This window comes from Ictalurus furcatus, chromosome 10, assembly GCF_023375685.1.
Source record: "Ictalurus furcatus strain D&B chromosome 10, Billie_1.0, whole genome shotgun sequence".
NCBI classification, from domain to species: Eukaryota; Metazoa; Chordata; class Actinopteri; order Siluriformes; family Ictaluridae; genus Ictalurus; species Ictalurus furcatus.
In genome coordinates this window covers 1,141,447-1,213,535 of record NC_071264.1, presented here as the reverse complement: position 1 = coordinate 1,213,535, position 72,089 = coordinate 1,141,447, and the positions used below count along the sequence as shown (strand labels likewise).

General features: G+C 41.1%; 1 protein-coding gene across 1 annotated transcript; it reads left to right on the top strand.

Annotated features, from left to right (window-relative positions):
* The first annotated feature begins 18,577 nt into the window (after positions 1-18,577).
* Positions 18,578-32,210, top strand: LOC128613842 (C-type mannose receptor 2-like). Its single transcript, XM_053634969.1, has 6 exons — positions 18,578-19,303; positions 19,709-19,772; positions 30,875-31,246; positions 31,422-31,754; positions 31,880-31,968; positions 32,106-32,210. Exons 2-6 carry the CDS (start codon positions 19,736-19,738, stop codon positions 32,208-32,210), a joined length of 936 nt encoding a protein of 311 aa, XP_053490944.1. The 5' UTR covers positions 18,578-19,303; positions 19,709-19,735.
* Positions 32,211-72,089: the final 39,879 nt, after the last annotated feature.

Sequence of the window (72,089 nt, the reverse complement as noted above, 5' to 3'; positions counted from 1 at the left end):
TGTGCGCCCAGATCTGGTCATGCTGGCGAGAGGTCCAGAGAAGATGCAGGGAGGCTGACACAGGAAGCAATGGGGAGATTGATGTAGAGACTTTCTTAGGTATGGCTAAAACTATACTGTTGATTAAAATGTACTGCAATAACATCACTGTTGTCATTTCAAAAGTTCACAAATATGTGGTGGCTTCCTGCTAGCCGTGCTAGCCTCGCTGGTTGGTAACTGTAATGTGATAGGAGAGATCTACCTATTGGTTGGGATTTGGCAAATGACCATATTGGAATAAAAAAAAATCAAGAAAGAAGCAAATAAACAAAGAAACAAGTAACATTTTTTTCATTAGTCAGGTTTCAACTTTGAGACCACGCTTTGAGACCATGTGAGTGGTGACTAAATTCTCAGCCATTATGAACAATTCATTTCATTTGTTCCTGTGGCTATTAGATTATTAATTATGGAGTCTGTTTAGCTATCCAGCCCTCACCTTATATACAGAAATCACAGCATGCTACCTTTGGTAGAAACCCAACAATGAAGCGTGTTGTTGATAGCATCATGTACAGAGTGGCCTTGGCCTTGTCCTTTTGTTTTTTCTCTGACTAATGTCCTATTTACCCAGTCACTGACTTCTGATTGACAGCTCCCTGTGCAGAAGTACTGTTTTGTGTTGTTCTCTTTTTTTTTTCTTTTCTTTTTTTTTTTTTTAAATAATAGATTTAATGATGTTCCATTTGGGAACTTTGGGATAGTTTTTATAATGAAACCCTGAATTTTCTTTCCTTTTGATGGGAAGTAGCACCTCAGGATACCTATGCAATTGGAGTTTTAGTGCACAGTGTCTGGTTACACTGGCTACAGAATTAGAATTATTTACTGCTGTGTAAATGTCCACAGGCATACCGGAGGAGTTCCATATTAGCCTAACACATTCTCAGTTTGAGCAGCTGCCTGCGAAGTATTTTTAGCACTATACTGGAGTTACAGTATAGATACTGTATAATCAGGATGGAAAGGTGTATATGACAGATCTACAGCTTTTTAAAATATAATATGTCTCATCTATGTTCTACAGATAAGTTCAGGGCGACTGGGTAAGCAGTGCATAGAGACCTTGCTTAGGCTGTGTCCTTCTGTCCAGCTTTACTGGAGGACCATGAAGCAGGCATTTATCTCCTGTGATAAGGAATGCACAGGAAAGATTTCTCTTCAGGATTTCAGAAAAGTAGTTAATACTGCCCTACCTTTAACTCATAGAGTCCTTATTATCATCCAACATTACCCTGTACAGTATATGATACTGTATATTATGTAATATAAGTGATAGTGCTTTTTTTTCTTACAAAGTGCCTTGCTCTTTGTAATGCCACCATGGAAATGGTAGCAAATGCATTTTATTATATTTTTTTTATTTTGAAGGCATGAGCAAAAGACTGGCTAGTACATTAGAAATGCAAAGAGAAGTGATGTATGGATATTTGAGTAGCTTATAATACAACATGCATTTATCTTACCTTAATCCTTCTTAATAAACTGCACTACTTTACATGTTTGTCATCTCAACAGGTTTTGAGGCAGTACAACGTCAATCTCTCAGAGGAATACATCTTTCATCTTACATCTTTCTTTGATAAGAACATCTCAGGATGTATTTCATACAATGAGTTTCTGAGCATTTTACAAAAATAAATGCAGAGCCATCTTGTATTGTATTGTAATAGTACAACATAGTGTGCAGGGGTGGACAAATCAATAGACAAGAACATGTTTTTATTGTTTTATTTGTAGTTGTGAACAATAGGCTCAGTAGGCTAACAGTCACTGTATTTTTTTCTTCTCTAGTGTAACAACCAGAGAAAGAAAGAAAAAAAAAACCCTGCTTCCTATTGGCTTTTACAAAACAAGCATTTACTTTTTTACTGTAGTATGTGTAACTTGTTCTGATCCCACCGCCTGCTGCACTACTCACAGCCGGTTTTACTATTCATATTATTTGACATGTGACCTTTTGACACATAATCTTTTCAGAATCAGGAACAAACAGGCATATGGAAACACTGACGAATCCAAGAGAAAATAAAGTGCAGCGCACAGTGATCATGTAACTCCAAGCACAGCACACAGTCACCTTAATACTATTGTGGCATCGATGAGCAAGAGGCTTGATCAGGAAGCATTGTTAAAACAATGCACTGGCTTATAGAACAAATGCAGGCTTGGTAATTACAAATCCCATTACACGTCGTAAAATTGCTAGACATAACAAAAACTAGATAAAGTTCCAGTATAAAACATATATAATAAACAAACAGCACAGTACTATGTTAACAAGTAAGACTTAATGTAACAGAGCGACATTAACATTAAACTGCTAACATTAGAGATGCCCCAGAGAATGCACATTAAGACTTGCTAATGGCAGTGAGGTTACAATATCTTATATGTACAATACAATATATACAATATCTCTTATGTGTGATAATATCAGCTGTGCTACCTCAGACATTTCTTTAGAAAAGGATAATGACTGTTGCAAAGATATATGCTACACAGGAGTATACTTTATATACGTGTTTGTGTCTGTATTAAAGCACATAACTAGGTAATTAGTAAGTCAGCATGTGCTATTGCATTATTTTAGCCTAGTCAGTAATGGGAAATGAACACATGTTACTGGGCAAGCATATTGAAGCTTTCACTTAGCCAGTAGGCTATATAATTTGTCCACACTTGGTGTGTTCTATTAGTTTATTTATTTATTTATTATTAATACAAAACAATTACTGTGCAGTTATCCTATTACTCTTCCTCATTTAAAACTTTTGGTCTAAACATCTATACATTTCTGTTATTTCCCACTTGTGAATTTCATAATTTCTGAAGCTCAGGTAACTTTCAGGGTTGTTTAGGTGGCATTACTGTTCATTTAATAAAATATAACAAAACAGTCTGTGTTAGTAGTGCTTGTAGTTACAGTGAACCCTGTCTGAGGTACAGCTTGGCTCAGGCTGAATGAGGAATTATACAGGCCGGGTCACAGAGTTCAGTAGTGATTATTCTATAAAACAGGTGAAAGTAATAATGGACTCTTATCATTTACACTAGTAAGTATGTAAGGATCACATACCAACATGTAGCAATACCACATACCAATAACATAAAGAAGAAGAAAGAAGCAAACTTACTTAGATGATTTAATAGTACATTGGTTCAAAGTCAACAGTCATGCTGAGCCTCTGTTGCATAAGTGTTATTGTAGATAATGTGAATAGCAATGAACTTCCTCCTCATTCAAAGCTACATGCTGAGAAAAAAATGAATGAGAAACATGCTCACCTCAAATTATGAGTGGAATATTTTTTTTGCTGGTTGTGGATTTTGGGGAATTTATTATTTTGGAGTGTACAGTTCTCTATTGGAACGGGCTCACCACCTAACTAAAAACACCAGTAAAATTTGTGGTGCTTCATCGGGAGCACTGATAGCAGCTATGATAGCATGTCAAATGTCACCAGGTAAGTGATAACATCAAAAAAATAAAAATAAATAAATAATAATAAAAAATTTGTAAAAAAAATTATATATATATATATATATATATATATATATATATATATATATATATATATATATATATATAGATAGATAGATAGATAGATAGATAGATAGATAGATAGATATAGTGGCATGCAAAAGTTTGGGCACCCCTGGTCAAAATTTCTGTAACTGTGAATAGCTAAGCAAGTAAAAAATGTTTTTAAAAAAAATCAGATTTCCAAACAGCATAAAGTTAAAACAACACATTTCTTTAATATTTTAAACAAGATTTATTTTTTATTTCCTAATTTTACCATTTCAAAATAACAAATAAAAGAAAAGGACCCGAAACAAAAGTTTGGGTCTACTAAGAGTCTACTAAGTCAGTACTTAGTAACACCCCCTTTGGCAAGTATCACAGCTTGTAAATGCTTTTTGTAGCCAGCTAAGAGTCTTTTGATTCTTGTTTGGGGGATATTAATCCATTCTGCCTTGCAAAATGCTTCTAGTTCTGTGAGATTCTTGGGCTGTCTTGCATGCACTGCTCTTTTGGGTTCTATCCACAGATAGATGATCTTCAGTGGCATTGACATGTTGCTCTATTTTCACTTTGTTTAATGGTTTCCTACCCATAATGCTGTTAGACTACCTGCTGATACTGGTGCAAGTAGAAATTAGCTCTTGATTTATCTCTACTGAAAGAGAGCAATGCAGCAGTGCTTTAGTCCTTTCGAATTTCCAGCTGTCTCACCTTGTCATCTTTGCACGTTGCTCAAACATCAGGTTCCAATAAAACCACCATCAGCACCATCATGCTTATTATCTCATAGATGGCTAACTAGCTGTGTAGAGTCTCTGCTGTAACTCATGTTTGAGATCGTTGAGATAATTTTCAAGGTAATATGGTTGCAAATGTATTTGCTGCCACTTGAAACTAAAAATTGCTAAATTCTCTGTTCATAAAATACATATCTTGCATAGATCTACATTACAGGATGTGACACTATACAGAAAGTCCCAAAAGTCTCCATACATAAACACTTTTTTAGCAAAATGTCTTCCAAAATTTTTCATACTTCGCTTAGGCTATATTATATATATTTTTTCAGATAGCCTTTAAGAAGGACATATTAAAATCATTTCCATGGCTGGATCAGGAAGCTGTAGCAAGGTTGCGATGGACTTTAACAGGAAACATGGTGAGCACATCACACACACCACACTGTCGCCAAACTTATTAACAAATTCAAAAAGACTGGAATTGTTTCAGACCAACCGAGAGGTGGATGTCCACGAACATTCACTGATGAAGGCACAACCGACGTGTTGCTGGTGTACATCGTCCCCCCCATATGTACGGAGACTTTTGGGATACACTGTAGGAGTAGAACAGTGCAAAGATGTTTTTCTTAATGCAGCTATGAAAAACGTCTGGGTTACATATGGAACCCTGTTCCCTGAGAAGGGAACGAGACGTTGCATTTAGCATAACACTATGGGAGCGCCTTTGCGCGCGACCGGCATCTGAAGCTTGTGTAAAATCATGCCTATTTATAGGCCCGCCATGATCAGGTGACATGGCAATTAAGCGTGTTGCATGATAGCCTTCGAGGAGGTGACCCCCCTAGTGGAATGAGCCCTTATGCCCAGAGGCGTAGCGAGACCGCATGCCTCATAAGTGATAGAGATTGCTTCCACTATCCAATTAGAGATGCGCTGCTTTGACCTCTACTGTCGCCACCAAAGCAGACCAGCAGCTGCTCCAACTTATACCACTGGCCGGAGCGGTGGACGTAAGTACAGAGAGCCCTTACTGGACACAGCAGGTGCATTTTCTCGTGTTCTGGTGTGAGGAACAGAGGAGGGCAGAAAGCCTGCAACACCACAGGCTGGGCAGCAGACATAGGAGCCTGGGGTGGAATGAATATCCAGGCTGTAATAACGAATGACTGTGTGTGGCGTAGACCACCCTGCAGCCGCACACACATCCTGCAAGGATACCCCTTTGGACAAAGCCTTCGAGGAGGCGACCGCCCTAGTGGAATGAGCTCTTATGCCCAGAGGCGTGGCGAGACCGTGTGTCGTAAGCCCTAGAGATTGCTTCCACTATCCAAGTAGAGATGCGCTGCTTTGACACAGCATCACTTTTCCTGTCGCTGCCAAAGCAGACCAGTAGCTGCTCTGACTTACGCCACTGGCCGGAGAGGTGGACGTAAGTACAGAGAGCCCTTACTGGACACAGTAGGTGCATCCTTTCTTGTTCCGGTGTGAGGAACAGAGGAGGGCAGAAAGTCTGCAACACCACAGGGTGGGCAGCCGATGTAGGCGCTTTAGGAATATAATCCGGCCTAGGATACAGGAAGGCCTTGGCTAATCCAGGGGTAAAGTCAAGGCAGGAAGGTGCAACAGAGAGAGCTTGTAGATCTCCTACTTGCTTGGGAGACGTCAAGGCCAGCAGAAGAGCTACCTTTAGAGTCAGAAGCTTCTCAGAGGCTGAGTCTAAGGGCTCAAATGGGGCACCTGACAGACCTTCCAAAACCACAGAAAGGTCCCAGGAAGGTATGCATGACCTGCAGATGGGCCTCAGCCACCTGACACCATGCAGAAACCTCGAAGTTAGAGGATGTCGCCCCACAGAGGCTCCATCAACAGGGGCGTGGCTGGCCGAATTGGCGGCCATGTATGCCCCGATTGTAGAAGGAGCCCACCCTGCTGAGAAATATCCTTGTAAGAACTCCAGGACTGTAGCTATTGTGCAGTTCACTGGGTCTAGCTGACATTCCTCGCACAACAAGACAAAAAGCCACCACTTGAGCGTATACAATTTCCTCATGGATGGTGCTCTATGGTTCAACATGGTCTCTACAACCTCAGTTCTGATTCCAGAATCTATGAGCTGGTGCCCCTCAGGGGCATGACCCACAGTTTCCATAGTTCTGGCCGAGGGTGATAAATCAGCCCTCTGGCTTGAGACAGTAGATCCACTTTAAGGGCTCAAATGGGGCACCTGACTAACCTTCCAGGACTACAGAAAGGTCCCAGGAAAGTATGCGTGACCTGCAGATGGGCCTCAGCCACCTGACACCATGCATAAACCTCGAGGTTAGAGGATGTTGCCCCACAGAGGCTCCATCAACATGGGTGTTGTTGGCCAAAATGGTGGCCATGTAAACCCTGATTGCAGAAGGAGCGGACCCCACTGAGAAACGTCCTTGTAAGAACTCCAGGACTGTAGCTGTTGCACAGTTCACTGGGTCTACATTGGATCCCTGCGGGTGGGAATCTCCCAAGGAGTGCCATCTAGCAGGGATATTATCTCTGAGAACCATATTTGAGCTGGCCAATAAGGTGCGAACTACAGCGGGCAGTGAGTTGTCTCCTCAGAGGCGAACACATGCAGTCCCGCTTGGCCAAACCTCCGCCATATGGACTCCACCACTTTTGGATGGAGCCACCAATTCCTGGGCCTCAGCCCCTGCCTCAACAGGATGTCTGTCCCCACATTCCATTTGCCCAGAAAGTACATTGCAGTCACTGCCAAAACTTTCCCTCTGACCAGAGAAGAATTAGTTGAGCCTGCCTGAACATAATCCTCCCTGGTGGTCAATATATGAGACCACTCCTATGTTGTCTGTAAACATATGGTGACCTCTAAATTGACATTGGCTGCTGCTGCCATAAGCTCCAATAGTCTCCCATAGAGACTGGAGGGGATGCAAAGATCCAGCTTTATCTTGCTCAAGGTTGATAGGATTGACCCTACACATGTTGGGGATAGAAACACCCTCATCGTAGTAGAATGCTTATAACCCCTAGAAAAGTTGTCCACTGCACTGAAGAAAGCATATTTTTCTGAGGTTCAACTGAGCCCCAAGCTCTTCATGTGAGCGAGAACAACATCTCGATGTTGAACCACCAGTTCCCTGGATCATGCTAGAATTAACCAGTCATCCAGGTAGTTTAGTACACGGATACTCTAGAGTCACAATGGAGCCAGAATGGCATCCATGCAGTTTGTGAAGGTGCGAGGGGATAAAGCTAGCCCAAAGGGAAGAACCTGATCTTGGCTGTGGAAATATGCACCTTTTAGATCTATCATCACAGACCAGTCCTCAAACTGAATCTGTGGAATGATAAGTTTGGGCGTCAGCATCTTGAACCTGTATGTCCAAAGAGTACAGTTGAGATGACGCAGATCTATAATTGGCCGCATACTTCTCAATTTTTTGTGGACCAGGAAATAACAGCTGTAAAAACCTCCCTCCCTCAAGGAACGGGGTACATGTTCTATGGCCCCTTTGTCCAAGAGGGATCTTACTTCCTGCGCTAACATCGGGCTCTGGTCTGTGCTGACAACTGTCGTGAGCACACCTCTGAACTGGGGGGTCGAGCTCTAAACTGGACCCGGTAACCCTTCTCTATGGTAGACAGAACCCATGGAGACACATTTGGCAGTTTCCACGCTGCAAGATGGTCTTTTAGTGATGTTAACTATTCCACATTCTATTGGAGGGAAAGCATCAGATTTTCATTGCCTTGTGACAGCTCGCTGACCAGAGAACACTGAAAATTTGGGACAGCCTTGGCTAGCTGTGGCCCTACAGTGGCACTGGGGGCTAACTGCCCTAACAACCTCATGTCCCCTGACATGTCCCTCCATGACCCCTCAGGACCGCATTTCTTTGTATGCTTGGCCTTTATGACCATTCTCAGATCAGGCCTAGTAGCAGGCCGCTACTGTGGCTGCCCGGTTCCCCTGGCTGTCTGTGGGGGTTGGCTGGCTGCCATACTCGCTTTCTGTGTCTCCCTCGCACTAGCGCTGGCCCGGGCTCCAATCATGGATGCCTGGGTGAACTCGACACAACAGGGAAGGAACTGGCTGAATGCCTCCATATGTCGAGCTCACTCAGCAGGTCTGCTTGGTAGGCCTGCAAGACTGTCATTGTCTGCAGTGACCCACAAGCAAGACTACTACTGCATAGGCCTTGCCCACCAATGCCACGGTGGCCTTACACGGTGGCTTGGATGGCAAAGCCGGCCCCCCTAAATTACCTGCCATCGATGGCGTGAGGTAGCTTGCAAGCACCTCCTCCACCTTCAGCATAGCTAAATAGCCATGCCGTTCATTCCCCACAACGGCTGAATAATCCAACATTATAACATAGTGTTATGCTAAACGCAATGTGGAGTTCCCTTTGAAAGAGAACTCAAAAGCTTCGCAATTTAGCATTGTCTATGCCTTTAGATGAGACTGACCAAATATGATGACGATCTGATGAAATCTCTAGGAGGAGTTCGTTAGAGTATGGGCCCTGGAAATGGCAAAAAACTGAGCAAAAAAGGAAAATCAAAATGGCTGACGTCCTGTTGAGTTTAGGAAAGGATATGTAGGTGAAACATCTCTGCAAGGTGCACATCTCTGAAATTTTGTAGGTGGTGCTATCAAGCCATTTTGCCACAGTCAATTCTAGAACCCCATCAGATGTAAATTTTCACCGATTTTAATGTGTCTGCAAAGTTTTGTGAGTTTTCGGGTATGTTTAGGCAATCTAAAATGCAATTCGTTATGGAAAATAATAATAATAATAATAATAAACGGAGCACATCCAATACGGCTTTGCACCAGCGGTGCTCAAGGACAGAAAAATGTTGTGAGTGCAGTAGGCTAGTCAAGATGTTAGAAATTATATTCAAATACACATTATCCAGGTTCTTGACATAGTGGACATAGCTTCAAAACATGAAACTGTAAAATCATTTAATAACTTTTTTTATTTACACCTTCACAACCAAATTACAGATATTACAATAGACATTTACTACTCTACAATTTTCTTTCAGTCTAAAGGTCTTTTTTGTGTAACACCCTCAATTTAATTTAAATAAAATCTAAAACTTCCCACCAGAGATTACTAGTGCTACAGTGCCTATAAAAAGTGTACACACCCCTGCTTATCTCTGTAAAAAATTAAATTATGATAAATTACGTCAGATCTTTTTCCACCTTTAATGTGATATATTAACCAAGTGAAAAACAAACAGAAATGGGGAGAAAGAAGAAAAAACCCTTCCAATAACATGGTTAAACAAGTGTTTAACTAATTTACTAATTAACTAATACTTTGTTGAAGCATGTTTTGCTTGTAATAAAGCACTCAGTCTTTTTGGGTAAGGGTCTGCTAACTTCTCCAGGTCTAAACAAAGTGTGAGGAGATCTCCTGTGCACAGCCCTCTTCAAGTCATTTCACAGGGATTTGATAGGGTTTAGATCTGGGCTCGGACTGGACTACTCCAAAATGTTGCTCTTCTTCATTTGAAGCCATTCCTTTGTTGACTTGGATTTGTGCTTTGGGTCATTATCGTGCTGGAAGGTGAACTTTTTTATCTACATCTTCAGCTGTCTGTCACGATTCCCCCTTTTAAGCAGCGTGCTCTAAGCGCGAATGCGCGAGCACCTGCTTTTCCGTTGTTGACCGTAATGACATCTGGACACGTGTGTTTTGTTTATGTTTCTGTCATGTCTCCTCCCTGTTCTGTCATTGGCTGGGATTTCACGTGGGTCTGTATTGCTCTCAGCTGCTAGCAGTTTAGACGCTGATTATGTCCGCATATATACCGCGCACCTCCCAGCACACGGCGTGGAAGATTAATACTTTAGAGTTAGTTTAGTTCGTAGCGTATTCATAGTCACGGAACCCCGTTTCCGGTCTTTGGCACAGAAAAGGGAGACCCTCATGCCAAATATAGTCTACGCAGGGGGTTTGGAGGGAAAGGAGGGAAAAGAGGAAGAGGGAAAGGGAGGGGGGAAAGATTAGTATAAGAAAGTATAAAGCATTAGTATACTTTAGTATAAGAAAGGTTCTGAAAGGGTATTTTCAGGTGATGGGATTGCTTTTGTTAAATAAGAGTAATCTGGGTTTTTTTTTCTTTCGTGGAAAAGGCTTTGTTTCATTTCCTGCAGATTTTCATAGGTATTGAAATGTTCGAAGTTATTGGTTAGTTAGCGGTTACCAAGGCTTGTAGTTATATGGCATGGTATGGAGGGGGTACTTTTGTTTGTTTGGTTTTTTTCACCCCCCTTTTGGGGAACTGTACAGACATTAGCACACAAGGACTATGGACATATATATGAGGAAGCACAATGTCATATAGAAATGTGAAGGTGAAATTGTGAATGGGTTTTGTAATAAAAAAAAAAAATTAAAAAAAAAATCAGTGTCACGGTCTAGAGTTAGAGTTAGAGTGCGCTGGATTATCCGCTTCCAGTCCCTCGTCATAGTTCGTTTCTTGTTTTGTTTATCGACCTAGATTCCTGCCTTGCCCCGTGTATGCCTGTTTGCCAATCGCCTGACCTCTTGCATGTTTGTGGATTACATTTTGGATCACGTTTTGGATTTGTCTGCCTGTCTCTCTTTCTAATAAACAACTGTTCATCCTGCACTTGCATCCGTCCTATCTCTGCACCGTCGCGATACGTGACACTGTCTAACAGACACCTACAGGTTTTGGGCAAGAACAGATTGGTTTTTGGAGCTATACATGATTCCCTCTATCGTAACTCTTTTAAAAAATGTTTACTTCCATTTAGCCACCCTACCCCATAGCCTAGACATGTGAAGAACATGTGAGATTGTTGTCCTTTGCAGGGAGTTACCAGGACTTGCCAGAAATTCCTGCAGCTCCTGTAATGTTGCCACAGATCTCTTTCTAGCCTCCTTGATAAGGATTCTTCTTGTCCTTTTGTCAATTTTTGAGGGACATCCTGTTGTTGGTAATGTCACTGTGATGCTCCATTTTCTCCATTTGTTGTTGATGGCCTTCGCAGGGTTCCATATTACATCTAATGTTTTGAAAATTATTTACCCTAAACTGTCTCTATATTTGTTTTCACTTGAATTTTGTTGGTTGCTATATAGCATTTAAGGTGGAAAAATATTGAACATGATTTATGTTGATTTCATTTTTAATACCTCAATAACCTTTAATTTTAATAATGGTGCATACACTTTTTATAGCCACTCTATCCTCCTTGTTACTTATTAGAAATAGTAAGAGATTAAATATTAATATACCTGTAATCACTATAGACAGTCATTAAAAAATGAGCAGGAACCTAATGAAAATCACTTCAGCATAAAGACTTCACGATTACACTTATTTCCTGCTCTAATCTCCTTCTTTCTCCTTGTGAAAAGCTACTCCATTTGGATGCTTTCTCCATTCCACTGTGATGTTCTCTGTCATCCCATGATCCTTCAGTTTTTGCCTGATCTGAAGAACTGAATAAGACTTTTAGTAATAAATGATTCAGGATAGAGACACTAATCCATGTGAAACTTTTTGTCTGGTGGCAGTAATTAAGAGAGGAATGGACAATATAAGTGGGGTTTGTGGAGGATAAGACCTACCTGCTCTAAGATGGCTGCCTGTGATATCAGATTATTAACATCTATTAACATTATTAAGAGCCTGTTAACATCCTGATTGGAATGGATCTTCAGTCTGATGATTTGTTTTTTTTTATTATTTCTGCATGTAGAAATGCAAAACATACAAACACAGTCAGGAACACACAAGTAAAATTGTTTTTATTTTACTAATATTTTAAAAGGCATTATTTTTTTTTCTAATTTTAAAACTGAATACTTGACTCACCTGAGTAACAGAAGAAAAGCATTACATCTGAGCACTGTGCATCAGTGGACTGACTGTTATTTAAATAACCACAATTTTCATTCCCCAGGGCATTATCAGGTTTTCCTGACATCCAACTGCTGGTAGAGAGGTTGGTTTTATCTACCCACTTCCAGGCGTCTGTGAACAGGCCAGTCCAAGTATTTCCAGGGACCAGTCCCTGTATAGCTAGGTGTTCTGTTGTGTTTCTCACTGGTCAGGTCTGTATAATGCTGTCTACAATAACTCTGAGCTTCAAGAAAGGTGATTGTACTAGAGATATAAATGTAACTCCCAGTGCCAGTTTGTCTGTCTGTGAAAATTAAGAAAAAAAACAAACATATTTAACACGAAGGTTAATTATAAGTTAAATGTGTCTCCTGGTAGAGAAAGGTAGATATTGCCAAGGCTAAGAACATAAGTACACCATATACAACATCAAAACCACCATGTGAAACAAATGTTGTTCCTCACCATCAAAGCAGAGAAGGGGAAACGTCTGTGTACATGGGGTGTCAAACCAAGCCAACGAAGATGTTACAACACACTCTTCATGCCCGTCCCTGTTGTTAGGCTCTCCTGGATTCCATTTTGTCATACTTCCTAATGGCTCATTTCCATAGGACTAGCGCCAGCTGTTGACGTCATTGTACAGTCCAATCCAAGTGCTGGAACTGAACTGTTGCATTTGTGCTTCTTTCTGAAGATGTTCCATGTCGTCATTGCTTTTAATGATCGCCAGGTCAGTGTATGTAGCCCGACAGTAAGCCTGAGCATCACTCCATGTTTTCCCCTGATTTATCAGATAGTACTTATGAGAGACAGAGAGGACGATGGGGATGACTCCTGTGGAAGAAAGTTTTATTGGATTTATCCAGTGTTAGGACTGTGACATAAATTTACATTTTCCCCATGATCTTTTTAGCATACAGTATATTTATATTTGGGTGCAAAACATTTGGCTGATTTATTTTAAAAGCTATTATTTTGGTTGAGATGAAAGCTTTGCACTGAGCATTATAAATGAAATTATTTTTTTAAACACCCACTTTAATTACTATTTTAACCATATTAATTATTAGAAGATTTCAAAAATCAAGCCTGCAGCCATGTAGTTTCTATAAACAAATCTTGGGCTGTATTCAGATTTGACGTATTGAGGACATAACACTGAAATTGAACACCTCAGCATGCAGACCTCAAATTTAACTGGTGTTTTTGTAACTGCGGACCCTGTTACAGTCCGGCCCTGGATTTTTTGGATAAATAAATATTATTGTTGATCAGCCATTTAATATGATTGTTTTCTATACATATGTCTCACATGTACAGTATATATCCTAATGAAATGACTTACAATAAAAAAGTCAAATTTCCATGCAAAATGTAAGTTAGAATAGAGCACAGTCACAAAGAGAAGAAGAGTCTAAACTAGTTTCCTCCAATTCCCCCAAAACAAGGTAATTATTCTGTATTTTCTGTAGGCATTTTGAAATTGATAAATTAAAAATAAACATTCCTCTTTCATTCAAATATATCATGTGTTCTGTGCTATACCTAATTTAGCAGACCTCACTATGTATTACTTCTACTCAGAAAACAATGAAATTGTCTTTACTTAAAGTAATTAATTTTTTTTAAATACTTAAAATGACTTAAAGTCCTCATGTTACTGGAAATCTAAGTACAGTTTCAAATCACACACATTAACTGCACATTTTGAAACAAACTTAAGTATGTTTAATATATTTTATTGGCCAAAGAAAGTTAATATCATATGGTACACACATGACAATATCCTAGGTCTTGTGCCAGAATCCGAAAACTGTGACCTCAAGATATATGATGGTGTCACGTCAGGAATTTGAGGTGAATGCAATTGCAGAAGTGAAACGTTTAATAAAGTAACAAACAAATCACAACACAAGACTTACACGGGTCAAAGACGAGCATAACGTGACACATGGGGACAGAACTAACAACACAAGACAACCCGTGTAGAGCAGAATCTGACTGTATATACACATCAGTGCTAATGAGCTAAAGGTGAAACAGGTGAATTGAGACATGTGACATGGTGCAGTGGCTAATGGGAAACGTAGTTTCTAGTCCTTCTCCAATATCACATGACAGATAGGTACTGACTTGTTTTGGGCTAGGTTAAATTCAAGTGAAACATTGCCATTATTGACAATATCAGTATTATGAATAATATCTCATTATTTATATATGCCACAGCAATGTCTTTTGTGAATTCAGCATTTTCATAATTGTTATTACTGGTCATAGTATTTATTACTGGTTTAGGAATTTTAACATTTTCGATGTTCATGAATTTTATTTTGAATCTCTTTCTTACAGACCTGATTTCATGTCCACGGATTATTTAGTGCCCACTCACGTAATGTGTAATCGTAGAGCATTGTTGATGATCTTTATTCATGTTATGAGCCATTGTTCTGTGATTGCTTGACAATGTTTGATTTCACTCTGGATTTGCCCTTGGTTCTTGTTTATTGGATGTTCTGTGTGACCCGTGAATGGTTTTGGCTTTTGACGCTAGATTTTGAACTGTTGTGTTTGTTAATAAATCTTCTGAGTGTAGATCCTCACACATCTTCCAGTCTTGTACATTACAGTTTGTAGTAATGATTTTGTCTTTACCATTTATAAGTGTCATTGTTACTGCAATGACATTTTAATCATAATTATTACTTTTACGTAAGTTTTGTGCTTGATTAACTGTAAAAGCACAGTGTAAAATCTAGGTGCTGGATCGAGTATTATTTTCTGTGCTTCTGAATAATTAGTGTTGAAATCATATTAAATTAAACCAAATTTGCAGTAATTAATGTGACATTTAGAACTAGGATTATACTGTACATGCACCAATCAACTGGCAAAATACCAAGCTCCTGTTAGTTTTTATTCAAATGTTTATCACCTTCTCCATTATATCACTGTATAATGTTGTCTTTTACACCGGAATAACGCTTTGGTCAGATGCAAAGGTGGGAAGGATAAATCTGGAGGATCTTCACAGTAAATGAATTTTACTTGCAGAAGTTCTTCAGATTGAGAATACGGCTGTTTTGGCTAGTCATGCAACTTCTCCCTTCCTGTCTAACTAAATGTGAGAAAGCCTACCCAATATACAACAAGTTTTTAGGTAATTTATGCAATAATATGTACAGAGAGTCTTAGCACATTGTATGATAAAAAGGAATTTACATGAAAACGTGTACCACTTGTCTATCTCCTTACACACATTGTACCCACTTATCTTATAGCATGACATATAAGGTCAGAACACCCTCAGAATACACTCACAAATCATAAGACTCATCATAAACAGAATAAAACAGATTTTAAGCATAAGAGAAAGTAAAGGAAAATCAAATAATTCCACAACACTGTAAATATTCTTCAGCCTGCATTTTAAATGGGTTTAAGGGGGACCGTTTGTGTTTAAAAGACCACCGCTTGTGGTCTACATGCTATTGAAAACCCCATCTCAGATTACTCCTGAGAGTTGTGAACTACATGCAGAGGATTTCAGCAATGTGAACTACAGCTCATCTGTACATCACAAATGTTTTTAACAAAGCACAGTAAATTACTTTTTCCTCATTTGGAAAAATTACTATCAGGTTCAAATCTATCTGGATTGGTTTCCATAGTGAAGAAGCTGCACACTAGCTGAAGATCACTACGTGCAATCCCCAGAGAAAGAGAACACTACCAGCCCAAACACCACTTTATATTCCAGTGTTCATTGTGCAGGAGTATGATTATGGGGCTGTTTTAATGGTTTAATCCTCTATGTTTCATGAAGGGAAATGGTAATGGTATAGAATACAACATTAGAGAACTGACGACCAAAGAAACACCAGTTTGAAGAAATCACTTCCGTGTTTCAGCATGACGATTCATCCATACACAAACAGAGATCCATAAAGAATTCAGTCATTGAGTTTGGGGTAAAAAAAACTTGTTTGGCCTACACAGAGCCCTGGCCTCAGGCTTCGTCAAAATCTTTGGAACAAATTGGAATGTGAGCCAGATCCGATCACTCAGTAACAGCAGCTTACTGCACATTCTTGGGCTTTTTAAATGTGCCATGGTGTATGAGTACCATCCTGCACATTCTGTCAAAACTGAATAATATAAAGTTAAACAGTGCTAAGTGTGTTGAAAGGTTGTTCAGTGTGAGCATATAGTAAATAGGAATCCTGGACTACGCACAAAACTGTCTTTAAAATTTGGATTCTATTGTTACATGTTTTTAATGATCTGGCACAATAATGCTAGATTTTCAACACGTCTTTAAAATACTATAGAGAAAATTAAATAATAATAAAAAAAAATCTCTGGGGAAATGTCCTATGTGGGAAAGACATTATTGAACTATTTATTCTAGTTTAAACAATAGCCTATGGAAATTTAAATAGAAATCAGGGTTGGCCACTCAGAACAAAAACTCAAATATAAAATGGGTATATAAGTATATAAATGATTATTTAAATAAAGATGAAACACGATTACCGAGAACTCAAAACCAAACCTCTCCCATTCAACCATAACGCGAAAGGGAAGAGGAGGAGCCAAAATAGGAAATTACACAAACCAATGACATCATGACAAATAAAAGGGAAAGCACTCACACAAATAGACAGTTAATATCAGGTATATATCCTTTTTGTGTAATTCTACGCATTAAATTTATGGAATGTTTTCCATACCCTTTACGCCAGGTCCTGATTCATTAGTTAAAACTTCTCACATTTATTTTGGTAACAAGAGAGGTCACACACACACACTCATATTTTGCACATCACATGTTCTGATTCAGTGCCGAGGCTGACTAACAGTTAACTGTTAGAACTGCCTCAAAATTGACAATATTCCTATCTAATCCACTCAGATAAATGAACTTATACTACTTTAACTCTACTAATGCAAAGGCAACAGACCTGTAGGGTGCCTTAAGAGGGCATTTGTCTCAGCTTTACTTCAGTGACAGAAAAAGCAGTCGATCACTGAAATGCAAATAAGTGTCAACTCCTTCCTTGGAAGAACATGCTAGCCCAATGAGCCGTACGCTGATGCGTTTTGTTTAAATGCTTTGCATGGATGCTTCACTGAAGTGCACCATATCTCACTGAAAATATGTCACAATGTACAGTGTGCATGTACGAAAATAACCACAAGATAAACTTTGTATTTAAAGAGATATTACTCTGATATTTTAGATTTTGCTGCATTAAATGTAATGATTTGATCAGGGGGTGTTAAATACTGACTATTTATTTAGCTGTAATTATTTGACAGGCCAATAAAATATCTTAATAATTTTATAGATATTTTTGTAAATATATATATATATATATATATATATATATATATATATATATATATATATATATATATATATATATTTATATGTTATTTTGTTAATAGAAAAAAGATTAGTATTTAATTAATTATTATTTATTAATCATAATTAGGAAATTATTCTTAATAAGGTAACATCTTATATTTCATAATCACCATTTTGTTTTAAAGTTTTTTTTATTTTTGTATTATTTTTTTAAAGCTCTTATGTATGTCTTGTGCTCCATATTATAGTGTACAGTGGTACATGTTAGATGATAATTACAGTTCCCTCTGAAAGTTTTGGAACAGAAGGGCTAATTCTATTGTTTTTGCTGCACATTGAAGACATTTGGGTTTGAGATAAAAAGATCAATACAAGACAACAGATCATCATTTGAGCTTTAATTTCCTTGGATCAGCTTTTGATCCTTTTGGTAGCAGACCACCCAATTTTTAGGTGAGCAAAAGTATAGGAACAGATCAGTCTTGCAGTAAATTAAAGTAAATAACACTTAATATTCAGTTGCATTTCCTTTACTCGCAGTAACGTCATTAATCCTGTGACTCACTGACACCAAACTGCTGGTTTCTTCTTCTGTGAAGCTTCTTTCAGTAGTTGTTTGTTTCAGGGGGTTTCTCCCTTCAGTCTCCTCTTCAGGAGGTGAAATGTTGATCAGTTGGGTTAAGGTCTGGTGAGTGATTGTCCAGTCTAAAACCTTCCACTTTTCCTCCTGATGAAGTCCTGTGTTGAGGTTGAAGTGTGTTTTGGATTGTTGTCTTGCTGCATGATGATGTTCTTCCTGATTCATTTGGATGCATTTCTCTGTAAATTGGCAACAAAATGCTGACAAAATGTAAAATTTTTATAGAATTGAATACATCCTGGACATCAGTAGTTCATTGGCATAAGCCATTTCCTCCACCTTTTTCTGACACACCTCATGTGTGTGAAAATTTCCACCTCATAATTCCATTACTGTTTGGTCAGTGGGCTAAATACATTTGTAGAAGATACTCATTACCTCCTGGCATTTCTTTTGATAGGTTGCTTAGCCATAGGTATAGCATTTTAAAAGTGTGAGCTATATCTAGGTTAAGCATATCTTGAAGTAGGTTTAATTGAGTGACTTCTGTCCTTGTTTTTTTTATTATTATTTTTTTTTATTTGATTTGATTTGTTATTTCATTAAAAAAAAATTAGAACTCTTTTGATATATGCCCAAGTTTGTTTTTTTTAATGGTAAATGCGTAGGCTAATGTTGATGGCAGTGCTCCCCAATACTCCCACATACAATGTGTTCTGGGATTCTGAAATAATTAATCATATGACTGAAGACGAGTTTGGCTGTTTGAAAGGCAGCTGTTTGTCCCTTTCTGTCCCATTTGTTGCAAGCAATGTCTCAGATTTTTTTTAATTTCTAACATATATTCAAGCATAAATAAATTTAGAACCCCTGCATAAAATAATAAAGATCCAGTAAAAAAATGTCCCATATGGAGAAAAAAACAACAACAAAAAATTGACAGCACTGGAGAGTGACATGAAGAAAAGAGGAAAACAATCTTTCCAATCCCAAAACACCAGTTTCTGTCACATGGGTAAGGAAGACAACTGTTTTGCATGTGACTTTTCTTAAAAGGCAGATAAACTTGTGAGAGATTGTCAGAGAGAAGAGGTTCAGAGAATAAACTGACATGCTTCATCATCTCATTCACATTACAAGTGAGTTTCAACAATGGAAACTTGTTGTTTTAGCTTTTTCCTATTATTTAGTCCATTGTTAATTTTTTATCACTGTCATTTATCTTTAAACTCATTTAAACCATATTTGCTAATAAAGATAATTATTTGGTTTGAAGGAAAAAATGTTTTAAACTAGTTAAGTATTTTGTATTTACACAGTATATACAGTAGTAATAAATACTCTATGTTCTGTGGAAACTGTATTTTCTCTGTTTTAATTGACTTGTTTGCAGAATAATGTGGTAGTGAATGCTGAGTTTCCTTTGTAAAATGATCTTATATAGTGTATATAGTATATGCATTTACACATCTTACTTCTATTGGAATCTCACTATTTGAAGTAGTGAGATTTCTCATTTTCTCATAAAATTTATTACCTTTCAGATTTTGAATTCAACAGTAACCTCGGTGATGAAGACATGTTTGTTTCTACTCTTGTTTTACACAGGTAAGAGGAAATGCGTGTGTTTGTGTGTGTGAGAGAGAGAGAGCATTAGGGGTTAGAAGTTAGTGTGAAAGAGAAAGAGAGAGCGAGAGAGAGAGAGAGAATGTGCAGGATGGTACTCATACACCATGGCACATTTAAAAAGCCCAAGAATGTGCAGTAAGCTGCTGTTACTGAGTGATCGGATCTGGCTCACATTCCAATTTGTTCCAAAGATTTTGACAAAGCCTGAGGTCAGGACTCTGTGTAGGCCAAACAAGTTATTTTACACCAAACTCAATGACTGATTTCTTTATGGATCTGTTTGTGTACAGATGAATCATCATGCTGAAACAGGGAAGTGATTTCTTCAAATTGGTGTTTCTGTGGTCGTCAGTTCTGGATTGGGTTCCATAGTGAAGAAGCTGCACATAGTGATCTTCAGCTTGTGTGCAGCTTCTTCACTATGGAACCCAATCCAGATAGTTTTTAACTTGATAGTAATTTTTCCAAATGAGGAAAAAGTAATTTACTGTGCTTTGTTAAAAACATTTGTGATGTACAAATGAGCTGTAGTTCACATTGCTGAAATCCTCTGCATGTAGTTCACAACTCTCAGGAGAAATCTGAGATGGGCTTTTCAATAGCATGTAGACCAAAAGCCTTTTAAACACAAGCGGTACCCCTTACACCCATTTAAAATCAGGGTTAGAAAACACAGGCTGAAGAATATTTACAGTATTGTGTAATTATTTGATTGTTCTTTACTTTTTCTTATGCTTCAAATCTGTTTTATTCTGTTTATGATGAGTTATGATTTGTGAGTGTATTCTGAGGGTGTTCTGACTTTATATGTCATGCTATAAGATAAGTGGATACAATGTATGTAAGGAGATAGACAAGTGGTGTTACAAAACAGGACTCAGGACAGGACAGGAAGTAAGCATAGGAGTGACATCTTTATTTAGACTTAGGCAGAGGACATGAAACTGAAACACTTAACCCAGGCATGAAACATTCCTCTAATTATGGCAGGAAACACTCCTAACTATGGCATGAACACATCATTTAACTAGAACAAGAACTTCAACTTAGGTATGACTACTCTAACAAAAGACAAACACTCTTAACTGTGACATGGTGTGAACACTCCTAACTAAGACATGGAAAAAAACTCAACTAGGCATAGCATAAACACTCTTAACTATGGCATGGCAAACTAAGGAACAGGAAAACAGACAGAGCATGGCAAAATCACATCTTGGCACCATTATTCTTTCTGTCTTCTTCTCTGTTGGTCCTTTCTCATTTTATTTTAATGCCGCGCAATGTGCGCAGCAACTCGAGGGGTTTAAATAACCAGTCTCTTAATTGCTGACAGCTGGAAACACTTGAAACAGTTTTAGCAACCATGCGCACTTCAAGCACATGCGCGCCCTTAAGCCGCTCGTGCACGTTGTCGCCACAGCGTCATCTGCCGGCGAGATCGTGACAGAACCCCCCTCCAAAGGCGCTCCTCCCGGCGTGCCAAAAACCCCCTTCCAACGGGGGTCTTGGCCCCTGTGTAATCGGTCTCTTGGTGCATCGGAAAACAGGGTGGCCTCCGCCAGGCAGCAGACAGGTAGAGCACCACCCCCAGTGGGACTGAAGCTCAGGGCACCTTCTCAGCGGGACCGGAACACTGGGCGACGTCCTCGGCGGGACCGGAACACTGGGCGACGTCCTCGGCGGGACCGGAACACTGGGCGACGTCCTCGGCGGGACCGGAACACTGGGCGACGTCCTCGGCGGGGATGGAGCTCGGAGGGATGTCCTCGGCGGGACCGGACGGCGGGACAGCCTCCTCGGCGGGACCGGACGGCGGGACAGCCTCCTCGGCGGGACCGGACGGCGGGACCGCCTCCTCGGCGGGACAGCCTCCTCGGCGGGACAGCCTCCTCGGCGGCAGAGACCCCGCCACGGGTCTCTGGCTGGAGCTCTGAGGTCACCAAGTTGACATCGGGCTGGGGCTCCGGAGCTGAGACCTCCCCGCAGGTCTCTAGCCGGAGATCTGAGGCTGCCAAGTTGACCTCCGACGGGGGGCCCAGAGTTCACCAGGTTAACCTCGGGCTGGAGCTCCAGAACTGAGACCTCCCCGTAGATCTCGGGCAGGAGCTCTGAGGCCGCCAAGTTGACCTCAGACAGGGCCCAGAGGTCGCCAGGTTAACCTCAGCCGGGAGCGCTGAAGCGGAGACCTCCCCGCAGGTCTCAAGCTGGGGCTCTGAGGTCACCTGGTCGACCTCCGACGGGAGCTCCGAGGTCACCCTGTGACCTTGGGCTGGATCTCCGCACGGGCTCTCCGGTGTAGTTGTTTATGCTCCAACCAACTGCTCTTGAAGCATTCCTTTGAGCAGTAGAATGCTTCCTGGAGACCCAGTTATTTGCAGGTAGGGCATTGTAGCAGAGTCTTCCTCCTGCAGCCCTGAAACACACATCTAGATGTCCTCTCCACCATGTCGACCAGAACCTGACATGAAGCTGTGGATTTGGCCAGGTTCACCCACTTGGGAGCTGCGGAGTCTAGCATGTCCACCCACTTGTAGAAAAGGTGGAAAGGCGGGTCAAGCTGGGGCTTTCCATTGACCCGCCACCCCAGCAGACCCAGACCCCGAAGATGTCCTGGCCGGTAGAACTCCTCGATGAACAGTTCCACGAACTGGGTGACATCCTGGAGAGCGGGGGACCCAGCACTCACCAGTTCCTCCGCCCAGTCCCTGGCCGGGCTGCAACCGGGGATACCAAGAACCCAATCCACTGGCTCTTGGTAGGCTTGGGATATGCCAGGCTGCAGATATAAACCGGGCAACTGCAGAGGAATTCCAGCGGGTAGCTCCCCAATCCCACTGTCACCAGGGGGAGCTCAGCAGCAAACCTCTGTGGGAACTGCATGGACTGGAAACACGGCCAGTAGTCCGAGCGCCTCCCAATAAGGTGTCCTCCTGCTACTTCCATGGTTGGACGCGGCACTCTGTTATGAAACAGGACAGGAAGTAAGCGCAGGAGTGACTTCTTTATTTAGACTTAGGCAGAGGACATGAAAATGAAACATTCCTCTAATTATGGTAGGAAACACTCCTAACTATGGCAGGAAACACTAACTATGGCAGGAAACACTCCTCTAACTATGGCATGAACACCTCATTTAACTAGAGCATGAACACTCCTTTAACTTAGGTATGACTACTCATTAAACAAAGACAAACAATCTTAACTATGACAAGGCATAAACACTCTTAACAAGGCATAGCATAAACACTTAACTATGGCTTTTTCATAACCACTCTTAACTATGACATGGCGTGAACACTCCTAATTAAGGCATGGCATAAACACTTAACTATGGCATGGCATAAACTAAGGAACAGGAAAACAGAGAGCATGGCAACATCACAACCTGGCACCATTATTCATTCTGTCTTCTGTTAGTTCAATTCCAATTCAATTAAATTTTATTTGTATAGCGCTTTTTACAATAGACATTGGCTCAAAGCAGCTTTACAGAAATATCAACACGTTGATCACTGAGCAAGCCACTGAGTGGCAACTGTAGCAAGGAAAAACTCCCTCAGATGTTTTAAGAGGAAGAAACCTTGAGAGGAACCAGACTCAGAAGGGAACCATCCTCATCTGGGTAACAACAGATATTGTGAAAAAGTTAAATGTTGACTTATATGAAGTCTGTATGGCCTTAAAAGCAGCCGTAGTCCCAGCAGTCTGGAATTAGAGAAGATTTGAGCTCCATCCAGAGGCAGGACATCCGAAACGGATCAGGCAGGTCCGGAGATCAGAAAGGATCAGGATCTCTAGTATCTCCATAAAATCATGTGTGGCGCGGCAGAAGGAGAGAGGGAGAGAAAAGATTATTAGGACTGGGAATTAGCATAATAGAAAGTCTAGTCAGGGTAGGCTTGAGTAAACAAATATGTTTTAAGCCTAGACTTAAACACTGAGTCTGAGTCCCGAACACTAATTGGAAGACTGTTCCATAACAGTGGGGCTCTACAAGTGAAAGCTCTTCCCCCTGCTGTAGCCTTCACTATTCGAGGTACCGTCAAATAGCCTGTATCTTTTGATCTAAGTAGGTGTGGCAGATCATAGAAAACCAAAAGGTCGCTTAGATACTGTGGTGCGAGACCATTTAGTGCTTTATAGGTTAATAAAAGTATTTTATAGTCAATGCGAGATTTCACTGGGAGCAAATGCAGTGTTGATAAGATTGGGGCGATATGGTCGTATCTTCTGGTTCTAGTTAGGACTCTAGCAGCTGCATTCTAGACTAACTGGAGTTTGTTTATGTTCCTACTGGAACATCCAGACAGTAAGGCATTACAGTAATCTAATCTAGAGGTGACGAATGCATGAACTAATATTTCTGCATCATGTAGTGACAATATGTTTCTTATCTTAGAAATATTTCTGAGATGAAAGAAGGCTATCCTAGTAATATTATCTACATGAGCATCAAATGATAGGCTGGAGTCAATAATCACTCCAAGATCTTTTACTGCTGTACATGATGAAACAGAAAGTCCATCCAGAGTAATCATGTGATCAGAAACCTTATTTCTAGCTACATGTGATCCTAATAAAAGTATTTCTGTTTTATCAGAATTAAGTAAAAGGAAGTTAGTTAACATCCAACATCTAATGTCCTTTACACAATCCTCAACTTTACTAAGCTGCTCTGTCCGTCCTCTGGCTTCGCTGAAACATACAACTGTGTATCATCAGCATAACAGTGGAAGCTAATTCCATGTTTACGAATAATTTGACCTAGAGGTAGCATATATAAGGTAAAAAGCAGTGGGCCTAAAACAGAACCCTGTGGAACTCCAAAGGTAACCTGGGTATGCATGGAGAAGTCTCCATTTACAACTACGAACTGATAACGATCGGTCAGATAAGACCTGAGCCAGGAGAGGACTGTTCCCTTAATGCCAACAACATTTTCTAATGTATCAAGGAGAATAGTATGATCTATAGTATCAAAAGCTGCACTAAGGTCGAGTAACACAAGCAGCGAGACACAACCCTGATCAGAGGCCAGTAGTAGGTTATTTACTACTTTAACTAACGCCGTCTCTGTGCTATGATGAAGTCTACATCTTGACTGATACATACTGATAACATTCATGAAATGTAAGTACGAGCATAACTGCTTTGCTACAACCTTTTCTAAGATCTTAGAGATGAAGGGAAGATTTGATATAGGTCTATAGCTGGACAGTTGAGAGGGGCCAAGGTCAGGTTTTTTAATCAGGAGTTTAATAACTGCTAATTTAAGTGATTTAGGTACATAGCCAGTGCTAAGGGAAGAATTGATTATATTTAAAAGTGGTTCAATTACTCCTGGACAAATCTGTTTAAAGAAACATGTACTGTAGGCACAGGCTCTATTATGCAAGTTTATGAATTGGCTGAAGAGATTAATGAAGCTAGTTCGGTCTTTCTAAGCGGAGCAAAACACTCTAAACATTGATCTGATATTGCTACATTATCATCTAATGGGTTTGTTACAATACTGTCTGATTTTAATTTAATAGCCTGAATTTCACATCTAATAATTTCAACCTTACCAATGAAAAACTTCATGAAATCTTCACTGCTATGTAATGATTGAGTGTTTCTCTCTGTAGTGGTTTTATTCCTAGTTAATTTTGCTACTGTGTTGAATAGAAATCTAGAATTGTTTTTGTTATCTCCTATTAAGGTGAAGAGATAGATTTTTCTAGCATTGCTAAGAGATTTTCTACATTTCAGGAGGCTCTCCTTCCATGCTGTTTGGAATATCACCAGTTTGGTTTGACGCCATTTATGTTCTAATTGTCAAGTTGTCTGTTTTAAGGTACGCGTTTGATCATTATACCAGGGTGCTAATTTTTTCTCTCTAATTATTTTTCTTTTGAGTGGAGCCACTCTATCTAGCATGTAGCGGAGTGTTGACTAAGCTTTCAGTCGCCTGATCGAGTTCTATCGGATCTGACAGTGATCCAAATCTAATTGATGTTTCTGCAAGGTTATTTATGAAGCTCGGTGCAGTAGCTGATGTGAAAGTACGTTTTACACAGTAGCAAGGCGGAAATATTATGATCAATATGTATGATGAATGAGATAAGATAATGGTCTGAGACAACTTCAGACTGCGGAAAAATTACAATATTTTCTATACTTAATCCGTATGTTAGTATCAGGTCAAGAGTGTGACCACCATTATGAGTAGGCCCAATTACATTCTGATTAATCCCTACTGAATCTAAGATGGACACAACCGCTATTCTTAGAGGGTCTTCCAGGTTATCAAAATGACGATTAATGCTTTATCTACAGACACAACCAGGTTTGAGATAAAGTCTGCAAATTCACTAAGAAATTCAGTATATGGCCCTGTAAATAATAATTAGAGGAATTGACTTATTTTTTGTGGCTACATAAGTTATACTTGTATAAAGAATTTCAAAAGAATTAAATTTATGACTAGGTTTTTGTGTGACGCCTAGATTTTGACTATGGATGAGACCAACACCTCCTCCTCTACCAGTTGAACGAGGCTGATATACTGTAGGGATTTTAGCCAGCAGTGGGCGGAGCACAGACACACACGAGGCTGTTTCAGTGTTATGGGAGATTTAAGACAATCGATGAGCGGGGGGGTGGGGGGTGTGTGTGTGTGTGTGTGTGTGTGTGTGTGTGTGTGGGTTGAAGGGCGATCGGGCGGTGAGGGTCTCAGCCGTCGGCGGTTACAGCCAAGGGGGCGGGGCGGAGCCGTCACACGTATCGGAGTCACCTGAAACCCGAAAAAAAAAAAAAAAATACAAAAAAAAAAAAAAAAAAAAAAAAAAAAAAACACACACAGCAGAGATTAGCAGACAGGCACGCATCGCCAAAACTGCATAAAACACGCCAGAGATTTGCGCACATGCTCGGAGATACTTCTCTCTGCGAGTGGAATATTGCCCTTTTATACTCTCCCCTCGCTTGCTGGATGGTGGAATTCTTCCGCACGGTGCACCATTCACGAGCCGTGGGTGTGTCGGCGGCCCCGCCCCGCCGCCACGTGCTCTCTGGCCGTCCAAAACATTTGGTGGCGCTGAAGCGGAACTGTCTCTTCTGCGCCACTGCGGCAGTCGCGTGAGGAGCGATCTTTGTTTCCTGTGTGCCGGCTACCGGCCTGGCGCCTCAGTACATAACTGTATCCAGGAGGACTGGCTTCATTTAATGCTATGTACTCGTTTGGTTTAATCCAAGTTTCTGTTAAACACATTAAATTACATCCCTGATCAGTAATGATGTCGTTAACAATAAGAGCCTTAGACGCAAGAGATCTAATGTTTAATAGTCCTAGCTTCAGATTAAAGGTGCTCTATGTGCATTCAGTATGATTTAATTTTATGTTAATTAGGTTACGAAGACAGATTTTCCGAGATTTCTGTATTTTTATAGCTCAGTGAACAGACACAGTCTCTATAGTATGTATTACAGGTGCTGGATTATTAATTGAACATTGATTATGATGAATGTTACTGTAAGAAGATGTACTTACAGTAGGCAGTCACTTGGAGCGTAGCATCTTGGAGATGTTGTCAGACAGCAGTTCCGCGCCGAGGCTGCTGGGGTGCAGGCCATCAGGACGAAACAACCTAGGATGCTCCCAGAACAGATTCCAATTATTAACAAACACCAGAGTCTGTTCATTACACCAAGAAACTAACCAATCACTTAAAGAATGTCTACTGAACTTTTCGGCTCCACGTCTGTATGTGGGAAGAGATCCAGAGACGATGGGTCATCTGCCTTGTACCGTCTCGATCAGGCTGGAGAAGTCCCTCTTCAGAACCTCCATCTGCCTCAGCCTGAGGTCATTCATCACCGCGTGCAGCACAACCGCTCCAATGCGCTCGTCCTTCTTCAGGATCCTGGATACCTGCCCAGCGACATCAAGGACATGAGCACCAGAAATACAGTGTGTGTGCACTTTACCTTTAGATGAAGCGACACGGACATTCCACACAACGGAGTCCCTGATGATCACAGCGTTAGGTCTGGTCTGACAGAAGGGCAAAGCAGTTCCTGGTTGGAATCTCAAACACCAGAGGTGGAGAGGTCCTTGCCTGGGGTCCAGCCCGTGCCTTCTGCCGCTGGTTTACCCAAGGTCTGTGGTGTGTCGGCGCCGGCGTGACTGACACCTCGGCTGGGAAAGTCCTAGGTGCACGGTCCCTGCACAGAGAAACACACAGCGTAGCGGGGCTGGGAGTGGAAATACCACGCTGTGTGCTTACCTTGGATATGTAGGCAGAGGCACAAGATGTTTCCAGAGCAGTTCGTTGCTCCAGCAGCTGGGCCTGCTTGTCAAGTAGGCCGTGGATCTGCTTCTCCACATCCTCCAGTTCCAACAGCACCATGTGAAGCTCAAGCAAGTCCTCATCTGCACTCAAAACCGGAGAAACAGCAGACATATTTGCTTTTTAAACAAAACAGCAGTAAATGAGAAATGTGAAACATAAGCAAGGCTAGCGGTAGGTGATGCTAGCAGGCTACAAGCTAGTCACGGATGTTTGTTAGAACAGATCAAATTTAGCGACAGGGCAATGTTGCAACTGTTTTATCTAAAGTAGTGTCAGTTATATTTGTATAGCGTAAGGTAAATAATTTTAAAGTATAGAGATTAGAAGAATTAATATAATAGCATCAGCTCAAAGAACACTGCTTCCTCAAGCAAGTTAGTCCTTCCTCATTTTGCTTTACTTTAATGCCGCATGATGTGCGCAGCAATGTGAGGGGTTTAAATAACCAGTCTCTTAATTGCTGACAGCTGGCAACACTTGACACAGTTTTAGCGTCCATGCGTACTTCAAGCACGTGCATGTGCTCGCTCTGAAGCCGCTCGTGCACGTTGTCGCCACAGCGCCACCTGCCGGTGAGATCGTGACAAGTGGTACACGTTTTCATGTAAAGTCCTTTTTATCATACAATGTGCTAAGACTCTCTGTACATATTATTGCATAAATTACCTAAAAACTTGTTGGATATTGGGTAGGCTTTCTCACATTTATTTAGACAGGAAGGGAGAAGTTGCGTGACAAGCCAAAACAGCCGTATTCTCAATCTGAAGAACTTCTGCAAGTAAAATTCATTTACTGTGAAGATCCTCCAGATTTATCCTTCCACCCTTTGCATCTGACCAAAGCGTTATTCCGGTAATTATATATAATTGAGAAGGTGATAAACATTTGAACAATAACTAACAGAAGCTTGGTATTTTGCCAGTTGATTGGTGCATGTACAGTATAATCCTAGTTCTAAATGTCACATTAATTACTGCAAATTTGGTTTAATTTAATAAGAAGATTTATTAACAAACACAACAGTTCAAAAGCCAAAACCATCCATGGGTCACACACAGAATATCCAATAAACAAGAACCAAGGGCAAAACCATCCTGAGAGAAATCAAACATTGTCAATATATTAAGCAAACACAGAACAATGGCTCATAACATGAATAAAGATCATCAACAATGCTCTGCGATTACACATTACGTAAGTGGGCACTAAATAGTCCGTGGACATGAAATCAGGTCTGTAAGTAAGAGATTCAAAACAATATTCATGAACATCAAAAATGTTAAAATTCCTAAACCAGTAATAAATACTATGACCAGTAATAACAATTATGAAAATGCTGAATTCACAAAAGACATTGCTGTGGCATATATAAATAATGAGATATTACTCATAATACTGATATTGTCAATAATGGCAATGTTTCACTCGAATTTAACCTAGCCCAAAACAAGTCAGTTCCTATGTGTCATGTGATATTGGAGAAGGGCTAGAAACTACGTTTCCCATCAGCCACTGCACCATGTCTCATATCTCAATTCACCTGTTTCCCGTTTAGCTCATTAGCACTGATGTGTATATACAGTCAGATTCTGCTCTACACGGGTTGTCTTGCATTGTTAGTTCTGTCCCCATGTGTCACATTATACTCGTCTTTGACCTGTGTAAGTCTTGTGTTGTGATTTGTTTGTTACTTTATTAAACGTTTCACTTCTGCAATTGCATTCACCTCAAATCCCTGACGTGACACCATCATATATCTTGAGGTCACAGTTTTTGGATTCTGGCACAAGACCTAGGATATTGTCATGTGTGTACCATATGATATTAACTTTCTTTGGCCAATAAAATATATTAAACATACTTAAGTTTGTTTCAAAATGTGCAGTTAATGTGTGTGATTTGAAACTGTACTTAGATTTCCAGTAACATGAGGACTTTAAGTCATTTTAAGTATTTTAAAAAAATTTATTTAAGTAAAGACAATTTCATTGTTTTCTGAGTAGAAGTAATACATAGCAAGGTCTGCTACTTTAGGTATAGCACAGAACACATGATATATTTGAATGAAAGAGGAATGTTTATTTTTAATTTATCAATTTCAAAATGCCTACAGAAAATACAGAATAATTACCTTGTTTTGGGGAAATTGGAGGAAACTAGTTTAGACTCTTCTTCTCTTTGTGACTGTGCTCTATTCTAAATTACATTTTGCATGGAAATTTGACTTTTTTATTGTAAGTCATTTCATTAGGATATATACTGTACATGTGAGACATATGCATAGAAAACAATCCTATTAAATGGCTGATCAACAATAATATTTATTTATCCAAACACTTCAGGGCCGGACTGTAACAGGGTCCGCAGTTACAAAAACACCAGTTAAATTCGAGGTCTGAATGCTGAGGCCTTCAATTTCAGTGTTATGTCCTCAATACGTCAAATCTGAATACAGCCCAAGATTTGTTTATAGAAACTACATGGCTGCAGACTTGATTTTTTAAATCTTCTAATAATTAATATGGTTAAAATAGTAATTAAAGTGGGTGTTAAAAAAAAATATTTCATTTATAATGCCCATTGCAAAGCTTTCATCTCAACCAAAATAATAGCTTTTAAAATAAATCAGCCAAATGTTTTGCACCCAAATATAAATATACTGTATGCTAAAAAGTTCATGTGGAAAATGTAAATTTATGCCACAGTCCTAACACTGGATAAATCCAATAAAACTCTCTTCCACAGGAGTCATCCCCACTGTCCTCTCTGTCTCTCATAAGTACTATCTGATAAATCAGGGGAAAACATGGAGTGATGCTCAGGCTTACTGTCGGGCTACATATACTGACCTGGCGATCATTAAAAGCAATGATGACATGGAACAACTTCAGAAAGAAGCACAGATGCAACAGTTCAGTTCCAGCACTTGGATTGGACTGTACAATGATGTCAACAGCTGGCGCTGGTCCTTTGGAAATGAGCCATTGGGAAGTATGACAAAATGGAAGCCAGGAGAGCCTAACAACAGGGGCGGACATGAAGAGTGTGTTGTAACATCTTCGTTGGCTTGGTTTGACACCCCATGTACACGGAAGTTTCCCCTTCTCTGCTTTGATGGTGAGGAACACCATTTGTTTCACATGGTGGTTTTGATGTTGTATATGGTGTACTTATGTTCTTAGCCTTAGCAATATCTACCTTTCTCTACCAGGAGACACAATTAACTTATAATTAACCTTCGTGTTAAATATGGTTTTTTTGTTGTTGTTGTTTTTTTAAAAAATTTTCACAGACAGACAAACTGGCACTGGGAGTTACATTTATATCTCTAGTACAATCACCTTTCTTGAAGCTCAGAGTTACTGTAGACAGCATTATACAGACCTGACCAGTGTGAGAAACGCAACAGAACACCTAGCTATACAGGGACTGGTCCCTGGAAATACTTGGATTGGCCTGTTCAGAGACGCCTGGAAGTGGGTAGACAAAACCAACTTCTCTACCAGCAGCTGGATGTCAGGAAAACCTGATAATGCCCTGGGGAATGAAAATTGTGGTTATTTAAATAACAGTCAGGCCGCTGATGCACAGTGCTCAGATGTAATGCCTTTCTTCTGTTACTCAGGTGAGTCAAGTATTCAGTTTTAAAATTAGAAAAAAATTAATGCCTTTTAAAATATTAGTAAAATAAAAACAACTTTACTTGTCTGTTCCTGACTGTGTTTGTATGTTTTGAATTACTACATTCAGAAATAATTAAAAAACAAATCATCAGACTGAAGATCCATTCCAATCAGGATGTTAACAATCTGATATCACAGTCAGCCATCTTAGAGCAGGTAGGTCTTATCCTCAACAAACCCCACTTATATTGTCCATTCCTCTCTTAATTACTGCCACCAGACCCAGAGTTTCACAGGGATTAGTGTCTCTATCCTGAATCATTTATTACTAAAAGTCTTATTCTGTTCTTCAGATCAGGCAAAAACTGAAGGATCATGGGATGGCAGAGAACATCACAGTGGAATGGAGAAAGCAATCAAATGGAGTAGTTTTTCACAAGGAGAAAGAAGTAGATTAGAGCAGGAAATAAGTGTAACCAAGAAGTCTTTATGTTGAAGTGATTTTCTTTAGGTTCCTGCTCGTTTTTTAATGACTGTCTATAGTGATTACAGGTATATTAATATTTAATCTCTTACTATCTCTAATAAGTGACAAGGAGGATAGAGTGGCTATAAAAAGTGTATGCACCATTATTAAAATTAAAGGTTATTGAGGTATTAAAAATGAAATCAATATAAATCATATTCAATATTTTTCCACTTTAAATGTGATATAGCAACCAACAAAATTCAAGTGAAAACAAATATAGAGACAGTTTAGGGTAAATAATTTTCAAAACATTAGATGTAATATGGAACACCGCGAAGGCCATCAACAACAAATGGAGAAAATGGAGCATCACAGTGACATTCCCAACAACAGGATGTCCCTCAAAAATTGACAAAAGGACAAGAAGAATCCTTATCAGGGAGGCTAGAAAGAGATCTATGGCAACATTACAGGAGCTGCAGGAATTTCTGGCAAGTCCTGGTAACTCCCTGCAAAGGGAGTTCTTCATGTTCTTCATGAGACAGCTGAAGATGTAGATAAAAAGTTCACTTTCCAGCACAATAATGACCCAAAGCACAAATCCAAGTCAAGGAAGGAATGGCTTCAAATGAAGAAGAGCAACATATTGAAGTAGTCCAGTCCGAGCCCAGCTCTAAACCCTATCAAAACCCTGTGAAATGACTTGAAGAGGGCTGTGCACAGGAGATCTCCTCACACTTTGTTTAGACCTGGATAAGTTAGCAGACCCTTACCCAAAAAGACTGAGTGCTTTATTACAAGCAAAACATGCTTTAACAAAGTATTAGTTAATTAGTAAATTAGTTAAACACTCGTTTAACCATGTTATTGGAAGGATTTTTTCTTCTTTCTCCCCATTTCTGTTTGTTTTTCGTTTGGTTAATATATCACATTAAAGGTGGAAAAAGATCTGATGTAATTTATCATAATTTAATTTTTTACAGAGGTAAGCAGGGGTGTGTACACTTTTTACAGCCACTAGTAGCACTAGTAATCTCTGGTGGGAAGTTTTAGATTTTATTTAAATTACATTGAGGGTGTTACACATTTAAAAAGACCTTTAGACTAAAAGAAAATTGTAAAGTAGTAAATGTCTATTGTAATACCTGTAATTTGGTTGTGAAGGTGTAAATAAAAAAGTTATTAAACGATTTTACTGTTTCTTGTTTTGGAGCAATGTCCACTATGTCAAGAACCTGGATAATGTGTATTTGAATATAATTTCTACTATCTTGACTAGCTTACTGCACACACAACATCCTTCTGTCCTTTTACCTACTCTGCATTCTACAACAAGCTAACATTTTATTACATTAAATTGTTTTAATATATCAGTATTGCAAAATCTTTTTATTTAAATTAATAAAAAAAATTTTTTGAGATGGGCCTTATTCAGGGAGGTGACCAAAAACCCGATAGTCACTCTGACAGAGCTTCAGTTTGTCTCTGTGGAGAGAGGAGAGCCTTCCAGAAGAACAACCATCTCTGCAGCACTCCACCAATCAGGCCTGTATGGTGGAGTGGCCAGACGGAAGCCACTCTTCAGTAAAAGACACATGACAGCCTGCCTGGTGTTTGCCAAAAGGCACCTGAAGGACTCTCAGACCATGAGAAACAAAATTCTCTGGTCTGATGAAACAAAGATTGAACTCTTTGGCCTGAATGGCAAGCGTCATGTCTGGAGTAAACCAGGCACAACTCATCACCTGGCCAATATCATCCCTACAGTGAAGCATGGTGGTGGCAGCATTATGCTGTGGGGATGTTTTTCAGTGGCAGGAACTGGGAGACTAGTCAGGATCGAGGGAAAGATGAATGCAGCAATGTACAGAGACATACTTGATGAAAACCTGCTCCAGAGCACTCTGGACCTCAGACTGGGGTGAAGGTTTATCTTCCAACAGGACAACGACCCTAAGCACACAGCCAAGATAACGAAGGAGTGGCTACAGGACAACTCTGTGAATGTCCTTGAGTGGCCCAGCCAGAGCCCAGACTTGAACCCGATTGAACATCTCTGGAGAGATCTGAAAATGGCTGTGCACCGATGCTCCCCATCCAACCTGATGGAGCTTGAGAGGTTCTGCAAAGAAGAATAGGAGAACCTGCCCAAAAATAGGTGTGCCAAGCTTGTAGCATCATACTCAAAAAGACTTGAGGCTGTAATTGGTGCCAAAGGTGCTTCAACAAAGTATTGAGCAAAGGCTGTGAATATTTATGTAAATGTGCTTTTTTGGTTTTTTATTTTTAATAAATTTGCAAATATTTCAAACAAACTTCTTTCATGTTGTCATTATGGGCTATTGTTTGTAGAATTTTGAGGAAAAAAATGAATTTAATCCCTTTTGGAATAAGGCGATAACATAACAAAATGTGGAAAAAGTGAAGCGCTGTGAATACTTTCCGGATGCACTGTAGCTCCTCTATGTAACCCAGCCAAGGTTATACAATTATAGAATTATTCTGGAAATTATTTAATTTGACATATAGGGCAATTATTACTTTATTATTATTCTTTCTTATTGTATTTTGGTTTATTTGTATTTTTTCGTTATTATGGTCTGTTGATTGAGATTTGAGCCAATAGGATTGCAAGGGGGGAGAGGAAGTCCTGCCCCCGTGTAATATTTCTTTCGGCAGAAGCCTGTTTTTTTTTTTTTCTTTTTCAACTGAGCCACGTAGCTTTCGCAATGTAGCAGAACTGTCTGTTGTATTTCTTATATATCAAACTGAAATTTTGCATTGAAGCTTCCCAGTATATACTGCTGCATAATCTTTTTATTTTGTGTAGCAAGAACGGATTTTGGTGAGTTATCTATTTTGATTTTTTTTTAGAACTTGTAATGTAGTAAGTTCAGCTAGCTAGCGTAGTGTCTGCATAACATTGCTGTTGCAGATAATTGATATGTTTACCTGTCCTTGAAATATTGATAGCACAGAAATTATTTTTGTATTGTATGTACCTTAATTCATATTTGAAGAGAGACATGTTTTGTAAAGGAAGTCACGATTCAGTCAAAATAGCTATCTATCGCGTGACATTTTAGTTAATTGAATATTGGAATGGCGGCGCTCATGTGCTAAGAAAGAACACAAAGAGATGCACCATTTTATTTTTCTACTTTATTGTGAAGGATGTTTGCAACACATCATACTAAGAATTGTATGGTATTTTATGTTTGTTCAGGGTAATGCAATTAATACCCATTTCAGTTTTTTATACTTCATAGTTATTACTCAGATTATGGATAAATTTATTTGTGAAATTGAAATGGGTACTAAACAGTTGTACAACATTTAGAAATATATTCTTTACAAAATGATTAGGCTTAATGATTAATAATCTATATTTTTTTTGTGAATAATCCTATCCTGATGTTGTTTTTAATTCTTTAAGAAGAACAGTGTAATGACCAGTATAGTGTTGAGATTAATAGAATTTAAGCAATGTCCTGTTTCTTTCAATAAGTGAACAGGCCAGGTTTTTTGTGTGGATGAACTGCAGAGGATTGACACCAGACAGAAGAGACACCAGCAGAGCTCCTGGAACCCCTCTTCCTTGAATCACTTGATCAAGATTTCCCTAATCAGGGAATGGTGAGCCACCCAAACAATTGCATGCAGAAGATTTGAACATCTCCCTCAGGATACCCGCCTATGTGGCAGGACTGATACAACTTGTGGGTGGGATTTGAAACAGAAAGAACTCTTTTGTACGAAAACCAGAAAACTGTAAATACATTTATTTCATTTAATTCAGTTCCATTTTATTGTGACTGTATTTTATTTTAATCAATAGTTCACAAGTAAAGCCGGCAACTTAACTGTACCTACCTTGTCCACTGGTCTCAATCCATTTGGTTATGTATCAATACACCTCACTCCAAATCTAGTACTGGTCCTATAATATAAATATATATGTGGTTAACTGGTATCATGCCTGTTGCATCTAACTCTGTACTTTATGACTTGCAATAAAAATCAATTTGCTCAGATTTTCAGAAAGACAAGTAGTGTAATAAATGGTAAATGGTGGACTTATATAGCGCTTTTATCCAAAGCGCTTTACACTGTATCTCATTCACCCATTCACACACACACACACTCACACACCAATGGTAGCAGAGCTGCCATGCAAGGCGCTAACTTGCCATCGGGAGCAACTCGAGGTTCAGTGTCTTGCCCAAGGACACTTCGGCATGTGAAGTCATGTGGAGTCATGTGGGCCGGGAATCCAACCCTATGATTAGTGGACAACCCGCTCTACTACCTGATCCACAGCCGCCCAGGTAATAGACATCAGATGAGACTCAAAACCTTATAGATCTTCAAAACCTGCATGCAGCTCTCTCACTGACTTAAATGCTAATCTAAATGGCTTGGACATGGACAGAATGAGATGTATCCACTCATGGAACATATGTACTTGTGGGAAATAGCAAAGTGAATAGATTGTGATAATTTTTTTATCATTGTTGTTGCCGAAACTCTGATGACACTCATTTGGAGCAGTTGTTATATGTCATAAACATAGGTGTTGACTTTGAAATCTATTCATTTTTTAAAGATTTGTATAACAAACTGCTGCCACTCTGACAGTCATTATGAAAGATGTACTTGTCTATCTGAACTGATCCCTTTTAATTGTAGTGGCCAGCATAATGACTGAGACAGTGCAATGTCACGTAGATATTCAGGGGTTCAGTAAAGAATACTGATTAACCAAAGCTTTTGTCTGTGCACTGTTCATGCCATGTTCTCTAAGTGTTTCCTCAGGATGTAGCATGTGAGGTCTCACTGGTACTCAATACCACTGTCTTAGTGCATAAACCGACATGAGCTATTAAAATACTTAAAGCTTTCTCACAGCACACTTGCATTCCATTCATTGGTGGAATGGAAATCATTTTATCAGACTTTTTCAATCAGAATAAACATGAATTAGTTTGTTATAAGGTTAATCAGGACAGTGTTGGGTTTCTGTGTGTAGAGTATCATGACTCTATGTTTAGAGTCCCCTATTTTTCCCTAAAACATTTCTTATAGTTTTCACTTAATTTTTATATATGCTTTATTTATATGCTGTAATTTCACACTGATAGTGGAAAAAGTTCTGATGTAATTTAGCTTAGTTTCATTTTTTACGTCACAAAACCTCCCATTTTAACAGGGGTGTGTATACTTTTTATATCCATTGTACTTATATAAAAGTTACTGCACTTTTAAATATGGATGTTGTCAAGTTTAAATAGCTTGTGTATATGTAGTTACACACACACACACTTTTTAAAAACCCAGTCATGTCATATTAACGGCATTAACTAAAGACATTAAATACATATATATTAAAAAAGACCAACATAAATCCATAAATTACAGACAAAAAAGTAGGAAGCACTCAGATGGTGTGTATGTTTGTTCTGAGCCGCCACTAAGTGAGTGAAAAATGACCACTCACATGGCATATCTCTGCAGTGTGTCGTATTGTGCTGCGGACCGTTTGTATTCTGTTTTCCTAATATGGCATCAGGGAGGGTGCGAGGGATTTTTGGCTGAGAATTATTCACATATTCATTTCTGTAATTTTGTTCCAGATTTTGGCCTTTTGGGTGCTGTTATGCTTTTAATTAGTTTTCTTTTTATTGGCATAGACTTGAGTCGAAATAACTTTCATGTTTACCTCTGAGAATGTGAAGAAGTGTGATTTTGTCTTTCAATTGAATTTCATGTCAGTTTCTGTGAGCTTCGCCTTTTATGGAGTTTTGTAGGCGTCACCAAATCCAAATCAACTGTGCTGTGCACAAGCCTGGTAATTTATGTGTGATTGGGTTTTCATTTGAAAAAGAAATCACAGTTTAAAATTTTAAGGATTGTGTACAGTGTTTTTTCCCCCTAAATTCACAACTCTCCCTTACGGCTATTAAGACTGTTGATGTGTTTTGAATATTAGTATAGAAAAACACAGGAATTTAACTGCCCTTTTCGTGTATCATATGTTTGTAGATATTGGGAGAGACTATGCAACTGCTCGAGAATCTGTTCCGAGAATCAGTTCCGAATCTAAAAATGACAGATCCTTGATTACTTCTCTGCTTCGTTGAATCTTAATTGGCAGCCACACTGATGCTCCCAGTTCATATTCTTGAGCAGCCATTACCCATCTCAGCCATTGCTGGCTGTTCTCTAACAGCAGGTACAGTTACCCAACATCCGCTTCCTATAACACTTCAGTTGGGCCTACATACTGAACAAATATCTCTGCTTTTGATTTGAGCACCTGAGCTGAAGCTGATTTTGGGGTTTCCATGGCTTCAGCAGCACAACCCACACACTGACTGGTTTGGGGCTCTCTGTGCAAAAATACCTGCCTTGGCCCCCTCATGAGAAAGACACAAGACACTCCCCTGGATTATCCAGATCTTTCATGTGTTTCACTTGAATATTTAACTTCTGCCCTTTTATCAATCATATGATTGTGCGATTCAATTCAGTACAATTCAATCAGTTTTATTTGTATAGTGCCTTTAACATTGAACATTGTCCCAAAGAAGCTTTACAGAAATATATAAACTCAGGATATAGATTTCAAATGTATGAATTGATCCCATCCTCATCTGGGTGACACCGGATAGTACAATTATAAAGAAATACACCCCTTCCATAAATGTGCTAATAAACCTTGACTTCATCGACTTCAAATCATATAATTTGCATGGATCACTGCACTTTTATATCTGGAATAAACTGTGGTGCTTACAGCATTAATCAGACATCCTTATCCAGAGCACCTTATAGAGATGAAGGCTCTATCAAAAAAACATCCTCATGCTAGTTTACTAGGTCAGGGACTAAGAGCATCATCAATAACATTTCGTGTTAGCCATTTTATATTATTGACATTAATTAAAGAATATAAAAATAAATAAAGTGAGCCAAAACAAACACATAAATAAAACTCATCATTCAATTATGACAAAGAAATGGTGCTATATAAACAGAGGACGGGCCGGTCTGTCTGCACAGAGCCATAAGCCGTAAAAGATCCCTCAGCTGACAGAAGATTTAGCGCTCTCATATTATTAATAACATCATAAATTTATTATTTTTTTATTGGCATAGAAATCAGTCAAAAAATATTTGCACTTCTGTTTTTCAGAGTTTACCCTCATTGTTCATTTCATGTTCCCAGCTGTCTCTGCACATCACAACATGCAGAATAGCTGTGTTAAATACACGCTTGCACATGCAAGAATTTCCAAAACTTCTGTAAAACCAAACTTTTTTTTTGTTTTGGTTTAGGCAAATATTTACACACAACTAGTTGTATGTCACATGAGTGATTTGGATTCTCTTATTTGATCATTTTATTAACAAATGTTCAATGTTCAAGTACCAGAATGTAAAAAAAGTTATGCTTTCTATTATTTATTTTCGAAATCATCCTAGAGAATAATTAGAATAATGACATTTAAAATATATGTTTTGCATTTTAATAGACTAATCCTGTTTTAATTGACATTATCTGTATTTGTAACCAATTTAGTTTAGATTTTAATTAAATACACCATTGTTCGCATTTAAGAAACATTAATAAAATAAGATTTGTATTGGAACATGACTTATTAGACGAGTAGTTATGATTTGACTCTTTTTTCTATGGTCCAGTAACAGCTTGGCTATTGCAGGGTAACAGAGCTGTAGCTTGCGAATAGATGTCAAGTTTATTCAAGTAAACAAGAACAAAGACCTCAAAAAATAAAGAAATTAAACCTGCTACTGATCCTGTGTGTGAGTTTCTGAGCATCAGTGAGTCATTTATTTTGGTACTTTCTTTCAATAGTTTGCATGTCAATAAAATTGCGTAGACAAACATATGTGTAAAAGTGTTTATGCAATTAATATTGTGTTAATAAACAAGAACTTGTGATGCATATTTACTGATTACAAGTCTTTTAAAAGATAAAATACATACAAACAGCTTACAATAGAGGTACTGCCTGTAATGACACGGGACTGGGGCAGAAGCAATCGCAGATCAGTGTCTTTATTTTCAACACAGCAATCAAACACAGGAAACGCGGTCGATACTGAGCAAGATTAACAAGGTTAAAACAAGAAAATGGACGTGAGGCAGGGAACAAAACAGGACACGAAAAGAAGATCGCTTAGCATGCGTAATGCGTTCACCATTACACTCAAACACTCAGTTAATGTAAATACTGTGCGAAGTGCGCAGCCACATGAGGGGTTTAAATAACAAACACAATCAAACTGAAACATAGACACCTGGATTAAATCAAGACACACCCTCAAACATCAACCAATGCTTAAACAGGGGGAAAACCAAAACAAACAAAAGGCGCGTGTCCATATATAAGAGTCTCGTGCACGCGCGCTCTCTAAAGCCGCTCGTGCATATCGATGCCGCAGTGCCATCTGCCGGCGGGAGCGTAACACTGCCACAAGGTTTATAACTGTTATGACACGTTGGCGGAGACAGTTGGCGGACTGGCGATTGAGATAACGTGGGACGGACAACAGACGGAACACGGAACGAGATCAGAGTCAGGATAATTCAGGTAATCAGGTTATACGGGGCGTAGGCAAAAGCGTAGTCTAGGGACAAGCAGATATTGACAACCAGGTAAACGTATTTAACAATAAGGCTTGGTAAACAAACAGAGACGAGGCTGCTGAGCGGTTACTTCGCAAGCAGCTGACGTTAATGAGGCCCTTTTATAATTTTAGATGTAGTGCAGGTGTTCATAATCAGAACTCCGGAGAACTTGAGCTCGGGCATGTCTGGGAAGTGTAGTCCTCTTCTGCCATGTCCATGGGCGGCACTACACGTTGGGAACTACAGCCGCGAGTTCGCCGTGGCATAACAGAGCCCTCCCCCAAAGGGCTCACGCCGGGAGCCGAATCCCTCTGAGGCCTCCCTCCCCTCCGGGGACCCGGTTTGTCTGGATGAGCTGCATGGAAGACACTACGCAGACCTGCGTCTAGAATGTCTTGGGCTGGGACCCAGCACTGCTCCTCTGGTCCATACCCCTACCAGTCTACCAGATACTGAAGTCTTACTCTGCTACGTCTGGAGTTTAGAATGTCGTGGACTGGGCAGCCTCCAATCTCCAGTGGTTACGGTGGGGAGTCTTCCTGCACCGCTGTGGCCAAGGACCCCGATATCACAGGTTTGAGGGGCGAGACGTGGAAAGACAGGGCAATGCGACTGTGTTTTAGTAGGTCCAGACGATACATGACCTCATTAATCTGCCTCAGAACTCGGAAGGGCCCGATATATTTAGGTTGAAGTTTCGTGCCTGGGAGGGGTGACTTTAAATCTCTTGTGGAGAGCCACACCCGGTCCCCGGGTTGATAATTGGGGTGAACCCTCTGGTGCCGGTCGGCCTTTCATTTGGCGGTGTGGGACGCCTGCACCAGCTGTTGATGGGCGCGTTCCCAGACTTGTCCGCTCTGGAAGAACCACTCATCTACTGCTGGTGAGTCCGTGTGAGACGCATTCCAGGGGAACAATGATGGCTGGTAGCCCAAGACACATTGGAACGGGGTGAGCTGGGTGGCGGAATGCCGTAGCGAGTTCTGAGCATATTCTGCCCACGGTAGAAAGTGGCTCCAGTCCCCTGGGTTGGTGGAACAAAAGGTCCAAAGGAACCGTATGACCTCTTGGTTGGCCCGTTCTGCCTGTCCGTTGGCCTGGGGGTGGTACCCGGAAGTGAGGTTAATGATGACCGATCTTCTTCATGAAACTGACCCAAACACGAGATGTGAACTGTGGACCCCTGTCAGTCACAATATTCTTGGGGATGCCGAAGTAATGAAAGACATGTTGGAAAAGGAGTTCCGCCATGGTGAAGGCGGATGGGATGGCCGGTAGAGGAATTGGGGCAGGGACTTAGAAAACCGGTCTACGACCACCAGAATCACGCTGTTTCCCTGCGACTTCGGCAAGTCAGTTATGAAATCTAGGGCCAGATGGGACTACGGACGTTCAGGTATCGGTAGAGGCACCAACCTCCCGGCAGGTAGCGCATGTGGTCCCTTGGACTGAGCGCAAGAGGAACATGAAGATACGGTGCGCTGAACCTCTCTGGGCATGTTGGACCACCAGTACTTCTCGGCCAGTAGTTGGTACGTGCGGCGGGCCCCTGGGTGGCCCGTGGCCAAAGTCCTGTGGGCCCAGGTGATGAGTTTGAGACCGTTTCAGCACGAACTGTTTGTAAGGAGGACAGGCTGCCAGCATTCGTGACCGGGGAATACGGGCTGAGTTTTGTTCGAGGGTCCACTCCAAGGTGCCCACTATTCAGGAGGGAGGCACAATATAACTTTGCTGGTCCACCAGCCCCTCTGGGGCGTGAATAAGAGAGAGTGCGTCTGCCTTTGTTTTCTTTGATCCAGGCCTATACGACAGGGTGAAATGTAATCTGGAAAAGAAGAAGGACCAGTGGGCCTGGCGAGGAGTTAGGTGTTTGGCGGTTCTCAGATACTCCAAGTTCTTATGGTCTGTAAAAATAACAAATGGGTGCGTTCCGCTGGTGACAACTTCTGGGAAAAAAATGCCATGGGGTGCAACTTGGGTTTCTCTCCAAATCTTTGCAACAGAATCGCCCCCACTCCCACTTCAGACGCATCTACTTCCACGACAAACGGCCTGGAGGGATCTGGGTGTCTGAGGATGGGGGCCATGGTAAAGGCCCGCTTAACCCTCTTACCCCTTAGTTCCCACAGTATTATGTCCCACAACCCTATATTCCTCATAGAAACAGCATGCCAACCCTGAGTTCCTGGGCCAAAATTGGCCCCAAAATCAACATTTTAATTTTAACATTTTTAGGCCTTGAAACAACTTATAATAATGTATTTGTATAATATTACTTTGAAAATGAAGCAGCTCAGTGTTTTTACTCCACTTAGAGCACAATTCTTAACTAGAGAAATTATGAAAAATGCTCGCTAAAATCCTTATACTCATTTAGAAGTACCAAACGAGCATCAGCGTGGTCAATTCCTTTGAATAAATGCATTTTAGTGCCAAAAGTCAACTTTCTGGTGATAATCAGACCAGCAGGTACTGTTTTCACGTTATGACTGCAAACCCCTGCAGTGTCAGTCGCACTGGTTGATGCTGGAGATGAAGATGGATCAGGGTCTGAATCATGAGAGTTTACGTCACTATCAGTTTTGGTTTCAACATCGCCTGAACTTTCACTGCTGTCACTATCTAGAATACTTGCTCTTGCCTGTGTAACTGTGTATATTTTCTTTTTTTTCACTGTTTTAGATGTACCTGTGTTCACTGTAGGTGTAACTTTAGCTGGAACACGAATACCTTTTTGCTTTGGCATTTTTAGTTAACTTCTACTATTACACCATAAGTTTATCAACAACATTCACACTTGGATCATCTTCATCATAATGACGGTGTAATGACGTAATCATGTCGTGATGTCATGACGTCGTCAACCTTACGGGTCAAAATATAATAATTAAATAAGTAAGGAATCATAGCAGAGTAATGCCGGTATACCAGCCTTACGGGGATAACATTTACACTGTAAAGCCGCTATATCAGCCTTACAGGTATTTGGCATAGACGACCAAGCCGGTATATCGTCCTTACGGGAATAGGTCAAAGACAGGCAAGCCGGTTTTTCGGCCTTACGGGGTTAGTGGGTTAAGCTTCTCCAGAGCCTCCTGGGCGATTGGGGTCCAAAGGAGTCGCTGGGGCTTACCTTTCAGGAGAGATGTTTGGGGTTGCGCCACCTTACTAAAGTCTTGAATACATCGCAATTCCCTGACGGTTCGTGAAGTGGGCCATTCCACGACCACCTGAATCTTGCGCTGGTCCATGGCGACTCCCCTTGGACTAATGACATACCCTAGGAAAGAGATTGTATGCTGGTGGAACTCGCATTTCTCGGCCTTTACGTAAAGCTGGTACTGCAGTTTGCAATGCAATACTTGCCAGACATGCTGGACATGCTCTTCCAGGGATGTCGAATATACAAGAATATTGTCTATGTAGGCGATGACGTACCTTCCCAGCATGTTCCTCAGGGCGTCATTGATCAGGTTCTGGAACACGGAGGGGGCGTTAGTGAGCCCAAACGGCATAACCAAGTATTCATAGTGTCCAGAGGTAGTGCTGAAGGCCGTTTTCCACTCGTCCCCTTCCCTAATACGGATCAGGTTATAAGCGCTGCGTAGGTCCAGCTTAGTAAAGATGGTTGCGGACTGTAAGTGCTCCAAGGCTGAGGGGACGTGAGGCAGGGGATACCGGTACTTTACGTTCACTTGTTTGAGAGCCCAATAATCAATGCATGGCCGGAGGCCCCCTCCTCTCTTCTCTACAAAGAAGAACCCGGCAGACGCAGGGGACGTGGAGGGTTGAATGTACCCCGGCTGGAGAGCTTCCTGGATGTACTCCACCATGGCCTGCTGTTCCGCTTGGGAGAGTGGGTACACGTGGCCCCAAGGTGGGCTGGCCCTGGGTAGGAGGTCAATGGCACAGTCATAGGGTCTGTGAGGTGGGAGACAACTGGCTTTCTCCTTGCTGAACACCTCATGGAGGTCGCGGTACTCTGGGGGATCTTGACCGGGACATGAGACAGGGGACTCTCCACAGTCGTGGTGGCCACAGAGACCGCGGGACCCCTCAGACAATTTTGCAAACAATACGAGGACCATTGGGTGAGTTGTTTGTCCATCCAGGAGATTTGGGGATTGTGCCATTCTAGCCAGGGTAGTCCAAGTATGACGGGGTGTCTGGTGGAGACCGTGAGGTATAGGACCAGAGTCTCATGGTGCAGGGCGCTAACTTGAAGGTTGATTGGGAGTGTGCTATGGGATATTATGCCTCCCCCTATAGGCGACCCATCTATGTCTGAAGTTCACGAGGTCGGAGTAGGGGACATATAAGGAGGCCAACCTTCTGCTCCATCTTCTTATCTATGAAGTTCTCCGCCGCTCCGGAGTCGACGCGCGCTGAACAAACAAAAGACCCACCTGAATGTTACGACTGATAAAGCAAATATGTGTGATACCTGTGACTGGTTAAGACTCACCCAGACGCGACGAGGTGGGTTGTCTGTGCTTTTCTCGGTCCCTCGAGGCCTCCTGTGGGGGCATTGACAGACGACGTGGGTGCCCTCACCACGGTAGAAGCACCGGGACTCGTTACGTCTTCTGTCCCTGTCCTCCTCGCGGGTCCGCGCACATCCGAGCTGCATGGGTTCGACCGGTGCGACCGGCTATGGTGGCAATGGACTATGTGGTACAGGGCGGTTGGTACGGCGCAGACGATCCAGTCTTATGGTCAAATTAACGAGTTCATCAAAAGTTAGCTGTTCTCCCTGACAGGCCAGGTCTCCAAATAACTCCGGATCTAGGCCACGACGGAACGCTGTCTTAAGGGCTGATTCGTTCCATCCGCTCCGGATAGCATTAGTACGAAACTCTAGTGTGTACTCCCTCGCGGTACGTGAGCCCTGTCTAAGCTGCATGAGCTCGTCACCAGTCTCCCAGCCATCAGGAGAATGGTTGAAGGTGCGCTGGAAACAGGCGAGGAAGTCTGCCAGAGAGGGTCTGACACCGCCTCCTCACTCCCACTCTGCCGTAGCCCAAGCCAGGGCTGTTCCGGAGAGTAATTCCATAAAATGGGTCAACTTACGGACTTCTGGCATATCCGGGTGGCTTTCAAAGAATAGCACGCATTGTAGCAGGAAGCCCTTGCATCGTTCCGGCTACCCAGCGTATCTCTCTGGTGTAGACAGAGGCGGGTTGTGCGTTGTCGGCGTGGTAGGAATGTGCGCAGCCGGCGCTGGAATGTGTGCAGCTGGCGCCAGAACATACGTTGAGGTGGTCGGTGGTGGTTGTGTCATGAGAGCCGAGGGCGTTGCGGTGGAAGATGCGGAAGCGCTCAATCGTGAGACTTCTGCGCGTAACGTGGATATCTCATCCCGATACACCGCTAGAGTGCGGTTTTGGTCCAGGATATAACGTTGCCACTCCGGGGTGTCCGCTGCCTCCATTGTATGGCGAAGTAATCTGTTACAACATGTTGGCGGAGACAAACACGGCTTGGCAATCCGGAGTACGTGGGGCAGATGACAGATGGAACACGGAACAAAATCAAAGTTAGAATAATCGGGCAATCAAGTTATATGGAGCATAGGCAGAAGCATAATCAAAAGACAAGCGAATATCGAAACCAGGTAAATGGATATGAAATTAAGGCTTGGTGCACGAACAGAAACGAGGCTGCTGAGTGTTTACTTTGCAAGCAGCCGACATTAACGAGGCCCTTTTATAACTTTAGATGTAGTGTAGGTGTTCATAATCAGAACTCCGGCGAACTCGAGCGCGGGCATGGCTGGGAAGTGTAGTCCTCGTCCGCCATGTCCGTGGGCGGCACTACACATTGTGAACTGCAGCCGCGAGTTCGCCGTGGCGTAACAATTATATAGCAAGAATATAACAAAAAGAATATAACGAGAATATAGCCAGGGCGCACAGTGGCTTAGTGGTTAGCACGTTCGCTTCACACCTCTGGGGTTTGATTCCTGCCGGGGCCGTGTGTGCGGAGTTTGCATGTTCTCCCCGTGCTGCGGGGGTTTCCTCCGGGTACTCCGGTTTCCTCCCCCAGTCCAAAGACATGCATGGTAGGCTGATTGGCGTGTCTAAAGTGTCTGTAGTGTATGAATGGGTGTGTGAGTGTGTATGTGATTGTGCCCTGCGATGGACTGGCACCCTGTCCAGGGTGTACCCCACCTTGTGCCTGATGCTCCCTGGGATTGGCTTCAGGTTCCCCCGTGACCCTGAAGAAGGAGTAAGCGGTAGAAGATGGATGGATGGATGGATGGATGGAATATATAGCCATAGGTTGCAGTCCTGTTAGGTTACACATATTTTAATGGATGTTTAATGTTACAAATACACTAAATAAATCTAAATACTTAGCCATTAAATGATATCACTTCATATATAAATATTGGATAGATGGTAAAGCTTTAGTTTCTATGAAAAAGTTAAACATAAATTCTTGTTAATAATGGATCTACAGGGTACAGGAAAATATGAACATTCTTATCATGAGTGATGAAGCACATTTATAAACATAAGTTAATTGTTATATCCTTAACAACTTAGGATTCGTTCATATATCTATTTGATAATCTACCTATTTTATTGTATACCTATTAATATTGTATTAATTAAAGTTATAACAGCTGTTATTACAAAGGATTATATATATATATATATATATATATATATATATATATATATATATATATATATATATATGGGTTTTTTGGGGGGGTTGGTAAAAACATAAACATACTTTACTGTTAATGTTTGTGCAACAAAAAATTATGTGAATGTATTTTAAAAATTGGAAAACTGATTGAAGGTTCTTAACAAATAACAAAGTGCAGGATTTATAACAAATAACAGGATTTGCTTGATTAAATGGAAGAAAGATTAATACAAAATAATGATAATATTCTACAAATATTACACTTAAACTAATGATAATATCTCTCCTGTAAGGCCCTGGGTGCACTGACATTGTGCTAATGATATACGATTATATTTCACTAGTAGTCTGAGAGAAATGTCTGTTGCTTTCTTCTGTGCTTTTGCAAGTGTTTGCTTTGATGCTTGTATCTGATCTGTATTCTGTATTAGATCTAGTTCAGAATGCAACAGCCCATGTCCTACACAGATAAATAAAATAAAGAGAAAGCTAATAACCCTTGCTAATAATAAAGCTAATAAGTTATATCACGTTATTATGTGGCTGTCTATTCATTTCTACATTAACTGCAGAGTCTTGCTCATGGCTTTTAAAACTCTGAATAGTTCTATGCAGTATGTGTAATCACTATGTACAGTATAAATATGTTGTTTTCCCCCTACATATATTGGAGGACATGACACATCAGAGGGTTATTCTGATGATATTCACTTCTCATCTTAACATTTACACAGAAATATGCTTTACACTGAAATTATTCTGAAACGCATGGGTTACACTTGGAGGTCACAGTTTTCCCTGGTCTCATTTTCTACTATATTCTTGTTTTGTTTCTCCTTGTGGACACCACTCCACCAGATTCCTCTCTCCATTTCACCGTACTGATCTCTGCCATAAAACGATCCTTCATTATCTGCTTGATCTGGAGAACAGAATAAACCTTTCAGTACTAAATAATGAACAATAGAGACACTAATCTCCTGTGATATCTGTAAAAAAAAAAATCCTACAGAAAATTAACACAACAACCAGATTATGATTACAATTGAGTGTGTATTGTATGTGTCAGAACTTCATAAAGACTCGGGTCAGGTCGCAGTAACGGAGCAGAGAATGGACAATATGGAATAAGTACTGCACCTGCTCCAAGATGGCTGCCTTTTCTGCAGGATCATTCATATCCTGACTGGACTGAAACTTCAACCTTACAATTTGTTGTTTTCCAGAAATTCCTAGTCATAGAAATGTAAAGAAATGCAAATACATGAACATACAATTAAACGTACATTGTAAAAACAGTTTAGATTTGCCTAAATGTGACTATGAATAAAACTTTCACTCACCTGAGTAACAGAAGAAAGGCATTACGTCTGAGCAGAGTGCATCTACAGCCTGACTGTTATTTAAATAGCTGCAATTTTCATAATTTAGACTATTATCAGGTTTTCCTGACATCCAACTGATGGTAGAGAAGTTGGTATGGTCTACCCACTTCCAAGCATCTATGAACAGACCAATCCAGGCCTGACTGTTGTTCACCAGTCCCACTATAACTGTGCTTTCTGTTTCATCACGCACACTGGCCAGGTCTGTATAATGCTGTCTGCAATAACTCTGAGCTTCAACCCACGTCATTGAATTGGAGATATAAATGTACCTGTCAGTGCCAGTTTTACTGTCTGTGAGAATTGAAAACACATAATTACCACTTATGTTAATTACAATTTAAAATTATTGTCTCATAGAAGAGAAAGATGAATAGATTACAAGATGGCTAAAAGTAAGAACAACAGTACTAAATGTCCTAAATATCAAAGTACAATGTTTTTTATTCTGTTCAGGTTGCTTGCTTTAAAGTATATATTAAATGGTCTCAAAGATTTGCTAATATGTGTAATATTTTTTGACATTTTAGAGTACAGGTACGTTTAATGAAATCACTGAGAGCACACTGTCAAGAATCGAGGTTGAGCCAGAAGCAAGTGCAGATAATAACATTTATTTAAACAAACGTACTATGAGACAAAGACACTAAGACAACTTGGTATAACACTGTGGCATGAAACAAAACACCGAGACATAAACAACAAGAGTCTAGGACAACGAAAGACAAGCAAACAGTGCAGACAAGGACTATATATACACACACGAGTGCTCATTAACAAAACGTGAGTCAGGTGCAGGTGGTCATGTGACAGCTAGTGCAGTGCAGTGGCTGATGGGAAGTGGAGTCCAGAGTTTCTTGATACATGACAGAACCCTCCCCCAAGGGCGCTACTCCCGGAGCGCCCAAAATTGTACATCCTCCATCTGGTGGTCCTGGCCCCCTGGGCAAAATGTCCCCAGCAGAACCAGGAGGCCGAGCGGCTTCTACAACGGCACAGGGAGGCTGAGATACTTCCTCAGCTGAACATGAAAGCGGGGCGACATCCTCGGCAGAGCATGAAAGCGGGGCGATGTCCTCGGCAGAGCATGATAGCGGGGCGACGTCCTCCATGGGACAGGAGAGGGGAGCGAGGTTCTCCATGAGACTCAAGGGGGGAGCGAGGTTCTCCTGCTGGCTCAAATTTAGCCTATTACTCAAAAACACTTAAAATTCAACATAGAAGCAAATACTCACATCTATCTCCGAACCCAGTTGGAGACAGAAAAAAAGACACCAGCCGTGAGTGAGAAGAAGCAAGGGTCCAGATTTATTGGTTCCGTTCCACCACACGAGCTCCACACTGATGAGAATTCTCAGAAGTGATCTGACACCCGGAGCTCAAGCTCCAGTATTTATACTGTATTTACACAGTAGATAACAAATATATTTCAAAAAGACTATGATATCAATACCAATAGGGTTAAAAAAGAGCTCATCTACATTATCATTATGTTTTGAAAAAGACCTTTCCAATTTACCATTAGGTTCTGAAAAAGGGCTTTCCAAGTTACCATTATGTTTTGGAAAAGGGCTTTCCAAGTTACCATTATGTTTTGAAAAAGGGCTTTCCAAGTTACCATTAGATTCAAAAGTGGAGAGACAAAACAATTTAGAGTGACCTTGGTCTCACTATTATCTCGCGGGGGTGCAGCTTGACTCAGCTACCCTTATAAATGGCTCCTCATGGTTTTCTCTTAAAATTAAGGCCTTCCTTGCGAGACAAGAATCTTCACCATCTGAATTATGAGTAAGTTACATTTTTCTGTATTTCTAGTTTATAATTTATTTTCATATTTGCTCTATATCTCTGTTTTATATATAGTTATACTGTTTTCAAAATGGTTTACTGTACTTCCTACTTCATAATATCATTATATTACCCTTCTACTATCCTACATATCCTACTACTCTTTATTTTTATATTTTATTATTCTAAGACATTACCCTTATAATATCTTAATACTCCTTTTTATTATTCTTATAAAGTTATAATGTTATGTGTGTGAGAGAGAGAGACAGAGAGAGAGTGTGTGTGTGTTATGTCTACATGCCCGCCCTTGACTGTACGAGAGTGTGTGTGTTATCACTCCTCAGCTCTTGTACTTCTTTTTGACTTTTTGACTAATAAACCATAGTGTGTTACTCTTAAAAGATCTTTAAAGTGTGAATCCAATTCGTCAATATCCGCCTAATACCGCTTCTGTGTGTCTAGGTGCCCGTCGTCATTCCTTCTTCTCCCCTTTACTGAATGTGGATCTGGATCTGGATCTGGACACTCATTATCAGCTTGCGCATCTCACTGCTGATATCATGGTGCTACTTAACTTTCTTCGAAGCACCCCCTCTGGAAATGGAAATGCGGGGTTCCCCCCCCCTCTCCGATACAGAATCTACCCCGTGAATGTGTGTATTGACGCCTCTACACAGCCAGAACCCCCCTCCAGCTTTCAGTCTGAGGAAGATGTCACCTTCTCTGATCTGGGCTCTGACCATTCTTCCCTCTTCTCACCTGTCAGTCCGCCCCACTCTCAGTGGTCTTCTCACTTCACCTTTGCTGACTATCCCATGTCCCCAGGACGCACCCCATTTTCTTCCCCTTACCGCTCTCCTCAAGATTACGCACCCACCAGTCCTGTGAATTATCAATAAAATTACATATTACTCATACTAGGTCTCCCTCATGTTTATTTCAAGTCATTTTTATCCACAACAACGTCCTCGGCAGAGCATGAAAGTGGGGCGACGTCCTCGGCAGAGCATGAAAGCGGGGCGACGTCCTCCACGGGACAGGAGAGGGGAGTGAGGTTCTCCATGAGACTCAAGGGGGGAGCGAGGTTCTCCGCGAGGCTCCAGGGGGAAGCAAGGTTCTCCGCGAGGCCAGGGAGAGGAGCGAGGTTCTCCGCAAGGCCCAAGGGAGGAACGATGCTCTCCGCGGAGCATGAGGGGGGAACGATGTCCTCCGTGGAGCAGGAAGGGGGAGCGACATACTGAGAGAAGCAAAGAAAAGGAGCGATGTCTTTAGCGGAACATGGAGGCAGAGTGACGTCCTTAGTGAAGCAGGATGGCAGAGAGACGACGTCAGCTGAGCAGGAAGGCAGAGCAACGACCTCAGCCGAGCAGGAAGGCAGAGCGACGTCCACAGCCGAGCAGGAAGGCAGAGCGACGTCCACAGCCGAGCAGGAAGGCAGAGCGACGTCCACAGCCGAGCAGGAAGGCAGAGCGACGTCCACAGCCGAGCAGGAAGGCAGAGCGACGTCCTCAGCCGAACAGGAAGGCAGAGCGACGTCCTCAGCCGAACAGGAAGGCAGAGCGACGTCCTCAGCCGAACAGGAAGGCAGAGCGACGTCCTCAGCCGAACAGGAAGGCAAAGCGACCTTGAGGTAGCTGAACAGTGGGGAATTCTTGAGTCCGGTAGAAGATGGAGCGACGTCTCTCACGGAACATGGAGGCAGAGTGACGTCCTCCACTGAACATGAAGGTTGAACAAGAGCCATAATACTGGAGGGAGGGTGGGAGTTGGTCTCAGAACCGACCACAGATTCCCCCTCCTGTCGGGTTGTGGCATGGCGTAGTCCTTTATGAACGCTGGGTGTGGCCTGGTGCATGGTCTGTCCGGCTGCGGCAGGCCTAGCATGCGGTTATTCTGAGCGAGTAGTTCATCTGTCCTTCTTCCCTGCTCCAATAGTCCTCTATACCACTCCTCATATGCTGCAAACCAGGCGTCCATCTTGGTGATCTGCTGCTTCTGATAAATGGTCTTTCGTTCTGTCACGAATCGAGGTTGAGCCAGAAGCAAGTGCAGATAATAACATTTATTTAAACAAACGTACTATGAGACAAAGACACTAAGACAACTTGGTATAACACTGTGGCATGAAACAAAACACCGAGACATAAACAACAAGAGTCTAGGACAACGAAAGACAAGCAAACAGTGCAGACAAGGACTATATATACACACACGAGTGCTCATTAACAAAACGTGAGTCAGGTGCAGGTGGTCATGTGACAGCTAGTGCAGTGCAGTGGCTGATGGGAAGTGGAGTCCAGAGTTTCTTGATACATGACACACACAGTTTAGAAGTCTAGAACCTTTTTTACTGACAAAATAGCAATGTGAGATATTTGGTTTCTTACTATCAGAGCACACGGAGGGAAATGTATGGGTACATGCTGCATCCAGCCAACCCTTAGAAGATACTGTAACACACTCTTCATGTCCGTCCAGTTGTTAGGTTCTAGTGGCAATTTCCAATTTGACATATTTCCTAGTGGCACATTTCCAAAGGACCAGCGCCAGCTGTTGATGTCATTGTACAGTCCAATCCAAGCGCTGGAAGTGAACTGTTGTATCTTTTCTTCATTCTGAAGTTGGAGCATGTCGTCATTGCTTTTAATGATCGCCAGGTGAGTGTATGTGGCCCGACAGTAAGCCTGAGCATCACTCCATGTTTTCCCCTGCTGGATCAGATAGTACTTACGAGAGACTGAGGGGACGATGGGGATGACTCCTGTGGAGAACAGTTTAAAAGGCTTCATGTAATGTTTTCAACATGAATGATCTTTTTATTCTGTTTTATTTATTTTTTATTAACATTTGAAATCTACACTCCAAAAATAAGTGAAAAAAAACACTAAAAGGTAACATTTTATAATTTATTTCTCGCAGTAGCCGCATAACAGAATACAAAAAAAGTAAACATTGACGTCCATCTCTAAAATTTGTTGAACACAGTATACTACGATCTATCAGCCTTAAATTTGACTAATTATAAAATATTTCCTCAGCTGTGACAGTCATTTAGGGGTCATTTAGATAATCATATCATTTGCACAATTTGCTTGAGAGATTAAGCAGGATTTTGTGTGTTTATTAAACAGTGTACATTTGACTAAATATTTAAAGGTGCAATAGGTGATTTTGTATTCTTACTAATCGTATAGATATGCTGAAAAAATATGTAGAATGTGAAAAAAGAAAAACAACAATGGTTTAAACCTTGTGCATCAATTAAAAAAGTTATACTCAGGTCCATAGAAGACAAAAATGCCCATGTTCAAAAACTTAATACTATGTATTAATATTTTTTTTCCACTTTCACTGACGTCAATTTTTTATTTATTTTTTTACCAGCATCAGTTCTAATCATAATTACCAACTTTCAGGAATTCGGAATTCAATGGAGTAGGACACAAAGTTGGAGGCTCCTTCTGATTTCAAATAAATTGTAATTAATTTGCGCTTTTCTGTCATACAATATATTTTGACTTATTCTACTCTGTTTCCTTGTTTGCAATTTTAACGTTGTGGTACGTTAAAATGTCTGGAAAGAACACGAAAACCCGTGGTAGCATTCAGACATGACTGAGGCCAAGTGTGCACACCGTGAGCGAGTCTCCTTCTCCCCCGTATCCGCGTCACCAAGCGGTGACCCTGACTTCACCGCACTCAGGCTTGAGTTGCTGGCTTTACTGAGGAAGGACAGCGCCGATATTTTTAAAAAGGAGCTCCAGGAGCTCCAGAAGATTCTCGGGGAAGCGCTGTCTACTATCCAGCTTGACCTGCAGGCCGTGAAGACAGCTGGCTAGTGATAAAGTTGCTTTCGAGGCTACCATATCAACACTGAAAGGTACTGTTGGGGAAATGGAGCATGCGCTCTCCGGTTGCACCGATGACATAGTTCACATGAAGACTACTATCGAGTCTCTCACTGCAACCGTGACTCAATTAGAGAATAAATGGAGGATTTGGAGTCGAGGTCACGGCGCAATAACGTTAGGATAGTCGGAGTTCCAGAGGGCACTGACACCTGTACAACTGCTGCTGTAGCGGCCTTGTTAAAGGAGGCGTTTGGTCTGGAAAAGGAGCCGGTCCCACTGGACCCTTCAGCCAAAGCCCAAGCCTGGTGAATGACCACGAGTTATTGTCTGCAGATTCCATTATCACAGTGACTGTGTTGACATTTTACGCCGTGCGAGAGAGCTCCAGCGGATTAAAGTGAGGGATTTGACCATCTCCGTTTTTCCTGACTACACAGCCAAGACAGCCCGGGCCCGGGCCGCGTTTAACGAGGTTCGGCGTCAACTTCGTGGTATTGAGGGCGCTCGCTATGGAATACTTCACCCAGCTCGGCTTTGCATTACATATAACGGTGTCCAGAAGGACTTTATTTCAGCGGAGGAAGCAGGAGACTATGTTAAACTCTTGATATCAGGGTGAACTGCATCACCTACACAGCAGAGTCTTTTCGCTCTTCTGTTATTATTATTTTTTGCACTCGGCCTTCCAGCTTTACGGAATTCGGATTTTTATTGAAGATATTGTCGTTGTATTACTCCACCTAGATTTTGTGGACTTACTCCTCTTAAAATGTACTTCGGTATTAATGTGGTTCTCTGTTTCGATGCTCTGACTGGGTTAGAGTTTCTGTTTATTTAATTTTATTAGTGTTATCTCCTCGGCTTTACGTGCTACACTGTTATATTATTTGTTACAAGTCTTTAAAAGGTAAGGACATTATATTTATTATTGTGTGCAGACTGTTTATCAGACTTGAAGTCAGTAGGGGCTTTTTCTCTTACTGGGACTTTTTGTCTTGGTAATTTTGTTGGTTAGTTCAGCTTACTCTCCGAGTTGTTTTCACATTGTGGACAACTTTTGGTTATTGTGGGAAACACTGCTGTCTCATTTTTAAAAAAAAAATTTTATTATGGAGACTTTGGGTGTGTGTGTGTGTGTTTGGGGGATTGTGAGAGTAAACAAAACATGCCAATGCTTTGAAGGAATCTGTTTTTAGAGGATTTAAACCTAATATGGTGAACAAATTATATTATAGAATTCAGGCAATTTTACTGGGGTTATCTCATACAGTGTGGCAAGTAATAATCTGGAAAGACCTTTGTAATATCACAGTCTAAAACTGGATTTAAAGAGAAGCAAATCAATAAATGAATCACATGTAAATGAATCACATGTAAATGAATCACACATATGAATCACACGAAAATTAAATCACATGAAAATGAATCACATTAATACAGAAGTAGATTTAAGAGGAGTGAATCCACAAAATCTAGGTGAAGTAATGCAACGACGATATCTTCAATAAAAATCCGAATACTGTAGAGCTGGAAGGACGAGTGCAAAAAAAAAATAATAAAAGAAGAGTGAAAAAGATGCCACTGTGTAGGTGATGCAGTTCACCCTGATATCAAGAGTTTAACATAGTCTCCTGCTTCTTCTGCTGAAATAAAGTCCTTCTGGACACCGTTATATGTAATGCGAAGCCGAGCTGGGTGAAGTATTCCATAACGAGCACCCTCAATATCACGAAGTTGACGCCGAACCTCGTTAAATGCGGCCTGGGCTCGGGCTATCTTGGCTGTGTACTCAGAGAAAACGGAGATGGTCAAATCCGTCCCTTTAATCTGCTGGAGCTCTTTCGCATGGCGTAAAATGTCAACACAGTCACTGTGATAATGGAATCTGCACACAATAGCTCGTGGTCGTTCACCAGGCTTGGGCTTCGGCTGAAGGGTCCGGTAGGACTGATCTAAAACCGGCTCCTTCTCCAGACCAAACGCCTCCTTTAACAAAGCCGCTACAGCAGCAGTTGTACATGTGTCAGCGCCCTCTGGACCTCCGACTATCCTATCAGTTTCATTTTTATTGAACATTTCTGCTGTACATTTCTGCTGAACATTTCTGCTGAACTAAACATTTCTGCTGAACATTTCTGCTGAACTAAACATTTCTGCTGAACATTTCTGCTGAACATTTCTGTTGAACATTTCTGCTGAACTAAACATTTCTGCTGAACATTTCTGCTGAACATTTCTGCTGGACATTTCTGCTGAACTAAACATTTCTGCTGAACACATCTACCAAACATGTCTGCTGAACATCACCTTTTTTTTTCTCTCTTCCCCTCCCTTTCCCAAATATTCCATTGAGAAGAAAAAAAAAACCAAAAAAACAAATTGAGCAACACACAGCAGTAAACATTCACAGGTTTTTTTTCTTTTTATACTAACAAAGGAAAACAAAATTAAAAGTAAACCCGCCGCCCAGTACCTTTCAGTGTTGATATGGTATCACTAGCCAGCTGTGTTTTCATTGCTTGCAGGTCAAGCTGAACAGCAGACAGCGCAACCCTGAAAGTCTCCCGGAGCTCCTTTTCAAAAATATCGGCGATGTCCTTCCTCAGTAAAGCCAGCAGCTCGAGCCTAAGTGCGGCGAAGTCAAAGTCACTGCGGATTCAGGGGAAGAAGGGGACTCGCTCGCGGCGCACACACTTGGCCTCAGTTGAGTCTGAATACTACCACAGATTTTCATGTTCTTTCCACACATTTTAACGTACCACAAAGTTAAAAGTGCAAACAAGGAAACTGAGTAGAGTAGGTCAAAATCTATTGTATGACCGAAAAGCGCAAATTAATAACAATTTTAATCGAAATCAGCAGAGCCTCCAACTTCGCGTCCTAGTCCATCAAACTCCAAATTTGAATCCTTATTTTTAAATAATTTTTGAAGCATATAAACACTGTACAGGTACAGTACTCACATTAGACAACAAGCCATCAGACTTGTACACTATACTCAACCCACAACAAAAAAAACATTTTATTGATAAACTCAAAAATAAAGCAGTTGTGCATGGTGGAACAGGTTCCAGTCAGATCAATCCTACTTTACTCATTACAAAAGCAACCAAAACTGAATTATTTTATTCATTATTTAAAATTGTGTATTTTACAAATGATAAAAATAAAAACCTGTCTTTCACATGTTCTTACAAAATGAGACTATTCCCTTATATTAGGCTTTGTCTAAGAGATGCTGAAGTGTGCAGTGAGGCATCCATGCAAAACGTTTAAACAAATTACCTAGCAAAGTGCTCGCAAAGTGCTTCTCTGCATCCGAAAAGGGACTTTTCAGTAGCAATTTGCATTCAATTTTTTGTTTGGGAAATGAGGAAACTTGCACCTATGTGAACTCTACAAGCCCTCCTGCATGTGCATTAGTCAAGCTCTTACTTTACCATAATAACTTTTTTTTATGTTTTATAATTCAATTCAATTCAATTTTATTTGTATAGCGCTTTTTACAATAGACATTGTCTCAAAGCAGCTTTACAGAAATATCAACATGGTATACAGATATTAAAGTTATAATGTGAAGTTATAAATCTTATTTATTTATTTATGGTTGTAAATTGCAAATTATATATATATATATATATATATATATATATATATATATATATATATATATATATATATATATAAAATCGTGATTCGATTACCGGCCCATGTGACTCCACGTGACTCCACATGACTCCACATACTGAAGTGTCCTTGGGCAAGATGCTGAACCCCAAGTTGCTCCTGATGGCAAATTAGTGCCTTGCATGGCAGCTCTGCTACCATTGGTGTGTGTGTGTGTGTGTGTGTGTGTGTGTGTGTGTGAATGAGAACCAGTGTAAAGCGCTTTAGATAAAAGCTCTATATAAGTGCAAGTGCAGATATATTTAATTATAAGCTATTTCAATTCAATAAATCTTAAATCAACAGCAACCTGTTTACAAATACTGGTGACATCACTGATAAACATTATTATCCTATTAAAATGCTACAGATCTGGAATCTGACAAATAAAAGGTCATAAAACTATCAAACAAAAAACCAAAAAGAACTTGTGCTGGGCTGGATTATCCAATGGACATTATGAGCATGGACCCGGGGGCCCATGCGCACTTGGGGCCCAAGCGAGGGGGAGAAAAAAATTGTTTTTTTCTTTTCTTTTCTATTTTTTTATGTTGCCGAAAACGGAAGGGGTGTCTAGTTGGGCCACACAAGATTAAAAAAGACGCACACCACTTAGCGTCTACAGCGGCGTAGGCCATAGGGAGTGGAGAAGACGTAAGTCTTTATGTATTTCGTGTAGGAGCACTGAATTTTAACCTCAGAGTATGCTTGAACATGATATCACTCAATAATATGCCAAAGAGCAGTCTTCTCATTTCATAATTAAAATGTCAGATGAGCCAGTCTACATATGAGTCTGGAATGAATGACAGTCCGGTCCACTTCCCCTAATCTCACTTAAATAATCTTTTGGATGGTTCTCTTGTCTCCACTAATTTCTCTGCTTAAAAATATGCACTGATGTTAGATCGGTAGATAGATAGATAGATAGATAGATAGATGTAGATAGATATATAGATCGATAGATATATAGATGTATAGATAGATAGATCGATAGATAGATAGATGGATTGATATATACATATACATATATACATATACATATATATATATATATATATATATATATATATATATATATATATATAGATATATATAGATATATATAGATAGATTGATAGATATATAGATGTATAGATAGATAGATGTATAGATAGATAGATAGATCGATAGATAGATAGATAGATGGATAGATATATAGATGTATAGTTAGATAGATCGATAGATAGATAGTGTAGGGAAATAGCCCATGAGGGGCGGAGCACAGACACACAGGAGGCCGTTTGTCAGGTGGTCAGGGAAGTTTGCTTTTATTTTCTTTGCTTTTTCCTCTTAGGGGTGAGGAGGTATGTGTATAATAGATAGATAGATAGATAGATGGATAGATATATAGATCGATAGATAGATAGATCGATAGATGGATATATATATATATAGATGGATAGATAGATAGATAGATAGATAGACTAATCTTGACTTGGACTAATTCCCAAGATGACGCCAGTGTACCTGTCGGCATGCCATCTCTGTTATCTTTCCCGTCTATTACAGTTTGTTCTATCTGTTTTGTCTGTTCGTCTGGCATCTCTGCTGTTTTTACTGTGTATCATGTAGATTCAGTATTGACCTACAATCGTCAAGCTTTGCTTAACATCAGAAGCCATATGGGAGCTCATCTGCAATGTTGTCCTACTCTGTATTCTTGTTTTCAATCCTCGTCCAGCCGACCCGCGGTGGAGTGCGCTCGCCGGCTACCTTGCTGCTTTCCTCCTCTAAGGAAGCGCCGCAGGAAGAGAGGGAATCGTGCTGGTGTTCGGGTGAGAATCAGACGGACAATCGCTTCCTCCATACAATCGATTGAGTTTCCCTTAAGCTTGGAAGGGCTCCACTTGACACGACGGTCATGGGATTACAGATATGTTTTTCATCTGCCTATTTTCCTGGACTTCCTACATTTGTCTAATTGTTCTGCTCCTCCACGATTACGGATTCGTCAGAGAAGAGTGAACTGTTTAAATCTCCGACAACTGGAATTCGTTTCACCAGATCGGACCTCGCTACCTCAGTCTCCTATGAAGATAGCCCTGGTTAACGCTAGGTCCGTGTGCAACAAAACTTTCATTTTAAATGACTTTTCTACCAGACATAACCTGGATATTTTATTCCTGACGGAGAACTGGGTTAGTCTTGGTGAGTCAACCATCTTCGAGGAACTCTGTCCACCGGACTGTTGTTTTATTAGTACTCCAAGGCCTTCTGGTAAGGGCGGTGGGGGTGCTATGGTTTTTAAACAGTCACTGAACATTCTGAGAGTTTCTGTTGGGAGTTACTCATCGTTTGAGGTACAGTGTGTTGTGTTAGAGTCGACCTCTTCCACGCTATTCTGTGCTTTGATCTATAGGCCACCTAACCCGGTCAATGCCTTTTTAAGTGATTTTTGTGATTTTTTAACTTCTATTGTTCCGTTGTATGATCGTTTGTTATTATTGGGTGATTTTAATGTGCATGTCTGCTGCCCTGGTCGACCCTTGGTTACTGAATTTTGTAATATCTTGGTTTCCTTTGGTTTTATTCAACACATAAATCAGGCAACTCATGTCCTTGGTCATACACTAGACCTTATATTGTCATATGGAACCGCTGTTGATGATGTTAATATTGAAGATGCTTCCTTCTCTGATCACAAGCCCATTGTTTTTAATGTCCCTGCTGCCAGCTCTGCCGTGATGACTAGGCCTTCAGGATATTATTCTCATTGTATTAATTCATTCACTGCCTCTCAGTTTAGTGAAAATTTTTCTAGCTAATGCTGTTGAAACATCTATCCTGGGTGCTGCAGAGTCTTCTTCTGGCCCTGATGATTTGATTGCCTTATTTTATACATTTTGCTCCAATATTTTAGACTCCATTGCCCCTTTTAAGCTGAAGCAACCAAATCGTAAATCTTATTACTGGCTCGACGATAATACTCGTTCTCTCAGACAGGCTTGTCGTAGAGCTGAGCGGAGATGGAAGCATGATCAGTTAACTGTGTCCTTCCAGATTTTTAAAGATTGTTTGTTTAAGTTTCAGAGTGCAGCAAAGTCAGCTATATCTAGGTATTTCTCTGACTTAATTGCTAGACACTGTCATAGACCACCATAAATTCAATTATTAATCCGAGTTGCCAATTCCATGGGGAACCCTCGGCTGAACTTTGTGAGAAGTTTTTAAAATTTTTTGCTGATAAAGTAATTACTATTCGTTCTTCCTTCACTTTGCATTTATCAGACTTGTCCCCAAATTCACTAGCTTTACCGGTTTCATTTGATCAATTTGAATACGTTTCTCTAAAGGAACTGTGTGATCTGGTTAACCAGATGAAAATATCATCCACGCCACTTGATGTTGTTCCTGCTGTGCTTATGAAAGCAACCTTTTCTGAAATTGGCCCCAGTATCCAAGTGTTGATAAATTCTTCTTTGGATGCAGGGGTGGTCCCAAATTGTTTTAAGCATGCTATTGTTCAACCTTTGCTTAAGAAACAGGGTTTGGATGAAGGTTGCCTTAATAATTATCGGCCTGTCTCTAAGCTACTGTTTCTGTCAAAGCTGCTAGAGAAAGTAGTACAATCTCAATTGCTCCTGTTTTTAAACTCAGCTATGTTATTTGAACCTTTACAACCTGATTTCACTGCTTTTCATAGCATGGAGTCTGCTTTGTTAAAAGTGTCCAATGACATTTTACTAACAGTGGATGCTGGTAAAAATACTGTGTTGATGCTACTAGATCTTACAGCTGTCTTTGATACTGTAGACCATTACATACTTCTCTGGCGCTTAGAGCATCTGTTTGGTATCAAGTTCACTGCCCTACAATGGCTCAGCTCATATCTTAAGGACAGGTCTTTCTCGGTAGCGTTGGGTAATTTCTGCTCTTCTTCCTGTCCTATTATTAGTGGTGTTCCTCAAGGCTCCATTTTGGGCCCACTTCTTTTTAATTTATATATGCGGCCATTGGGGAATATTATTAGGGCTCACAATGTCTCTTTTCATTTATATGCTGATGATACCCAGTTGTACATTCCTTTGAAAGCTGGTGACTCCATTCAGCCATTGTTGGACAGTCTGGATGACATAAAAAAATGGTTGACAAATAATTTCCTCAGACTTAATGTAGACAAAACTGAAATAATTGTTTTTGGCCCCCTGAGATTGAGAGATGGTCTCATTAACGAGCTCCATAAACACTTTCCCTCAATTTCTTCCCAGGTTCGGAACCTTGGCTTCATTCTGGACTCAGAATTATGCTTAACCAAGCAGATAAATTTGGTCATTAAGACTAGTTTTTATCAACTACGGATTATTTCAAAACTCAAAACATTTTTGTCTTTCCAGGATTTGGAGAAGGTTATTCATGCTTTTATTACTTCTCGCTTAGATTACTGTAATTCATTATACTTGGGTCTTCCTCAGTCATCTCTGGCTTGTCTTCAGATGGTTCAGAATGCAGCTGCAAGGCTGTTGACCAGGGCAAAGAAGTTTGATCATGTCACCCCAATTTTAGCATCGCTTCACTGGCTCCCAGTCCGTTTTAGGATTCAGTTTAAGGTTCTGATATTTGTTTTTAAAACTCTTAATAATCAAGCTCCTTCGTATCTTGTGGATCTTCTTAATCCACATTCATCAAACAGATGTCTAGGATCTTCTGATTTTCTTTTGCCTGTCCCTCGTTCCCGGTTAAAAACAAAGGGGGATAGAGCTTTTGCTCTTGCTGCCCCGTCTATGGAATCAACTGCTACTGGACATCCGCCTTGCACCTTCTATTACTACTTTTAAAAATAGGCTTAAAACATATCTCTTCTACCAGGCTTTTTGATCAAATTTTTAATTGTTTAAACAAATTTTTTATTTAATTTTTTCTATTGTCTATTGTCTGCTTTTATTTGGTCTAATTCTGTTTCTATTTTACTTTCGGTACTCTGTTCAGCACTTTGGTCAGCGTTGCTGTGTGAAACGTGCTATACAAATAAATTTTACTTACTTACTTACTAAAAGTGTCTCTCGACTTTTTCTTATCTTTTAAGTACTCCCTGATTTTCTGTTGTAGCTTGAGTAAAAGTGTTCATCTTCTCATGCGTTGCAAGGGAGTCCTCACTGAATGTATCTCCTGAAGCTCCTTCGGAGCCGGTATCTTTGTCAGTTGTCTCCGTGTCGCTGTCTGTGGAGCTGCTCTCCTCGTCACTGGAATTATCCACTTTTTCCCCGTCATCTTGTTCCGGGTGTAATGTAAACTCCGTATTCTTGGTTCTCTCCTCGACGATGCACGTAACAATTTCTTCACTTTGGGTATTTTTCTGTGTTTCTGCTTCCTGCTGGGTGATGTTAATTTCTTCATTCGGTAGATCCGAAGGATTCTCGTGAATATTTGATTTAAACTGCTTAGCGTAGGAGTTTGGGCACGAAAAGAAATGATGTCACAAGGCTCCACATAAAGTGCATAAAGAGACGTTTGTATATTCCTTTGATGTAACAATTGGCCACATTGCCAGCATTTAGTAAGGTCACAATTTTTTGCATGGTGATCTTCAGACTGGCAAATAAAACATCTAGCGACTTGTCCTCGATAAATAATCTGCCCATTATATGGGCCTAGAGAGATGCTGTTTGGAATGTTAACATATTGGCCATTTACATTTTTTCATAATTTAACTTGATACTGATGGACTCCGTACCAAAGACCAAATTGATTTACTGGTTTTTTCGACAGCTTTTAAAATGTCTCAGTAACGTTTAATATAAAGTTCAACATCTTCATCCATAATTCGACCGGTCCAAAATGTGATGACAATCGTCTTGATGTCCATATTGATGGGGGACAAAAGTCTTTCCACCTGTCTTTGTTGGTATTAAATGGCTCTAAAAAGACAATCAGAGCACGTTCACTGTTAGAACAAAGCTCAAACTCTTTCCGGTTTGGTAAGCTGATGAACGAATGTTTTCCACATTCAACCAGGTAGACTGCAAGAGGAGCTCTCCATCTTGATCTCGATTACAGTAGGTGGTATTTCAACTTTTTAACTCTATTCATTTTTGCCTGTATACCTCCTGTCGGACAAAGAGTTTACTTATTTCCCATGATCCTGTTTTGAATTTTTACAGTGGATTCCACAGTGTCTGGCTTATCTTTGTCGTCGATGGTGGTTGATCCTTCAGTTTTTTTCAATATCCTGCTCTTCATCTTTATTTCTTTTTTGGGATTGGCCTGGCAAAACCGATGATTCTTGACTAATGTTTCTCTTAAAACGGTTAGCGTATGATCTTGCGCAGGAAAAAAAAAAAGTGACCTAGCTCTGCACACAGTGCAGGAGGCGGTGTTGGTGCATTATTTCGATTTGTGGCCACATTGCCAGTATTTCAGTAGGCCACAATCCTCTGCATGATGGTCTTCTGAATTGCATGCAAATCATTATTATCTCATTTTTAAAGAACATACCCTTATCACTTGACATGGAAAGTATATATCCAGATATCTGTACAGCTGCTTTGTGACAATGTCCATTCTTAAACACTCTAGGTACACAAACAAAGAAACAAACCAAATGAAAAGGTTAGATACACCAATGATTCAATACAACTCTGTTCAAATGAATACAGAGGCCTGATCAGACACCACAACGTTTGAAAACTCGCGCCGTCATAAAGGGGGAAATCATCAATCATACCATCAGGATAGTTCTAGAACTCGGAACACTATATGTGTGCATGCATGCCGGCCAGACAGACGGTATACGGACAGCACACCGACACAACACATTTAAAACATAATCATACATCATGGTGATGATTATGAATGTACTGCTATGTATATTTTATAATGTTAAAGTACACACCTTGATTTCTATTATAATAACATTATTAATGTCTTTCTAATGTTATTAGACATGTCATTCTCATCACTGCTCCAAGATAACTTAGTGTTCCCTAGGTGGCCTCATCTATTTCACTTCGAGTATATCCACAAATAGGGAAGAACATTACCTTTATCTTTGTAATGTATACAATAATGATCATGAACGGGTTAAAAAGGGGACACAGTAATATTAACCATGTAATATTTCTTACCCCACTCGGGCCTAACTACAAATGTACACTTATGACCGAATGCAGCTGCTGGGAAATTGCCGTTTCCGAGTTTGGCCACACGAGGGCAGTCAAGCTCCATCCAGCGCAACACACAACGCCGCCTGAAACAGAAGGTAGGTTTGGGCTATTTTACAGACACAGCTCATCAGCGTTATTACTATAAATTGTATCATTTTCACATATCAAGGACGATACACGGAGCTTCTGAACTATTTAACAATAGCTTATTATTATTATTATTATTATTATTATATTATTATTATCTTGTTTTTAAAGAACATACTTTCATCACTTGACATGTTAAACAAAAAAACAAAAAAAAAAAAACACCTTTCCATATACAAATTTACATTGTCACAAAACAGCTGTACATGTATCTGGAGACATTATTTCAATGTCCATTCTTAAACACATTAGATAAACAAACAAAAGGAAAAGGTTAGATAGACCAAAGATTTAAATACAACTCCGTTCAAATGAATACAGAGGCCTGCTCAGACACCACAACGTTTAAAAACCTTGAGATTCGTGGCGTCATAAAGGGAACAACCGTCAAACATACCATCAGGTTAGTTCTAGAACTTTCACATCAGCTACTGCACCCAGTTTCATAAACAACCTTGCAGAGACATCAATTATATTTGGATCACCATCTGATCCGATAGAACTCGATCAGGCGACTGAAAGCTTAGAGTCAACACTCCGCTACAAGCTAGATAGAGTGGCTCCACTCAAAAGAAAATAATTTAGAAAGAAAAAAATAGCACCCTGGTATAACGATAAAACGCGTACCTTAAAACAGACCACTCGACAATTAGAACGTAAATGGCGTCAAACCAAATTGGTAATATTTCAAACATCATGGAAGGAGAGCCTACTGAACTATAGACAATCTCTTAGTGATGCTAGAAAAGTCTCTCCACCTTTAATAGGAGAAAACAAAAACAATTCTAGTTTTCTATTCAACACAGCAAAATTAACTAGGAATAAAACCACAACAGAGAGAAACACTCGATCATTACATAGCAGTCAAGATTTCATGAAATTTTTCATTTGTAAGATTGAAAATATTAGATGTGAAATTCAGGCTATTAAATTAAAACCAGACAGTATTATAACTAACCCTGTAGATGATAATATAGCAATATCAGATCAATGTTTAGAATGTTTTACTCTTCTTAGAGAGACCGAACTAGCTTCATTAATCTCTTTAGCAAATTCATCAACTTGCATACTAGATCCTGTACCTACATGTTTCTTTAAACATATTTGTCCAGGAGTAATTGAACCATTTTTAAATATAATCAATTCTTCCCTTAGCACTGGCTATGTACCTAAATCACTTAAATTAGCAGTTATTAACCCCCTGATTAAAAAAACTGACCTTGACCCCTCTCAACTGTCCAGCTATAGACCTATATCAAATCTCCCCTTCATCTCTAAGATCTTAGAAAAGGTTGTAGCACAGCAGCTATGCTCGTACTTACATAGGAACAACATTCACGAAATGTATCAGTCAGGATTTAGACTTCATCATAGCACAGAGACAGCGTTAGTTAAAGTAGTAAATGACCTACTACATTCCTCTGATCAGGGTTATGTCTCGCTGCTTCTGTTACTCGACCTTAGTGCAGGTTTTGATACTATAGATCATACTATTCTCCTTGATAGATTAGAAAATGTTGTTGGCATTAAGGGAACAGTCCTCTCCTGGCTCAGGTCAGGTCAGGTCGTTATCAGTTCTTAAATGTAAATGGAGAATTCTCCACACATACCGAGGTTAAATTTGGTGTTCCACAAGGTTCTGTTTTAGGCCCACTGCTTTTTACTTTATATATGCTACCTCTAGGTCAAATTATTCGTAAACATGGAATTAGCTTCCACTGTTATGCTGATGATACACAGTTGTAAGTTTCAGCGAAGCCAGAGGACAGACAGCAGCTTAGTAAAGTTGAGGATTGTGTAAAGGACATTAGACGTTGAATGTTTATTAACTTCCTTTTACTTAATTCTGATAAAACAGAAATACTTGTATTAGGATCACGTGTAGCTAGAAATAATCTTTCTGATCACACAGTAACTCTGGATGGACTTTCTGTTTCGTCATGCGCAGCAGTAAAAGACCTTGGAGTGATTATTGACTCCAGTCTATCATTTGATGCTCATGTAGATACTATTACTAGGATAGTCTTCTTTCATCTCAGAAATATTTCTAAGATAAGAAATATATTGTCACTACATGATGCAGAAATATTAGTTCATGCATTCGTCACCTCTCGACTAGATTACTGTAATGTCTTACTGTCTGGATGTTCCAGTAGGAATATAAACTCCAGTTAGTCCAGAATGCAGCTACTAGAGTCCTAACTAGAACCAGAAGATACGACCACATCACCCCGATCTTATCAACACTGCATTGGCTCCCTGTGAAATCTCGCATTGATTATAAAATACTATTATTAATCTATAAATCACTAAACGGTCTCGCACCACAGTATATAATCGACCTTTTGGTTTTCTATGATCCGCCACGCCTACTTAGATCAAAAGATGCAGGCTATTTGACGGTACCTCGAATAGCGAAGGCTACAGCAGGGGGAAGAGCTTTCTCTTATAGCGCCCCACAGTTATGGAACAGTCTTCCTATTAGTGTTCGGGACTCAGACACAGTCTCAGTGTTTATGTCTAGGCTTAAAACATATTTGTTTACTCAAGCCTACCCTGACTAGACTTTCTGTTACGCTAAGCACAGTCCTAACAGTCTCTTCTCTCCCTCTCTCCTTCTGCCGAGCCACACGATTTTATGGAGATACTAGAGATCCTGATCCTCTCTGATCTCCGGACCTGCCTGATCCGTTTCGGATGTCCTACCTCTGGATGGAGCTCTCATCTACTCCAATTCCAGATTGCTCGGACTACGGCTGCTCCTAAGGCTATACAGACTTCATATAAGTCAATAATGAACTTTTTCACACTATCTGTTGCTACCCAGATGAGGATGGGTTCCCTTCTGAGTCTGGTTCCTCTCAAGGTTTCTTCCTCTTAACATCTTAGGGAGTTTTTCCTTGCCACCATCGCCACTCAGTGGCTTGCTCAGTTGGGATAAATTCGTACCCTTAATATCTGTATACAGTGTTGATATTTCTGTAAAGCTGCTTTGAGACAATGTCTATTGTAAAAAGCGCTATACAAATAAAATTGAATTGAATAGAACTCTGACCGATAACGGATCTTATGGCTCGCTGCTCCGATTTCACTATATGTGTCTGTCTGTGTGTGTGTCTGTGTGTGTCTGTGTGTGTGTGTCTGTGTGTGTGCGCACGCCAACATAGTTTAAACAATAATAATACATTCACATTTTATCATGTACATAGCAGTATATTCATCAACATCAAAGTACACACATTCTTTTCTAATATAATATTAACACTGTAATCTTCTTCCCTAGTTCTGGATCTTCGAGTGAAATAGATGAGGCCACCTACGGAACGCATTAAGTTACATAGGAGCAGCGATGAGAATAGAAATGTATTTTTAATGTTAATTGAAATTTCAAAGATTAAGGTAATGTCCATCCATCCATCCTCAACCGCTTATCCGTAATCGGGTCGCAGGGGCATCCTTACCAGGTGCCCGAACCACCTCAACTGGCTCCTTTCAATGCAAAGGAGCAGCGGCTCTACTCTGAGTTCCTCTCGGATAGCCGAGCTTCTCACCCTATCTCTAAGGGAGAGGCCAGCTACCCTCCTGAGAAAACCCATTTCGGCCGCTTGTACCCGCGATCTAGTTCTTTCGGTCACTACCCAACCTTCATGACCATAGGTGAGTGTAGGAACGAAAATTGCCCGGTAGATCGAGAGTTTTGCCTTCCGGCTCAGCTCTCTTTTCGTCACAAAGGTGCGATAAAGCGATTGCAATACCGCTCCCGCTGCTCCGATTCTCCAGCCAATCTCCCGCTCCAGTGTCCCCTCACTCGTGAACAAGACCCCAAGGTACTTGAACTCCTTCACTTGGGTTATGTTCTCATTCCCTACCCGGAGTAGGCACTCCATCGGTTTCCTGCTGAGAGCCATGGCCTCAGATTTAGAGGTGCTAATCCTCATCCCAGCCGCTTCGCACTCGGCTGCAAACCGATCCAGTAAGTGCTGGAGGTCACGGACCGATGATGCCATCAGGACCACATCATCTGCAAAAAGCAGCGATGAGATCCTCAGGTCACCAAACCGCAACCCCTCCCCACCACGACTACGCCTCGATATCCTGTCCATGAATATCACAAACAGAATTGGTGACAAAGCACATCCCTGGCAGAGACCAACCCCCACCTGGAACAAGTCCGACTTTTTGCCGAGCATCCGGACACAACTCTTGCTTTGGGCGTACGGCAATTGGATAGCCCTAAAAAGGGAACCCTTCACCCCATACTCCCTCAGCACCTCCCACAGTAGACCCCTGGGGACCCGGTCATACCCCTTCTCCAGATCTACAAAACACATGTAGACCGGATGGGCATACTCCCAGGCCCCTTCCAAGATTCTTGCGAGAGTAAAGAGCTGGTCCGTTGTTCCACGACCAGGAATCCGCATTGTTCCTCCTCAATCTGAGGTTCGACTATTGGCCGAACCCTCCGTTCCAGCACCTTGGAGTAGACTTTACCAGGGAGGCTGAGAAGTGTGATACCCCTATAATTGGCGCACACTCTCTGGTCCCCCTTTTTAAACAGGGGAACCACCACCCCGGTGTGCCACTCCTTGAGCACTGTCCCCGACTTCCACGCAATGTTAAAGAGACATCCCCTCCACACCCAGAGCTTTCAGCATTTCTGGATGGATCTCATCAATCCCCGGGGCTTTGCCACTGTGTAGTTGATTGACTACCTCAGTAACCTCCACCATGGAAATTGACGATGATCCCCCATCAGCCTCCACCTCTGCCTCTACCATAGAGGGTGTGTTAGTTGGATTCAGGAGTTCCTCAAAGTGTTCCTTCCACCGTGCAATTACTTCCTCAGTTGAGGTCAACAGCGTCCCATCCTTACTGTACACAGCTTGGATGGTTCCCCGTTTCCCCTTCCTGAGGTGGCGGATGGTTTTTCAGAAACACCTTGGTGCCGACCGAAAGTCCTTCTCCATGTCCTCTCCGAACTTCTCCCACACCCACTGCTTTGCTTCTTTCACGGCAGAAGCTGCAGCCCTTCTGGTCTGTCGGTACCTTGCAACTGCCTCCGGAGTCCCCCGGGATAACACATCCCGGAAGGCCCCCTTCTTCAGTCGGACGACTTCCCTGACCACCGGTGTCCACCATGGTGTTCGAGGGTTACCGCCCCTTGAGGCACCTAAGACCTTGAGACCACAGCTCTCCACCGCAGCTTCAGCAATGGAGGCTTTGAACATTGCCCACTTGGGTTCAATGCCCCCAACCTCCACAGGGATGCCAGAAAAATTCCGCCGGAGGTGTGAGTTGAAGATCTCACAGACAGGGACCTCCTCCAGACGTTCCCAGTTCACCCGCACTACCCGTTTGGGCTTTCCAGGTCTGTCCAGAGTCTTCCCCCACCCCTTGATCCAACTCACCACCAGATGGTGATCAGTTGACAGCTCCGCCCCTCTCTTCACCTGAGTGTCCAGAACATGCGGCCTCAGATCAGATGATACGATTACAAAATCGATCGTAGACCTTCGGCCTAGGGTGCTCTGGTACCACGTACACTTATGAGCCTCCTTATGTTCGAACATGGTATTTGTTATAGACAGTCCATGACTAGCACAGAAGTCCAATAACAAATGCCCGCTCGGGTTTAGATCAGGGAGGCCATTCCTCCCAATCACGCCTCTCCAGTTATCTCCATCATTGCCCACGTGCGCGTTGAAGTCTCCCAGCAGAACTATGGAGTCCCCTACTGGTGCCCCATACAGGACTCTGTTCAGGGTCTCCAAGAAGGCCAAGTACTCTGAACTGGTGTTCGGTGCATATGCACATACAACAGTCAGAGTTTTCCCCCCCACAACCCGTAGGCGTAAGGAGGCGACCCTCATGTCCACCGGTATAAACTCCAACGTAACAGCGCTCAGCCGGGGACTTGTGAGTATCCCCACACCCGCCCGGCGCCTCACACCCTGGTCAACTCCAGAGTAGAATAAAGTCCATCCCTTATCCAGGAGTACGGTTCCAGACCCAAGACTGTGTGTAGATGTAAACCCCACCAGATCTATCCGGTAGCGCTCCACCTCCTGCACAAGTTCCAGTTCCTTCCCCCACAGAGAGGTGACGTTCCACGTCCCCAGAGCCAGCCTCTGTCGCCCGAGTGTGGTCCGTCGAGGCCCCTGACCTTCACTGCCACCCATGTAGCAGCGCAACCGACCCCCACGGTTCACCCCATGAGTGGTGGGCCTATAGGATGGAGAGGGGGTGCCACGTTGCTTTTTCGGGCTTTGCCCAGCTGGGCTCCGTGGCAAACCCAGCCACCAGGCGCTCGCAGTCGGGCCCTCCCTCTGGGCCTGGCTCCAGACGGGGGCCCCGGGCTTCCTCCAGGCAGGGTAACTCCTCCTCTCTTTATCTCTTCCATGAGGGGTTTTGGAACCATTCTTAGTCTGGCCCCTCCCCTGAGACCACTTTGCATTGAGAGACACTACCAGGAGCACAAGGCTCCAGACAGCACAGCCCTCAGGTTCATAGGGACACACAAACCTCTCCACCACGATAAGGTGACGGTTCCCGGAGAGGTTAAGGTAATGTATC

What these genes read in the sequence shown, in the direction of transcription:
- LOC128613842 (XM_053634969.1), top strand. Translation starts at nt 19,736, where the DNA reads ATGAAGACATGTTTGTTTCTACTCTTGTTTTACACAG. An exon ending in TCTACTCTTGTTTTACACAG is followed by an intron (nt 19,773 to 30,874) that starts GTAAGAGGAAAT and finishes TCTCTTCCACAG; the next exon opens with GAGTCATCCCCACTGTCCTC. An exon ending in AGTCAGCCATCTTAGAGCAG is followed by an intron (nt 31,969 to 32,105) that starts GTAGGTCTTATC and finishes TCTGTTCTTCAG; the next exon opens with ATCAGGCAAAAACTGAAGGA.